Source organism: Nicotiana attenuata, unplaced genomic scaffold, assembly GCF_001879085.1.
Source record: "Nicotiana attenuata strain UT unplaced genomic scaffold, NIATTr2, whole genome shotgun sequence".
NCBI classification, from domain to species: domain Eukaryota; kingdom Viridiplantae; phylum Streptophyta; class Magnoliopsida; order Solanales; family Solanaceae; genus Nicotiana; species Nicotiana attenuata.
In genome coordinates, this window is record NW_017671645.1 from 186,404 (window position 1) to 258,492 (window position 72,089).

Below are 72,089 nucleotides of genomic sequence, written 5' to 3' on the forward strand. Positions count from 1 at the left end.
TACACAAAATTTATGATTTACTAAGGAAAACAAATAATGACAAATAGCAATTAATTATGGATTATAAGGGGGCAGTTAGGTAATTTAGTAATTAATATGTTGAATGTCACGTAGCAATTAGGTCACATAATCATGTAGCAATTAAGGCATAAATTCAAGACATAACGTTGCGCAAGGACACCTTGGTCCAATAATAACAAGTAACACGATAAAGGGAAATGTCAACGTAAAGAATCACAGAAATAATGGAATAAGACAAGTAATGCACTTGAACTGATAACAACAAGAAATCATAGCAAACTGCAACAAGTGCACGGCATCACCCTTCGTGCTTTTACTCTCATCCTCACCAAGCAATGATATCGTAAAATGTGCACGGCATCACCCTTCGTGCTTTTACTCTCTTTGCTCACATATAATCAATAGAATTGGCACGGAGTGGTACATCGTGCAGCACGGCATCACTCTTCGTGCTTTACTCTCTTTTACCTAACATAAGCAATACGTGCACGGCATCACCCTTCGTGCTTTACACTCTTTCCTTACAAGAAAACAAATAGTGCACGGCATCACCCTTCGTGCTTTACACTCTTTCCTCACAAGAAAACAAACAATGCACGGCATCACCCTTCGTGCTTTAACACTCTTCCTCACCCAATCAATAATAACAAACAAGGGCAAGGGGATAAATAAACAATAATGAAAATCCCGGCAAGGGAACACAAACAAATAATTAAAACCGCAAGGGTAAACATCATAATCTCAACGTCCCGGCAAGGGAAAATATCAATAACTCTTTCTCTTTCTTGCACTTTCGTCTCATCGTTCACATTATCACTCGAGCCAATGCTCCAAAGATTTACTTATCTCATATACCTTCACAATTTGTATTTCAACTCAAACCAACGTTCCACGAAGTTCAAAGATCACAATTTCTTTCACAAGATCTATACAACATATAGAAGTCATCAATTAAACATGGAAGATATAACAAAATCCCAACTATTCGCAAAATAAGGACTCACGGTCATGCTAGACACCAATGTATAGATACTCGTCACCATGCCTATACATCGTACCCGACAATTAGCAAGTAGCAAATAAGACTCAACTCCTATTCCCTCAAGTAGGGTTAGACCAAACACTTACCTCGATGCTTTGAACTCAAATCAAGCCTCAACTATAGCTTTACCCCGTGATTCCACCTCCAATCCGCTCGAATCTAGCCTCAAATTACTTAATTACTTTAATAAACACTAAATGAATCAATTTGAATGCATAAAAATGAATTTTCCAAAGTTTTTCCCAAAATTCCAAAATCGCCCCCGGGCCCACGTGGTCAAAACCCGAAGTTCGAATCGAAACCCGGTTACCCATTCCCCTACGAACTCAAATATGTAATTTGTTTTGAAATCAAACCTCAAATTGAGGTCCAAATCCCCAATTTTAGAAAAACCTAGGTTCTACCCAAACCCCCAATTTCACCCATGAAAATCATTGGTTCTAAGTGGAAAACATGTTAAATGATGTTAATGACTGAAAGAATTAAGTAAAAATCGATTTACAAATAATTTGGAAGAAGTTTTGTTCTTGAAAAATCGCTTATGGAGTTTGGGTTTTGAAAGAATGGTGAAAAATGATGAAAACTCGACTAAGTATAAAATTTGCTGGGCCTCAGATGTGGGAAATGCAAACAAGGGTTCGCATTTGCGAACCCTGCAGGTATGGGAATTGCGAAGGTAGTGTTCGCATTTGCGAACTCTGCCAGGGATTAAGCACTTCGCAATTGCGAGCCCAAAGTCGCATTTGCGACCCGCTCAATTCCGCAATTGCGAACCCAATGGTCGCATTTGCGACCCCAGTGCACTATACCCTTTCCTCGCATTTGCGATGCCAGGCTTGCATTTGCGAGCTCGCATTTGCGAGGCCTGCTTCGCAAATGCCTAAAATTGCAGGACTGAGTGTACCAGCTTTTCTCTAAGATCAAAATGCACTCCGACACCTATCCAAAACTCACCCGAGCCCTCGGGGCTCCAAACCAAATATGCACACAACCTCAAAAACATCCTACGGACTTATCCGTTCGATCAAATCCCCAAAATAACATCATGAACATCGAATCAAGCCTCAAAACTCATGATTTCTTCCAAATTTTCATAAAACATCAATTTTCCATTTTAAGTCAAAAACACGTCAAACGACGTCCGTTTTCAACCAAACTTTACAGAAAGCGCTTAAACCATATATAAGACTTGTACCGGGCGCCGGAACCAAAATACGGGCCCAATACCACAGTCTTTTAATCAAATTTCATTTCCAATTTCCTTAATTATTTCCATAAACGAATTTCACATAAAAATTCATTTCTCGGGCTTGGGACCTCGAAATTCGATTCCGGGCATACACCCAAGTCCCATATTTTCCTACGGACCCTCCGGGACCGTCAAATCACAAGTCCGGGTCCGTTTACCCAAAATGTTGACCGAAGTCAAATCTATTCAATTTAATATCAAAATTTAGCATTTTTCTCATAGAATTCATATTTAAGCTTTCCGGCTACGCGCCCGGACTGTGCACGCAAATTGAGGCAACCCTAATTGAGGTTTTCAAGGCCTCGGAAGCACAGAATGAGTAAGGAAATAAGTGATGACCCTTTGGGTCGTCACACAATAATAGTGGAATAAGACAATTAATGCACTTGAACCGATAACAACAAGAAATCATAACAAACGACAACAAGTGCACGACATCACCCTTCGTGCTTTTACCCTCTCTCACCAAAACAATACACAGCATCACCCTTCGTGCTTTAACACTCTCTTACCAAAACAATACACGGCATCACCCTTCGTGCTTTACGCTCTTCCTCACCCAAACAACAATCACAAGGCAAATAGGGTAAGGAAATCTATAACATCGAAATAAAATCAAGTAACAACAGAAAATCAGTAAATAAAAGTAAAGGACAACATAACTCAATTATCACCAAGAATCAGGAAAATCAAAGACAAGTGCACGGCATCACCCTTCGTGCTTTTACTCTCGTCCTCACCATATGAATCAATATAAATTGTACGGCATCACCCTTCGTGCTTTTACTCTCGTCCTCACCATATGAATCAATATAAATTGTACGGCATCACCCTTCATGCTTTTACTCTCATCCTCACCATGAAATCAATATAATAGGCACGGAATGGTACATCGTGCGGCACGGCATCACCCTTCGTGCTTTACACTCTTTCCTCACAAAACAAACAATGCACGGCATCACCCTTCGTGCTTTAACTCTCTTCCTCACCCAAACAACAATCACAAACAATAGGGCAAGGAAATAAAGTAAATTTGCAATAACAATCCCAACAAGGGAGCAATAAGTCAACAAATAAATCCCGGCAAGGGAACAACATCAATAGCATCAACATCCCGGCAAGGGAGATAACAAATACATCAACAATAGCCCGACAAGGGTGACAACATAATTATCTCTTCTCTTTCTCACTTTTACTTCACAATTCACTTCACAGCTCGAGCCAATGCTCTAGAGGTTCAATTATCACTTATACTTTCACAGTTCGTCATACAACTTGAGCCAACGCTCCTCAATATTCATAGGTCACAATTATTTCCACAAACATTATACAACAATTAGAAATCTTCACCAAGGCATGAATAATACAACGAAATCATGAAAATCACAATATAAGACTCACGGTCATACTTGACACCAACGTATAGATACTCGTCACCATGCCTATACATCGTACTCAACAATTATCACATAGCAAATAGGACTGAACTCCTAATCCCTCAAGCTAAGGTTAGACCAAACACTTACCTCAATGCCTTGAACACAACTCAAGTCTCAATTAAAGCTTTACCCCTTGATTCCACCGCCAATTGGCTCGTATCTAATCACAAATTACTTAATTACATCTATAAGTGCTAAATGAATCAACCCCAATGCATGAAAATGAATTTTCCAAAGTTTTACCCAAAAAGTCAAAAGTCGCCCCCGGGCCCACGCGGTCAAAACCCGAGGTTTGCCCAAAACCCGATTACCCATTCCTCCACGAACTCAAATATATATATATATTTTTGAAATCGGACCTCAAATCGAGGTCCAAATCCCCAATTGTTTGAAAAACCTAGTTTATACCCAAAACACCCAATTTCCCCCATGAAAATCTTTAATTTTAGGTTGAAATCATGTTAAAAGATGTTAATGATTGAAAGAAATGAGTAAAAACTAACTTATAATTGATTTGGAAGAAGACTTGTTCTTGGAAAATCGCCTAAGTGTGTTTGGGTTTGAGAAAATATGAAAAATGGGGTTCAAAATCGTTTAAGTGTAAAATTGCAGGTCTCTGATATGGGAAATGCGAACAGGGGTTCGCAATTGCGGACCCCGACCTCTGTAGATGTGGGAATTACGAAACAGGGTTCGCATTTGCGAACCCTTCAGAAATCCAAAACTTTCGCATTTGCGAAACAATAGTCGCATTTGCGACTTCGCATTTGCGAAGAAGAGATCGCATTTGCGATCGCAGAGGATTTAGGAGGGCATCGCATTTGCGATGCATGGCTCGCATTTGCGAGACTGGCTTCGCAAATGCGAAGCCTGCAGATCAGAACACACCAGCTATTTTTCAAAGTCCAAAAATGCACCCGTGGCCTATCCAAAACTCACCCGAGCCCTCAGGGCTCCAAACCAAATATACACACAACCTAAAGAACATCCTACGGACTTATTCGTGCGATCAAATCGCCAAAATAACATCATAAACATCGAATTAAACCTCAAAATCCATTAATTCTTTCAAACTTCATAAAACATCAAATTTTCCAATTTAGGTCCGAATCACGTCAAACGACGTCCGTTTTTCACCAAATTTCACAGGAATGACTTAAACCATATATAAGACCTGTACTGGGCGCCGGAACCAAAATACGGGCCCGATACCAACATGTTCTAATCAATTTTCACTTCAAATTTCTTTAAACAATTTCAGAAAACAATTTTACTAAAAAATTAATTTCTCGGGCTTAGGACCTCGAAATTCGATTCCGGGCATATGCCCAAGTCCCATATTTTCCTACGGACCCTCCGGGACCGTCAAATCACGGGTCCGGGTCCGTTTACACAAAACGTAGACCATGGTCAAATTTATTCATTTTAACATCAAAACTTAGCATTTTTCACAGAATTTCATATTTAAGCTTTCGGGCTACGCGCCCGGACTGTGCACGTAAATCGAGGTGACTCTAAATAAGGTTTTCAAGGCCTCGGAGTCATAGAATTCAATTAAAAACATGTGATGACCCTTTGGGTCGTCACATTCTCCACCTCTAAAACAACCATTCGTCCTCGAACGGACAGAAGAAGGAAGTACCTGAGTCGGGGAAAAGATGAGGTTAACGGCTCTGCATATCGGACTCAGACTCCCAGGTCGATGACTCAGGAGGCTGACCTCTCCACTGGACACGAACAGAAGGGAAACTCTTCGACCTCAACTGACAAATCTGCCGGTCTAGAATAGCTACCGGCTCCTCCTCATAAGACAAGTCTTTGTCCAACTGGACAGTGCTGAAATCTAACACGTGGGCTGGGTCGTCGTGATACCTCCGAAGCATGGACACATGAAACACTGGATGCACGACTGATAAGCTCGGCAGCAAAGCAAGTCTATAAGCCACCTCTCCCACTTGATCAAGAATCTCAAACGGACCAATGAACCTAGGGCTAAGCTTGCCCTTCTTCCCAAATCTCATCACGCCCTTCATAGGCGACATTCGGAGCAATACCCGCTCACCAACCATAAAAGCCACATCTCGAACCTTGCGGTCTGCAAAAATCTTTTGCCTGGAATGAGCTGTACGAAGCCTATCCTGAATGATCCTGACCTTGTCCAAGGCCTCCTGAACCAGATCTGTACCCAACAACCGAGCCTCTCCCCGCTCAAACCACCCAACCGGAGACCGACACCGCCTACCATATAAAGCCTCATAAGGAGCCATCTGGATACTCGACTGGTAGCTGTTGTCGTAAGCAAACTCCGCCAAAGGCAAAAACTGATCCCACGAACCTCCAAGGTCAATGACACAAGCTCGGAGCATATCCTCCAAAATCTGAGTAGCTCGCTCGGACTGTCTGTCCATCTGGGGATGAAATGTTGTGCTCAACCCAACTCGCGTGCCCAACTCTCGCTGAACTGCTCTCCAGAAGCGCGAGGTAAACTGCGTACCCCGGTCCGAAATGATAGATACGAGCACACCATAAAGACGAACAATCTCTCGAATGAGATCTCAACTAACCTCTCGAATGAATAGGAGACTGCCATAGGACTGAAATGCGCTGACTTCCTACTCAAAGCATCGGCCACCACATTGGCCCTTCTCGGATGATTTAAAATGGTGATATCATAATCTTTCAACAACTCCAACCACCTTCTCTGCCTCAAATTCAACTCCTTTTACTTGAACAAATACTGAAGACTCTTGTGATCCGTGAACACCTCACATGCCACGCCATACAGAGAATGCCTCCAAATCTTCAATGCGTGAACTATGGCTGCCAACTCCAAATCATGAACTGGATAGTTATCCTCGTGAATCTTCAACTGCCGCGAAGCATAGGTAATAGCCTTGCCATCCTGCATCAACACTGCACCAAGTCCAATACGAGATGCATCATAATAAACTGTATAAGGCCCAGAACCTGTGGGCAAAACCAATACCGGTGCCGTAGTCAAAGCTATCTTGAGCTTCTAAAAGCTCGCCTCACACTCGTCCGACCATCTGAACTAGGCACCCTTCTGGGTCAACCTGGTCATCGGGCTACAATAGATGAAAACCCTTCCACGAACCGACGATAGTAGCCTGCCAATCCCAAGAAACTCCGAATCTCTGTAGTTGATGCTGGTCTAGGCCAGTTCTTAACTGCCTCAATCTCCTTCGGATCAATCTGAATACCCTCTGCTGACACAACATGACCCAGGAATGCAACTGAACTCAACCAGAACTCACACTTCGAAAACTTGGCATACAACTGACTATCCCTCAAAGTCTGAAGAACCACTCTAAGATGTTGCTCGTGCTCCTCTCGACTGCGGGAATATATCAAAATATCACATGAAGACTATCACGAACGAATCCAAATAAGGCCTGAACACTCGGTTCAACAAATCCATAAGAGCTGCTGGGGCATTTGTCAACCCGAATGACATCACCAAGAACTTATAGTGCCCGTACCGAGTGCGGAAAGCTGTCTTAGGGACATCGGATGCCCTAATCCTCAACTGATGGTAGCCAGATCTCAAGTTAATCTTTGAAAATACCTTGGCACCCTGAAGCTGAACAAACAAATCATCAATCCTCGACAATGGATACTTATTCTTGATTGTAACCTTGTTCAATTGCCGGTAATCAATACACATTCTCATTGACCCATCCTTCTTCTTAACAAATAACACCGGCGCACCCCAAGGCGAAACAGTGGGTCTAATGAAACCCTTCTCAAGCAAGTCTTGCAACTGCTTCTTTAACTCATCAAACTCAGGCGGGGCCATACGATATGGCGGGATAGAAATGGGCTGAGTGCCCGGAACCAGATCAATGCAGAAGTCAATATCCCTGTCGGGTGGCATACCCGGCAGGTCTGAAGGGAAAACCTCAGGAAACTCACGAACAACAGGCACAGAATTTGTGGAAGGAACCTCAGCACTAGAATCACGAACATATGCCAAATAGGCCAAACACCCCTTCTCGACCATACGTTGACCCTTCACATAAGAGATAACATTACGAGTAGAATGACCAGGAGTCCCTCTCCACTCTAAACGAGGCAAACCCGGTAAAGCCAAGGTCACAGTCTTGGCGTTACAGTCCAAGATAGCGTGGTAAGGTGATAAGCCGTCCATCAGCAATATAACACCGAAATCATCCATGTTCAGAAGAAGCAAATCTACACGAGTCTCAAAACCTCCAATAACCACTATACATGAACAATGGACGCGATCCACCACAATAGAATCACCCACCGGCGTAGACACATAAACAGAGGCACTCAAAGAATCACTAGGCATGACCAGATATGGCGCAAAATAAAACCCAAGCTTCTCTACCACAAACCAGAACAATACCTGCACCTCCACCTCTAATACCTTTACCTCCACCTCTAGCATCTCTACCTCTACCTTTAATACCTCTACCTCTACCTCTAATACCTCTACCTCCACCTCTAGCTAACTGAGTGGGCTGGACGAGTCCCTCAACGAACCTCCTCACTCTCTCTCACGGTGGGAAGTATGATAAGAGCATGACGAGCCAAGTCGATAAATCTGATCTCGTACTGAGTAACAGTCATAGAACCTTGCTGGAGACGCTCAAACTGCCTCCGACAGGCCTCTCTCTGAGTGATGGGGAGAAACTTCTCCAGAAATAACTGCGTGAACTGTTCTCAAATCGAAGCTGATGACCTAACTGGTATAGCCAATCAATAATCTCTCCAACAGGTCTTGGCGGATCCAGACAAGCGAAAGGTAGCAAAATTGACCCCATTGGTCTCCACGATCCCCATGTTCCTGAGAACCTCATGACAACTGTCTAGATAATCCTGGGGATCCTCAGTAGATGCACCGCTGAATGTAGTAGTGAAGAGCTTGGTGAAACTTATCCAACCTCCACGAAGCCTTCGAAGACGTAGCTGATCTATCACTGGTCTATGTTGCTGCTCAGCTGAAGAAGCGGTACATGACCTCGCCAGTCGCGAAGGGACAAGAGTAGAGGTTTCAATTTAGCATTTGAGAAACAAAACCGCACGACAGGAAAGAATAAGTGTGAAGTTTTCCTAACTCCGTAGCCTCTGGGGAATAAATACAGACGTCTCCGTACCGATCCCTCAGACTCCACTGAGCTTGTCCGTGAATTTTGAGACCTGTGTAACCTAGAGCTCTGATACCAACTTGTCACGACCCGGATTTCCCCATCCTAGGGGGTCGTGATGGCGCATACTCGTAGAAGCTAGGCAAGCCACATATCATAAACTCCTACCCACCTTATTTTAAATCCTTTTATCAATCATAACAACAAGCGTTAAATGTTTAAATGACAGCGGAATATGAAATTAAAGCGGAAGACTTAAATTAAATAAGCTGAACAATAATGCGGAATTCAACATGTGCCTCTACCCAAGAATTGGTGTCACATCATCCACGAACTACTAAGAGTACTAAATACAATCGTTTGAAGGAAATATAACACTGTTTGTCTCGAAAACATGAGATAACAGAATGAAATATAAGATAGAGGAGACGCCGGGCCTGCGGACGCGTGCAAGGCTACCTCGGAGTCTCGGTGGACTGAAGGCTGGCTCCCGAGCTACTACTGCTGTCTGGGACCTGGATCTGTGTAAAAGAGCACAGAGTGTAGTATCAGCACAACCGACCCCATGTGCTGGTAAGTGCCAGCCTAATCTCGGCGAAGTAGTGACGAGGCTAGGACCAGACTACCAAATAAACCTGTGTAGTTGTATAATATACAGCGGATAGTAAAGTAGAAATAAACAAATAAAGGTGGGAGGGGGAAACATGCTTCAGGGAATAACAGATAAAACAGAATCTCAAGAGAATTATCAGGAAACCAAAATTCAACTTCTAACAAGGATAAGGAAAACAAAGGCAGCTTTCACTCTCGGTTCACAACTCGTTGCAGGCGTGCAACCCGATCCCACTTCTCATATCTTGTGGTAGGCGTACCACCCGCTCCCATTTTATTATATTTTGTGGTAGGCGTACCACCCGCTCCCATTTCATATATTAACAGTTCTTCCGAATGAAATTACTCCAACAAACGCAACAATTAATACGAATTCATAAGACAACAAAGTACACAATAATTATGACTCACCGAGGAAAACAAATAATGACAAGTAGCAATTAATTATGGACTTTAAGGAGCAAATAGGCAATTTAATATTTAGTATGCTAAATGTCAAGTAGCAATTAAGTCACATAAACATGTAGAAATTATAGCATAAATTCAAGGCATAATGTTACGCAAGGATAATTCGAGCCAATAATAACAAGTAACACAATAAGAAAAATGCCAACATAAAGAATTACAGTAATAGTGGAATAAGACAATTAATGCACTTGAACCGATAACAACAAGAAATCATGACAAACGGCAACAAGTGCACGGCATCACCCTTCGTGCTTTTACCCTCTCTCACCAAAACAATACACGGCATCACCCTTCGTGCTTTAACATTCTCTCACCAAAGCAATGCACGACATCACCCTTCGTGCTTTACGCTCTTCCTCACCCAAACAACAATCACAAGGCAAATAGGGTAAGGGAATCTATAACATCGAAATAAAATCAAGTAACAACAGAAAATCAGTAAATAAAAGTAAAGGACAACATAACTCAATTATCAGCAAGAATCAGGAAAATCAAAGACAAGTGCACGGCATCACCCTTCGTACTTTTACACTCGTCCTCACCATAAGAATCAATATAAATTGTACGGCATCACCCTTCGTGCTTTTAATCTCATCCTCACCATGAAATCAATATAATAGGCACGGAATGGTACATCGTGCGGCACGGCATCACCCTTCGTGCTTTACACTCTTTCCTCACAAAACAAACAATGCACGGTATCACCTTTCGTACTTTAACTCTCTTCCTCACCCAAACAACAATCACAAACAATAGGGCAAGGAAATAAAGGAAATTTACAATAAGAATCCCGGCAAGGGAGCAATAAGCCAACAATTAAATCCCGGCAAGGGAACAACATCAATAGCATCAACATTCCGGCAAGGGAGATAACAAATACATTAACAATAGCCCGACAAGGGTGACAACATAATGATCTCTTCTCTTTCTCACTTTTACTTCACAATTCACTTCACAACTCGAGCCAATGCTCTAGAGGTTCAATTATCACTTATACTTTCACAATTCGTCATACAACTTGAGCCAACACTCCTCAATGTTCATAGGTCACAATTATTTCCACAAACTTTATACAACAATTAGAAATCATCACCAAGGCATGAATAATACAATGAAATCATGAAAATCACAATATAAGACTCACAGTCATACTTGACACCAACGTATAGATACTCGTCACCATGCCTATACGTCGTACTCAACAATTATCACATAGCAAATAGGACTCAACTCCTAATCCCTCAAGCTAAGGTTAGACCAAACACTTACCTCGATGCTTTGAACACAACTCAAGTCTCAATTATAGCTTTACCCCTTGATTCCACTGCCAATTCGCTCGTATCTAATCATAAATTACTTAATTACATCAATAGTGCTAAATGAATCAACCCCAATGTATGAAAATGAGTATTTCAAAGTTTTACCCAAAAAGTCAAAAATCGCACCTGGGCCCACGTGGTCAAAACCCGAGGTTTGAACCAAAACCCGATTGCCCATTCCTCCACGAACTCAAATATATAATTTGTTTTGAAATCGGACCTCAAATTGAGGTCCAAATCCCCAATTTTTTGAAAAACCTAGGTTCTACCCAAAACACCCAAAATTCCCCATGAAAATCTTTGATTTTAGGTTGAAATCATGTTAAAAGATGTTAATGATTGAAAGAAATGAGTAAAAACTAACTTACAATTGATTTGGAAGAAGATTTGTTCTTGGAAAATCGCCTAAGTGTGTTTGGGTTTGAGAAAATATGAAAAATGGGGTTCAAAATCGTTTAAGTATAAAATTGCAGGTCTCTGATATGGAAAATGCGAACAAGGGTTCGCAATTGCGAACCCCGACCTCTGCAAATGTGGGAATTGCAAAACAGGGTTCGCATTTGCGAACCCTTCAGAATCCCAAACTTTCGCATTTGCGACTTCGCATTTGCGAAGAAAAGATCGCATTTGCGATCGTAGAGGATTTAGGCGGGCATCGCATTTGCGATGCATGGCTCGCATTTGCGAGACTGGCTTCACAAATGCGAAGCCTGCAGATCTGAACACACCTGCTATTTTTCAAAGTCCAAAAATGCACCTGTGGCCTATCCAAAACTCACCCGAGCCCTCGGGGCTCCAAACCAAATATACACACAACCTCAAGAACATCCTACGGACTTATTCGTGCGATCAAATCGCCAAAATAACATCATAAACATCGAATCAAACCTCAAAATCCATGAATTCTTTCAAACTTCATAAAACATCAAATTTTCCAATTCAGGTCCGAATCACGTCAAACGACGTCCGTTTTTCACCAAATTTCACAGGAATGACTTAAACCATATATAAGACCTGTACCGGGCACCAGAACCCTGTATCGGGCGCCGTGCCCGATACCAACACGTTCTAATCAATTTTCACTTCAAATTTCCTTGAACAATTTTAGAAAACAATTTTACTAAAAAATTCATTTCTCGGGCTTGGGACCTCGGAATTCGATTTCGGGCATACGCCCAAGTCGCATATTTTCCTACGGACCCTCCGGGACCGTCAAATCACGGGTCCCGGTCCGTTTACCCAAAACGTTGACCAAGGTCAAATTTATTCATTTTAACATCAAAACTTAGCATTTTTCACAGAATTTCATATTTAAGCTTTCCGGCTACACGCCCGGACTGCGCACGCAAATCGAGGCAACTCTAAATGAGGTTTTCAAGGCCTCAGAGTCATAGAATTCAATTAAAAACAGGTGATGACCCTTTGGGTCGTCACACAAATATTTTCTTTGATTACGTGAAACCAAGGGTTTCCATCTATTTCTTCTTCAACATGGGCACAATACGCCAGTTGGCTATGGATCCTTACTGGGATGGGATCGACGAAGTTCTTGTCGGGATGTTGTATCATGGATGACAAAGTGGCCAATGCATCGGCGAACTCGTTCTGAATCCTGGGAACATGCCAAAACTCTATCTTCGTGAACGTCTTTCTCAATTCCTGCACATGGTGCAGATATGGCAGTATCTTGGAATTCTTGGTGGCCCATTTTCCTTGTACTTGGTGCACAAGCAAATCTGAATCACCGATTACCAGCAGCTCTTGAATATTCATGTCGATGGCCATGTTGAGCCCTAATATGCAGGCTTCATACTCTACTATGTTGTTGGTGCAGGGAAATCTGAGTATAGAAAATACCGGATAATGTTGGCCAGTTTCCGATACCAAAACGGCTCCAATGATGACTCCCCTTAAATTTGTCGCTCCGTCAAAGAACATTATCCAATCGTCGTAGGAATTAGCAATATCTTCTCCTATGAATAGCACCTCTTCATCGGGAAAATACATTTTTAGGGGTTCGTATTCTCCTACCACAGGGTTCTCAGCAAGATGATCTGCTAATGCCTGTCCCTTGACTGCTTTCTGAGTCACATAAACAATGTCGAACTCGCTCAACAGGGTTTGCCACTTAGCCAGCTTGTCAGTGGGCATGGGTTTCTGAAAGATATATTTCAAGGGATCCATCCTTGATATGAGGTATGTTGTGTAGGCACAGAAGTAATGACTCAGCTTCTGAGCTATCCAAGTCAGAGCGCAGCAGGTACGTTCCAATAGAGAGTACCGCGCTTCATATAGAGTGAACTTCTTACTCAAGTAATAGATAGCTTGTTCCTTTCTCCCTGTCTCGTCGTGCTGCCCCAGAACTAAGGCTGTATTGTGGGCCGGGCCCAGCCTAGGACCGTCCCGGGTCCGCGAGACCACGGGCCAAATGGGCCGGTTCAAACGGGCCGGTCCCAAACGGTCCTTAAAGCCCACAGTGGGCCGGTCCTCCAAAAATAGCCCGCGAGCCCGGGACCAGCAGGCGGGCCTGGGCCGGTTCAACCGGGCCTAATAGGCCCAACGGCTATTTTAAAAAAAAATTTAAAAAATTGGCCAACGGTTTTATATTTAAAAACTAGTCGTTGGCCTGCCAATCAAGCTGTTTGGCTTTTTAAAAAATAGCCATTTGGCCCCCAAACTTTGTTTTAACCCCAAACTTTTTATAATTACACTTTTTTCCCTATTCTCAACTATAAATACCCCCTCATTCTTTCATTTTTACTCACAAAATCATCAATCTCTCTCATTTCTCAAACTCAAATTGAAGTATTCAAGTCTTCACTCATTTCTCAAACTCAAATTCTTAATTCAAGTTAAATCATGCCCGGTGATTCTAGATTGCACCCATTTGTTTTGGAACACTTTAATGTGGTAGAAGAAAATAAAAAAGTTTACATAATAAAGTGCAAGAACTGTGGTCGAGTCTACACTCGTCGTCCAAAGGAGGGCACAGGCTGTTTAAGGAGGCATATAAAGAGTTGTCTTGCGCGTTCTCCAGACATTCGTATTTAAGGTTTTAAGTTGATTTGAGACAATTTGTGTTATTTTAAAATTATTGGACGTATTATGCTTAATGTTTTAGTTTGTTAGATTAATTTGAAGTATCAAAGCTGCAAATTAAAATTTACATTTAATACTTCAAATTTATATATATATATATATATATACATACTATGTATACTATCTATATCTATAGCTTATATAATACATACTATATATACTATCTATATCTATAGCTTATATAATACATACTATATATACTATATATATTATCTATATCTATCGCTTATATAATACATACTATATATATATATATATATATATATATATATATATATATATATATATATATATATATATATATATATATATANAATTATATATATATATACAAGAAAATGCCTTAGATAAAAAAAATTCAAAAAAAAAAAGCCCGGACAACTTAGGCCCGTGGGCCCGGCCCATTTAGCCAAGGACCATGTGGGCTTAGGCCCACAGCGGGCCGGTTCCATCCTTTGGGACGGTTTGGCCCGGGACCGCCAGAGCCCAGGCTGCCAAAGCCCAGGCCCGTTAGGCCCATTTAGGCCCGGCCCACAATACAGCATTACCCAGAACGCAGCTGAAGGCTCCATCTAGCACTGCAAGGTAGAGTAGCTGTCACGACCCAATTTCCAACCCGGTCGTGATGGCGCCTCTCATGAAGACAAGGCCAGCCAACTAACCCAAATCGTCTCTTTATCAATTATTTAACATAAATGAATAGATAAATACAGCTTAACGACAATATTAACCAGTATTTGCAACCCAACACAACCCGACCGGGGTGTCACAAGTCACGAGCATCTAAAGAAGTCTGAACACGACTACAGGGTCAATAATATACAAAATAAAATCTGGAATCAAAAGACAAAGACCGGTGCCGCGAACGCTGGCGGTCACCTTGCTCAGCTACAATGGTAATACCTTCGTTTAGCTAATAACCCGCTACCGGGTGAACAATACCTGCAACTGCACGCGAGGTGCAGGGAGTAAAGTGAGTACTCCAACTCAGTGAGCAATAAAAGTAAATAATATTGAGCAGTAAGAAATCACATAAAAGCACTCCATCAAGCTGTATAGGACAGTGCAAATCTTTGAGAAAAACAGTGAGACCATAAAAATCCTTTAGAAAATATCTGGGCTCAGTTAAACCTCTTTTGAAAATTATCCTTTCCAACAGTTAAGCAAATGAATGCGAAATCAGATAGTGCAAGTCAGTACATAAGTCAGCCCCTCGGGCACAGCACTCCACAAACAATTAACACCAGGGTGTCTGGTACACGGTGCAAGAAGTAGCATGGATGCCAACGAAATGAGAGTGCTGAATTTCATGACACGTAATACAAACAGGAACCAATGCATGAGTGCAATGCAGTGCATATGACCGCTGCGGCGTGCAGCCCGATCCATTTGGGTACCCGCGCTCACTGTGGGGTTCAGACTCCGGAGGGGCTCCTACAGCCCAAGCGCAATATCAATATAACACCGCTGCGGCGTGCAGCCCGAGCCATCCATATATCCAGAAATCACTATAACACTGCTGCGGCGCGCAGCCCGATCCATGCTCAGTCCAGAAAAGCACATAAGCCCCTTGGGCAATAATAAAATAGCAGTTCTCAGTTCAAAACGTCAGTAAAATATCATTTAAGTTTTCAAATCATGAAAAATGGCTGAATTTGCATAACAGTATTAAAACCCTGGACCGAGATCAAATAACATGCAAAGTAATGCAAAAACAGTGATATCAATCCCTGAAGGATTCAAATAATCGACACGAAGCCTAAAACATGGCAATCAGCCCAAATCATGATGATAACAAGTAGTTTCAGTCACATACGTAGTAATTTCATCAATCGGGACGGACCAAGTCACAATCCCCAACGGTGCTCTACCCCACGCTCATATCCGGCGTGCAAGTCACCTCAATACAGCACTATGATGTGCAAATCCGGGGTTTCAAACCCTCAGGATATCATTTACAAGTATTACTCACCTCGAACCAGCGAAATCTCAAGTCCGCGATGCCTTTGCCCCTCAAATCGGCCTCCTCGCGCATCGAATCTAACCAAAATCAGGGCGAATACATCACAATATACCAATGGGACAATACCCAATCGAAAACAGTCGAAAAATAACAACAATCTCGAAACTAGCAAAACCCGAGCTCCGGGCCCACTTCTCGAAAAATTACAAAACTCACATTACCGGATTCCTCGTCTCGCCACGAGTTCATACATACCAAGAACTCCCAAATCCGAGCTCAAATGACCTGTCAAATCCCAAATTGAAATATCAAAAACTCAAGCCCTAGTCCATCAATTTTAGGCTTAATTCCCTGAATTTCTAGGTTAATTTCACATAATAGACATGTTTTTAACTCAAAAATCTTACCTTCAATAAACTCCAGTCGAAACCCTCTTCAATTGCTCCCAAAAAGCTCTCAAGATGCTCAACAATGGAGGAAAATAATACCTAGCTCGCGGAGGAAATATTTAATAATCAGCCCAGCACTTTCACTTATACGGTCCCCATCCCGCTTCTGCGGGACCGCTTCCGCGCTATTCCTTCCGCTTCTGCAGAAATCCCACTCTCGAACCAAACCGCTTCTGCGGTCACAACATCGCATAAGCGATTCCGCTTTTGCGGCTACACCAACGCTTCTGCGGAACCAGGCGCCCAGGCCTCCTCACCGCTTTTGCGGTCAACCCATCGCTTAAGCGGGTCCGCTTCTGCGGTCCAAGACTTGCAGAAGCGAGAATACCAGACATCAGCAACATTTGAAGTCTCCAAATCCAAATTTCATCCTGCTAGCCATCCGAAATCACCCCGAGGCCCCCCAGGACCTCAACCAAAAGCACCAACATGTCTTAAAACATTATCCAAACTTGTTCCAATCATCACAACACATCAAACAACACTAAAATCATCAATTCTCATCGGATTCAAGCCTAAGTTCTTTTAAAACTACCGAAACCCGCATTCGATCAAAAACACAACCAAACGACGTCCGAACGACCTGAAATTTTGCACACATATCACAAATCACATATCGAAGCTATAGCAACTCTCGGAATTCCATTCCGACCCTCGGATCAAAATCTCACCTATCAACCGGAATTCGCCAAAATACTAACTTCGCCAATTCAAGCCTAATTCTACACCGGACCTCCAAAATCAATTCCGATCGCACTCCTAAGTCACAAATCATCCTCCGAAGCTAACCGAATCACCGATAATCACATCCGAGCCCTCTAACTCAATAGTCAACATTCGGTTGACTTTTCCAACTTAAGCTTTCCTTAAAGAGACTAAGTGTCTCATTTCTTATCAAAACCAATCCAAATCAACTCTAACACACCACATACCGATAACGAAACATGAAGAATCATGAAATGGGGGAAACGGAGCAATAACACATGAGACGACGAGTCGGGTCGTCACAGTAACAATGGTCTACCTGGGTCTGGAGGGATCAAGACTAGTTGTGTTGATAAGTATTCTTTGATCTTGTTGAAAGCCTTTTGACAATCTTCAGTCCAACTAGTTCCAGCATCTTTCTTCATCATCTTGAAAATCGGCTCACATATAAATGTGGACTGGGCTATGAACCGGCTGATGTAGTTTAGCCGTCCTAGAAAACTCATTACATCTTTCTTACTCTTCGGCGGCGGTAGCTCCTGGATGGCTTTGACTTTTGACGAATCCAATTCTATCCCTCGGCGGCTGACGATGAACCCAAGTAACTTTCCGGCAGGAACCCCGAATGCAAATTTTGCGGGTTTTAGTTTCAAGTTGTATTTCCATAATCTATTGAAAAACTTCCTCAAATCGGCTATATGATTTGTGGCTTTCTTGGATTTGATGATGACGTACCTCGATCTCCTTATGTATCATGTCATGAAAAATGGTAGTCATAGCCCTCATGTAGGTGGCCCCAGCATTCTTTTGACTGAATGGCATCATCTTATAACAGTATACCCCCCATGGTGTAGTGAAAGCCGTTTTCTCAGCGTCCTCTTCATCCATCCAGATCTGATGGTAACCGGCAAAACAACCCACAAACGACTGGAGTTCATGCTTGGCACAATTGTCGATTAGGATGTGTATGTTTGGAAGCGGGAAATCATCCTTTGGGTTGGCCCTGTTGAGATCCCGATAATCAACATAGACCCTGACCTTACCATCCTTCTTTGGAACTGGCACGACGTTGGCTAGCCAAGTTGGGTATTCAACCACCCTGAGGACCTTGGCCTTGATTTGCTTAGTAACCTCCTCCTTGATTTTCAAACTCATGTCATGCTTGAACTTCCTGAGTATCTGTTTTACTGGTGGAGATGTTGGGTTTGTGGGCAACTTGTGAGCCACAATGGATGTACTTAACCCGGTCATATCATCGTATAACCATGCAAAGATGTCCTCATATCCTTTCAAGAATTGTGTGTACTCTTCTTTTTCTGATAGCAACGAGTGGATGCTAATGCGGGTTTCCTTGACAGTTTCAGAGTCTCCCAAGTTAATTATTTCTATTTCGTCCAAATTGGACTTGGGCTTGTTCTCAAAGTCTTCTACTTCTCTGACAATTTCCTCGGGTATGACATCTTCTTCTTCCGAATCACTATTCTTTTGTTGCGTCGTCTCACTACATGTCACAGTTATTGGTTAATCGAGACAGATGGTAAAGCTGTATAGACAAAGATATGAGAGAAAAAAAGGTAATAACAAATATTGATTCATTGAAGCATAAAAGCGATTTTCGATAATTTTAACGACGTTTCGGAACATTGGAAATATTATTTAAAACAAAATGCCAAAAAGGGAAGTCATTTTTCTTAGAAAATAAACAAAACAATGTTGTTCAGCCTTGCTACCCCAGGACTCGTCAGGCCCTGGATGGTCTGACAGTCCAATTCTTGAGGAATGATCCTTCCTCCACAGCCCGGATGGTAGGGCCTTCCTCCTCCTCCTCCTCAACAATTACACAACAGTCCATGTCCTCATCCTCCAAGAACAGGTTCCTTAAGGTTGCCAGTGCTTCTTCCTCCTCCGGTCCCCATATGATATCGGCCTGTTGGAAGGTCTGACTCAAGTACGGTATAGGCTGCTCCAATGGATAGTACGGACCATGCCATGGTGGCGACCAGTCATTGTATTCTTGCCAGGTGTATTGATATCCCAGCCCAAAAGTGGTACCATGGCGCTTTGGCTGTATTGGCTTGGTGATGCCCTGAAAATTTTTGCCTAGACCTTTGCCAGGCTCATACCCTCTCCAGTTCATCATTCTTGCTATCTTGCTATCCCACAATTAATCTTTGTCGATTGCGTTGACCCGCTCGATATGATGGTAGGCTTCTCCACCGAGCCTTCTTCTATTCTCAACCACCGGGATAGTCTGACGGGTGTAAATAGGGTTGCTCCCATGTCCATGGATAATCACCGTCTGATGGTTCCACTCAAACTTTATTGCCTGATTCAAAGTTGATGCCACAGCCCAGCGGCGTGTATCCATGGGCGTCCCAACAGCAGATTGTAGGATGCAGATATGTCCAGCACCTGAAACTCGACATCAAACCACGTAGGCCCCATTTGCAGACAGAGATTAATTTCCCCGATGGTAGCCCTCTGAGACCCATCAAATGCCTTTACGTTCATGGTCCCTTCTCGTATCTCGTATAAGCCTTTTCCCAACTTCTTAAGTGTTGTCAATGGGCAAATAATGTGACTGGATCCTCCATCGATCAGGACCCTGGTAATGAAGTAGTCTTCACATTGCACTATGATATGCAGCGCCCTATTGTGATTCAAACCCTCAGGCGGCAACTCATCCTCGTAGAAAGTGAATTTGTGACTTTCCAATACCTGTCCCACCATGTTAGCCATTTCTTCGCTTGTGATGTTATTGGGCACATATGTTTCGTTCAATACTTTCATCAGAGCGTTCCTGTGTGCTTTTGAATTCTGTATCAGCGACAAGATAGATATTTGAGCAGGGGTCTTATTTAGATGATCGATGACTGAATACTCCCTTGCTTGCACTTTCCTCCAGAGGTCATCTGGACCTATTTCAATAACGGGAGGTCTGTTAGAGGCTGTTTTGTTGGACTCTCCCAAATGCTCGGGTGTATAGACCCTTCCAATCCTAGTCATCTCTTGTGCGGCACCAGATTTCCCATCTTGGTTTTTCCTTTTCTTCTAGCTTCGGCCACATAATCCCATGGTGTAGCCTCGATGCTGAAAGGCGGTGTGGTTGATACTGTCATTATAAATGGTGTGGCTACTTTCACCTTAAATGGAATAGGTGCAACTGTAGGGGGTGCTACCTCGACTTCAAATGGGACTAATGATGTTACCTCAACCTCCACGGGCGGCTGCACCTGCACTATAATGGGTTTGAGGGTGACTACGGGTTTCTTGGGGTCGTCACCCTCTTTGATAAGTCCGATTGTTCCCTCTGGATCCCATTCTTCATCCATCTCTATCACATTGACACCTTCACCCCTGTGATCTGGGAGGGGGTTATTGCGGACATTAGGCATAGCCTCCTTTGCCTGGATGATCTTGTTGTCAATCAAAGCCTGTATTTTGTCCTTCAATGTGCGGCATTCGTCGATGATGTGCCCTTTTATGCCCGAATTGTATGCACAAGTTTTATTTAGGTTAACCCATTGGGATGAGTTCTCCGTGGCCACAACAAGGATGGGAGTGACGTAACCAGCAGCCTTCAACCTTTCATATAGCTGGTCGATGGGTTCAACAATGGCAGTGTATTGTTTGGGTGGTCTGCGGTCAAAATTAGGTCGTGGTCTTGGGTAGTTTGACAAGGTGAGGTGATTGAAAATGAGATGGTTGGGAATTATAGGTATGATAGGCAGTGGCTGGTTGGGAATATCTGGGGGATGAGGGTTGATATGTAGGTGGAGGTGACGGTTGATATGTGGGTGGAGGTGCTTGATATGTGGGTGGAGGTGCTTGATATGCAAGTGGGGAGGTTCGATATACGAATGGAGTTTTGGGTCCTTGGGCGACCATTACTGCTCCCACGTCCTTCTTCTTAGATATACCCCCTTACTGCAATGCTTTATTAGTGGCCTGCAATGCCTCAAAGTTTGTTACCATCTCGCTCTTGATGCCTTCTTCGATCATTTTACCAAGTTTGATGATGTCAGAGAACTTATGGTTTTCAATAACCATCAACCTTTCATAGTATTGCGGATCCTGTGCTCTGACAAAGAACTTGTTCATCTGTTCCTCGTCCAATGCTGGCCTGACTTTGGCTGCTTCTGACCTCCAACGAGTAGCATACTCGCGGAAAGTCTCGGTGGGCTTCTTTTTGAGGTTCTGAATGTAGAAGATATCTGGTGCATTCTCTGTGTTGAACCTAAATTGGTTCATGAAATCAGACGCCATACTAACCCAGTTGGACCATTTCTTGGGATCCTGGCTGATGTACCAGGACAAGGCATCTCTCTTAAGACTCCTCATAAAAAGCTTCATCCGGATCATTGCATCTTTTCCGACCCCGACAAGCTTGTCACAATAGGTTCTTAGATGAACCCTGGGATCACCTGTACCGTCAAACATCTCAAACTTGGGAGGTTTGTAACCCTCTGGCAGTTTTACATCCGGTTGTATGCATAGGTCTTCATAGTTCAGACCTTCTATCCCCTTGCCTCCTTCTACGCCTTGAACTCGGCTGGTTAACTTCTTGAGCTTCTCGGCCAGGTTCTTAATGAACATGTCATTTAGTTTTCGGTGCATAGGAGATGGGTTGAGTGGAGTGAGGTAGGGTCTCCACATATATATGGTTGTTTTGGTGACCTGGAGTTTGAGTATAGTGGTTTTTATTGGTGGAATTTCGGGGTTCAGGAATGACTGGTGGAGTATGGTAGGAGTTTGGCTGGTATTGTGGTGGGATAGTTTGATTTTGTGGTGGAGTTGTATAATGGTGGGATATGGGAGGGTTTTGTGGGCGTTTGTTGGGTGTGTTTTGAGGTGGTGCGGGGTCTGAGTGTTTGGATGACTGATGTCTGGGACGCTAAGTGAGAAGGATAGGTTTGCCACATTCCGGACATGCTCAAGCTCACCCTGGAGTTCCAGTATTTTCTGTTCGAGCCGTGAAACTGCTTTATTTGGGGTCTGAGTACCTCGACTATCAAAAGTTTCTACATGTTCAACCTGTGTGTTGTTTTCCTTTCTGGCGCCGTTCAAATCTTCTATTTTTGCTTTTCCCTTGCCTTTTGGTGGACTAGGAGGAGGAGGTGGTGGAGGGCCCCTGGATCTTGTGTGATAAGATGATGATGCCAGTATGCACGAACCAACCTTTAGGGAATGGGAATAATCAAAAGAAAGAAAAACAAAAGGTAGCCATGTCAGTAATAATTCTGAAAAGTTTGCAGTATTTAAACACATATTGCGGGAATGTAAATTTGCGTCCTAATTTGGGAGCCCCGTTGTGCCCGAGGTAGGCCTAGAGACAAATAGATTTGGAGAAATTTAGTGCCAATAATTGCCTCATTTCATTAATGTAAAAATAGACGCCCCAAAACGATACTAAATAAGATAATGGCACTTGGCCTTATTACATTTAGAAAGCAAGTAAACCTAATCTATTTGGTCCCAGAAGGACCCTCTCCAGACTGGATGCTCTTGTCGATCAATTCTCCCCAGTTCGCGCAGGTTCAGCAGTAAGAATGCCCTTACCAAATGTCCTCCTTCGTTTCCCTGAGCGTTCTGGCAATCGGCACTTGAGGGAAGATCTCTCCACCAATCTAGCAATAGTGAAGGTATGCTACCGACCATGCCGAACCTGGGGACTTCATGCCTTATTTTCTGCAAAACAGGTATAGTTAGGCCCTTCCCCCTCCAGGTTAGTCTACTTATACAACAATGATTAGCACATTGGCACTTATTTCTCCAAATTAATGCACACAATCGTGATTGCGTCCGTTGGGATTATGAAAAACCAGATGGACTTTTGGGTGAGGCTTGTCTTAAAGGGTTATTATGTGGACAACATATTAACCCAGCTAGGTTTGACCATGATGCATGCACAATTGATCAGAGTAAAGTTGCTATAGAGGTCTAGACCGGGACCCTCAAGCGGACAACTTGAGGGGAAAAGGCATGGAACCGTCGAATGCACCACTGATCGACTAGTTTTACCGCAAATACGTCTTTACGAATTTAAAAGGGTGATATATAGGAAGAGCGCAAACACTCATCAAGCGTTGCTATAGGATTGATTACGCACGAGTGGAATATGATGTTGAGCAAGATTTATGCAACAATAAATAGCATGTTGTCAAGTATTTACACGTTAAAAAAATGATAAATACGGTATTTAAATAATTGAAAGACAGTTACAAAAGGAAAACAAGGAAACAAGTCGGTTTCAGGAAATAAAAGAAATCATAAATGCTTGAAAATAAGCAATTAAATCCAAATAAGGGGGAAGGGAAAGGTTGTATCAACAAAATAAAGCATGCTTGGGATTAATTCACAAAAACAAGTTCCTTATGGTAAGAGCCTAAAATATCCCAAGCAGAGTCGCCATGTTGTCGCGCCCCCTTTTTCCTCAGGGAGTCCGAGTTTCGACATTCATTGGGAACAACTCATATCCTTTTGGGAATTGGGTATTTGAATTTGAAGAGTCGCCACCTAACGGATTAACATGCGTTAGGGCACCTAGAGCGGATAACTCATAAAACCGGTTTGCATTACCAGAGACTTGGGTAAGGGCTCGAAATAACCTTGAGGGGAAGGTGTTAGGCACCCCTCGCGGTCCACAATGGTGGGTCCCGACCGAACTCAAATTATGTGAATTAGTCATTAAAGACACAAAGCACATAAATACATAAAGTTTATTCAAACGGGGTAAAGGGTGTCCTAGGTTTGTTGGCCTATAGGATCACATCTGTACAATACCCGGTAATCCTTCCTCAAATAGAGGGGTTACACGTGGCATTAGCGCACAGGTCATCATATCCTTTACTACCCAATTACCCTCCCCTTGGTCATAGCCTAAAGCGTTCTAGCAACCTTAAGATGTATCCTATGCGTGCATTACCCCTCCCTTTACTTATATAGTCCCGAAGGTATTTAGGACTTCTAGTTAAGGTGGATCTAGACTCTCCTATAGTAATTAAAAGGAGAAAATTCTAGGTGACAAACAAAACACGTAGGACTGGACCGAATATAGAACAGTTAAAAGAATCACATTTTACCTCCACAAATAGAGCAAGCAAGTGCACATATCAAACGGCAAATTTCAGATGTTTCAGAGAGGTCCTAGAACAGGATATCTAGGTGAGCATGACGAGCAGAGAATATGCAGCATTGAGTTAAGGCAAAGCGTTAAAGACCTAATCAGTTTGCCTACTGATTTTAGAATCTGTTGAATCTGGGCAGTTCACAAATAAGCACAGCATAATTTCCAGTTTTTATAAGATTTTAATTACCTACAGGCTTGCCTAGGCGGAGATACCCTATAAACATGCTGTCTAAAATGTAATCAGGATCAATTTAAAACAAACAGTTTTGAACTTATTAAGTCCTATAGGCATGCTGGTCTAGGTTCTGAACATTACAGAGTTGGTTTACATACATTTAATCCTATAACATGATATCTAGGTGTTGGGATTGCTTTTAAACAGGATAGTTACTGGTTTATGCGATGTAGACATTGTTTTAGAGCGAATGTAATAACAGTCCTAAAGCAAGATCTCTAATGCACATGGCGAATGGACGCTTTGTTAAGCAGAATTATAGCAGTAATCTAATAACAGAATTTATAGGTGATCATGATTATGCAGAAGCAGAATTTCGTAACAAATGAGGTGATAAGCCTATAACATGTTTTCTAGTATGCCAAACAATCCTAAAAGCATGGTTTCTAAAGCAAGTAAACATAATAAACCTAAGGCATGATTTCTAATGCAAGTAAGCATAGTAAACCTAAAGGCATGATTTCTACCCGATTTCCCTCATAAAAATCATATAAGAATCCCCTTCCCTCTTACTAATTTTCCCAATATCTGTTTACAAGGGTTATTATTATAGACCATAAATGAATTACATAATGAATAAAAGTTATACTATAGGGAGCGTGAAATAGGCCCAAAGTGAACCTGGAAATACCAAGCCTTCAAACAGTCCCAGATGACATGGTCTCATGATGTCCAATAAGGGTATCCTGCTGCGTCAAAGTTCCCAAGGGCCTCAGGGACCCCGGGCAATGCTCACACCAAGATCATTTTAAATAGAAGAGTAGTTATGTGCAGTGTGGAAGGGCCAGCCCCAGTCTGCTAGAGTTTGTGGAGTGTTGTGCCCGAGGGGCTGAGAGAAAAGGGGAGGCATTAGGGAAACGAAGACGGCGGATAATGAGAAGTGAGGTAGGGTTTTGGTGGGGGGGGGGTCACTTAATTAAAAATGGAAACTAATTCCTGGATCTTGAGATCAACGGCCAGGATTAGCCAATGGCTGGGCGGGTCAGATAAAAAATTGGGCCTGGGTAGATTAAGTTTTAGGATATCTGGGCTGGTATAATTGGGTTAAAATGAAATTAAAAAGGGTTATTTTTTAAATGCTCAATTAATTAGTAAAATAATTTGTAAAAATAATTAACAAACTATAAAAAATGATTTTTATGCATAAAATGATTTGAAATAATTACTCAATATTATAAAAAATATAAAAAGCTATTTTCTGGTGAAATAATGTAATGATGCATGCATGAGCTATTATTGCAAAGTTATTGCAATTATAACCCTAAAAATGTAAATGTAATTATAAAAAATGCAATTAAAATATTTGAACACTCATATGACCAGGAATGATGAATTTAGATGATTAAATCATCATAGAATAATATGAGGGATAATTTGGAACGCCTATGTAATTCAAAATGCAGAAATAAATGGATTCAAGGCCTTGAAAATTGTAGAAAAATTGTAAAAATACTTGTGCGTATTTGCAAATGCATGTATATTTTGAAAGTGTTTATGCAAAATTTAAAACATATGAGGCAAAAATTGGGTATCAACAACCACCCCACACTTTAACTTTTACAAAGTTCATAACAATTCAAGTGCTCATGAGAGGTAAAGGGTTCAAATAGATGATTAATTCAAACAAATGGGTAAGGCTTGTAATGTAGTTGCCAAAGAAACAGGATTATAGGCTCAAAGGGGTTAACTACGATACATAAAAATTAGGTGGGTAAAAAGAAGAAAGAATATATATATATATATATATATATATAATATATATATATATATATATATATATATATATATATATATATATATATATATATATATATTATATATATATGGCCTTAACAAAGAAACGCCTATATCATTTCCAAGACTGAACAAACTTCTATTTCGCTTTGCAAACACACGGGGCAAGTTCTAGGCATCCAATGCAGTGCACAAAATACAACAATCCTCACACACACATGGCATATGACTCACTCCAGATTGGATCATCGAAACGCTCTAGTCAGAGTACTTAAGCCAAATTAAGAACATACAATTTAAGGCACTCTAATAAGAATCAACAACTGAGCCTAAGCGTCACACTAAAGTATCTACTGTATTCAAGGCATAATGACGATAAAGGATCCTTCTTCCATATCGGCCCTTAGCCCAAAAGTACCAAAAAAAACTAACTAAGCCAGTTCAAACAAAAACCCTTGGAAAAGAACCGTTGTCAAAAGAAAAACCAAGGGGTAATTGATACACTACCTACAAAAGAAAATCTTTTTTTTGAGTATATCGACGTAGACCCTCAAGAAACCCGTCGAGTGATATCTGTCGTCGGGACAAGTCGAACACGCTTAGATTACTAATCAAAAATGAAAATCAAACTAACCAACGACTACAATCAAATTAACCAAAGACTACAATCAAACTAGAATTAAGCTACATTCCTATATATACACAACATACAACCGAAGTAACCCCCACCCCACACTTAAAAAAATGTCATGTCCTCATGTCATAAAATAGAAAGTAGTGCGAGGCAAAGGAACTTCCCAGGAAGATCAGTCTTGATCAGAGACTGTGTCGGGGTCTAAGTGACACGCTCTCCCCGGCGCAGGCAACCAGCCCATGATTTTCTTCTCGGATTTAGCATTTTGGGTGGCTAAGGCATCAACTCTAGTCCCCAAGTCTGTGACTGTAGTCCGCAGCCCTGCCATTTCCTGCTCTAAGGCTGCCAGCCGTGTAACCCGACCAACCCCGGATTGCCTTTCAGCTTCCACAACATGCTCGTGGGGGGAGGGGGGCGACGCAGCCCCCACTTCATCCTGCTCATCATCCCCCTCCTCAGATGCCTCAGAATCATCACTATTAGTGGAACTGGCTGCCGCTGCCTCTTTCCCAATGGTCACCTTGGCCGCTCGGAACATGGTCTCTTTCTTCACCTTGCCGTCTACATGGGGGTTCTCTACTACCCCTACAGCCCGACACAATCAAGTGACCAGAGATGGGAAAAACAACCCATACCTCCGTAGTGATGAATGGGTGAACATCTCCGAGTGAATAACCTCGGCCACATCAAAATCGTGGCCATTCATAAAGCACCGGATCAAAGCAGCTCGCGGTCCATTGACTTCAGTGGTGTTGTGGGACGGCAGCAGTCGGCTGTTAATGATGTACAACCAACACTTGCCTTCACAGGTGAGTGAAGAGGAGTGCGACTTTGATCCCTGAGTAACCCACAGTACCTCCTTGTCTGGTTTACAGTTAGTTTGGAAAAAGAAAAAAAACTAATTAAAAAGGGGGGTGAAGGGGTGGGGGAAATATAAATAAATAAAAAACGTACCTGATGTCGCCTAATCCGTGGCCAGATCCGCGGCCGCGGACAGAAAACTTGCCAAATTCGCGGTCAATCCGTGGCCGCGGATTAGACGTCCAATTTTTTTTTTTTTTGTTTGTACCTACCTCAGGGCTACATACGTAACTCCGACGAATACAACAAATCAATGGGTTGCCTCCCATGAAGCGCCTGATTTAACGTTGCGGCACGACGCAGGCTTTGATCATCACTCCTCATTCGCGTACTGGGGCTCTTCCAAAGTTATTACCACTCTATCCCCTTTTTTTTCGGCCATTCCAAGGTAATGTTTCAGCCTTTGCCCATTCACCGTGAACTTATTTGTCCCATCTTCTGATTCAATCTCCACAGCTCCACTTAAGAACATTTGCACCACTCTGAAGGGTCCTGACCATCGGGACTTCAACTTACCCGGAAACAATCTCAATATATGTCTGTAATTTCATACATAAAGAGGAAGATTAAAAACTCATCGATCTCCTTACCGCTCCGTGGGGGTCTTCATTCACTCTTCTCTTACTTTCCCTACTTCTAGAAAAAAAAATGTTGAACAAAAACGATCTTTCTAAAGTTAAGGCAGCAGATCGGTCGGCTGCGGGACGGGGCCGGGAGCAGTTGTCGAGTTGTATAACAATACTAGATCTCTGGGTTTGAAGTTTCAATCCAAGATGTGCTTATCATGCATTAGTTTCATCCTTTCTTTGTATAGTCTAGCACTCTCAAATGCCTGGAACCTGAATTCCTCGAGCTCATGTAACCCAGTGATTCTGCTGGTGCCTGCTATCTCCATATCCAAATTCTATTGTCGCAATGCCCAAAATGCTTTATGTTCGAGCTCTACCAGAAGGTGGCATGCCTTTCCAAATACCAACTTGTACGGTGACATACCAATTGGAGTTTTGAATGCTGTGCGGTACGCCCACAATGCATCATCCAGCTTCTTCGCCCAATTGGTCCTTGTTGCATTCACTGTTTTTGTAAGGACACTTATTTGACACTTCAACTTGCCCGCTCGACTGTGGGTGATAAGGGGTGGTCACCTTATGATGAACTCCGTACTTTTCCAACAGCCGTGCGAATGCTCTATTGCAAAAATGGGTTCCACCATCATTGCTTATAGCTCTCGGGGTGCCAAAACGTCTGAAGATGTTTTTCTTTTGAAACCCTGTTACCCCTTTTGCATCATTGGTTGGGAGAGCCACCGCTTCGACCCACTTGGAGACATAGTCAACCGCTTCCAATATATATTTGTTACCATACGAGCTGCCGAACGGCCCCATAAAGTCGATCCCCCACATGTTAAAAACCACCACCTCTTGAATTGTGGTCATTGGCATCTCGTGACAGCGAGAAATGTTGCCTGTCTTTTGGCATTCATCGCAACTTTTGACCCAAGCGTGGGCATCCTTGAACAGAGTTGGCCAATACAAACCCGATTCCAACACCTTAGCTGCTGTCCGAATTCCTCCAATGTGTCCACCATATGGGAAGCATGACAAGCCTGCAAAACAGAAGGTTGATCTTTCTCGGGGATACACCTCCGGATCGTGTTATCAACACATATCTTAAAAAGTAGAGGTTCATCCCAATAATAAGATCGACAATCGCGGAAGAACTTTTTCTTTTGAATGGAGGAGAGATCATAAGGTACAATACCGCTTGCTAAGTAATTAGCAATATCATCATACCATGGCGCCTCTTCCATTGTCACAACAAGTAACTATTCATCTGGGAATGTCTTTGTGATATCTTCAACCTCCAGTCTCTTTTCTGCTCCTTCCAACCTCGAGAGGTGGTCTGCCACTTGATTGTCCGTCCCGTTTCTGTCACGGATTTCTAGATCGAATTCTTGTAGCAAAAGAACCCAGCGAATCAAGCGTGGCTTTGACTCCTTCTTTGCTATCAAGTACCTAATTGCTGCATGGTCAGTATAAACAATAACTTTTGAGCCAATTAAGTACGACCTAAATTTGTCGAAGGCAAACACTACAGCGAGCATTTCCTTTTTCGTGACAGTGTAATTAAGCTGTGCACCATTGAGCGTCCTGCTTGCATAGTAAATCGGGTGCACCATCTTGTCTTTGCGTTGCCCTAAGACTGCTCCTATAGAATAATCACTGGCGTCGCACATGAGCTCGAACGGTTTCTCCCAGTTGAGTGCAACAATGATGGGTGCAGTCACCAATCTCTTTTTCAGCTCCTCAAAGGCCAACCTGCAATCATCAGAAAATACAAAGGGCTGGTCTTTTTCAAGCAGCTTACATAAGGGGTTAGCAATCTCGGAAAAATCCTTAATGAACCGCCTATAGAACCCGGCGTGCCCAAGGAAACTTCTCACTGCCTTTACCCAAGTGGGTGGCGGCCGCTTCTCAATCATATCAACCTTGACTTGGTCAACTTCTATTCCCTTTTTGGACACTCGATGCCCCAACACTATTCCTTCTTGTACCATAAAATGGCACTTCTCCCAATTCAGCACTAGATTTGTCTCCACACATATTTTGAGCACTCTTCTTAGGTTGTGAAGACAATCTTCGAATGAATCCCCCACCACGAAGAAATCATCCATAAACACCTCCATAATATCCTCAACCATGTCAGTGAAAATGGCTAACATGCACCGCTGGAATGTAGTCGGTGCATTGCAAAGTCCAAAAGGCATTCTCCGAAAGGCAAAGATGCCATACGAACAAGTGAAGGACGTTTTCTGTCTATCTTCTGGGGCTATTGAGATCTGGTTATACCCCGAGTATCCGTCCAAGAAACAGAAGTGGATCGCCCAGCTAACCTATCCAACATCTGGTCAATGAAAGGCAGTGGGAAATGGTCCTTCTGGGTGGCTTGTGTTCAGTTTCCGATAGTCCATGCAAATCCGCTACCCTGTGACTGTACGAGTTGAGATAAGCTCGTTCTTCTCTTTCTGTATTACCGTCATTCCTCCCTTTTTTGGTACACACTGGACAGGGCTGACCCAATTGCTGTCAGAGATGGGGAAGATGATACCCGCATCTAACCATTTGATCACTTCCTTCTTCACCACCTCTTTCATATTCGGGTTCAGCCTTCGTTGATGTTAAGGTTTGTGCCCTTCTTCTAAGAGAATCTTGTGCATACAAAAAAGCTGGACCGATACCCTTTATGTCCGCCATGGTTCAACAAATGGCAGTCTTACATTCTTGTAACACCTATAGGAGTTGCTCTACCTGCACAGCTAGCAAACCAGATATATAATAACAGGTAAAGTAGAATTAGGCCCTAAGAAAGCGTACCTGAGGTGAGCTGGAAGCGTTTCAGGACCAACTGTGGTGGATCATCTATCGATGGTTTCGCAGGTAGTGTTGTTCTTTCTTCTAAGTGTAGGGGCTCGAACTGGGGTTCCCTTGTCCAGAACCCTTGACCTTCGAGAGCCATGACCCACTCTGCCAACTCCTCACCATCCACATTAGATTCATCAAGCAAGCTTCTAACGGATCCCTGACATTAATAGTCTCATCCTCCTCTTGTAGTATCACATCCACGGCCTCCACTAGCGAGCAATTTGCAAATTCGCTGGGTCTCCTCATAGATTGTTGAACATTGAATATGATTTCTTCATTGTTCAACCTCATTTTCAGTTCCCCAGTCTCACAATCAATCAATGCTCTCCCAGTGGCTAAAAACGGCCTACCCAGAACGATTGGTATCTCTTCATCCACTTGACAGTCAAGAATGACGAAGTCTGAAGGGAATACAAATTTCCCCACTTGAACAAGCACATCATCAAGAATTCCTGTCGGTCTTTTCACTGTGCGATCAGCCAGTTGCAGCAACATTGAGGTCGGTCTAGCTCTGCCAATTCCCAATTTTGTATAGATTGCCAAGGGCATCAAGTTTATACTGGCTCCCAAATCACACAATGCTTTAGCAAAAGCATAACTCCCAATGGTGCATGGGATAGTGAAACTACCTGGATCAGACAGCTTTTGATCCATAAGTCTTGTCACTACCGCGCTGCAGGTCTGCGTCAGAGTTACAGTGGACAGGTCCTGGAAGTCAAATTTTCACGACATTAGGTCCTTCATCATTTTTGCATACCCTGGCATTTCCCTCAAAGCATCCATCAGTGGAATATTCAATTGAATTTGTCTGAGTATTTCCATGTATTTCCAGTATTGATCATCTTTCTTTTGCTTTGCCAACCTCTGAGGGAATGGTGCAGGAATCAACCTCTGCCCACTACTTTGCGTCTTTTCTGTGCTGGAAGCTTTTCTACTACCTGTTCTGGGAGTTGTTCACCTTACTTCTCCTTACCCTTGTCAACCTGTGCTTGCTCGATTACAACCTCGGTGAGCTCTATCGACTCATCGATCTCTAATGTAACTGGAGCAGCTGGAGTAGTTGGCGTAGTTTCTCTCCTGGATTGAGCAACTTCTTGCTCCCTATCTAAATCTCTCCCATTCCTGAGACTCACTTCCATGAGCTGATTCGGGTTCTGCTCCTTTGGATTAACGTTTGTATCTGCAGGCAATGTTCCTTGTGGGCGATTGTTCAAGGCCATAGATAGTTGTCCTAATTGAGTTTCAATGCCTTTGATTGCTGAATCATGTGCAGCTAACTTCTCTTGCATCTTTCCATTTGTCCCAATGAGTTGTTGCAGCATACCCCTGATTTCGATCATGTTACTATCCTGCTGCTGATGAGGTGGTTGGTAGGTCAACTGTTGCTGATGTTGCTGATTATAGCCATGTTGCCTTTGATAGGGTATGACTTGGCCTTGTGGTCGTGCTCCTCCTGGATTGGGGTTGTGCTGTGGCTGGTTCGGTCTGTACTGTTGGTTTTCTGTTGGTCCCCATTACTGCCCACCTTGCCTCTGACCTCCAAAATTATTGACATAATTCATGTCTTCTGTGAATCCCTGGTTGTCATTCTCACCACTCCACGAGCATACATATGACTGGTTTATGCAAGGAGTGCACAAGCCTCCATTTGTGGTATCCACAATGTGCACTTGTTTCGTATCCATCTCATCGATTTTCCTTGTGAGCAAGCTCATCTGGATCATAAGAGTGGCTATGTTTTGTGCATGTGTGTTGTTTGGGTCAAGAGCGACAAAATGCACTATTGGAGTGAGTGTTGTGTCTCTCGTCATCCAGTCTGAATTTTGAGACATCTTGTCAAGAAGAATCTTGCACTCTATGAAAGTTTTGTTCAAGAATGCACCCCCAGCAGAAGCATCTACATTGGCCTTCAAACTGTCAGCCAAACCCATATAGAATCTCTGTCCCAGCATCTGATCAGGAATGCCATGGTGAGGGCACTTCACCAACATGCCCTTAAACCTCTCCCGGGTCTCTTTCAAAGTCTCAGTCGGTTTCTGCCTGAATTGCAATATCTCATCAATCTGCCTCGCAGTTATGTTGGGTGGATAAAACTTGTTTAAGAACTGCTTGACTAGTTCCTCCCAAGTAGCAATGGAGTTTATTAGGAGAGAATTCAGCCAAGTTTGAGCCTCCCCTGTTACTGAGAATGGGAACAATAATAATTTGATTATCTCAGGAGTCACATTCGGTTGTCTTTGAGTCACACATATTGATAGGAAGTTCTTCATATGTTGTTGTGGGTCTTTGATGTATGACCCGGAGAACAGCCCTTTATTCTGCAACAAGTGCAGCATGTTATTGGTAATCTGGAATGTCTCCGCTTGTATTGGAGTAACTGCAATTGCTGTGGCCAAGTTATCAGCCATTGGCTGCGCCCAATCATAAAGAGCAGCTTCCGGCACAAGAGGTGCTACCACTCTGACGTTTGGGTCATCTGATCATTCATGTTGTTCCCGTTGACGTTGTTTACGTCATCCATTTCAATTTCAATTAGTTCGCTTTATTTCAGCTGTTTGCTCTTCTTGTTAGCCCGACTCAAAGTCCGGAATGTTTTCTCGGGATCTAAGAGTCCTTCAAAGAGTTTACCTGTTCTCGAAGAGCTTCTAGGCATGCACTTGAGTTACAGAAGAGTTCAACCATGAGAATTTCAATGGAAATATTTTTAACACCACAGAAAATTGGTCGCTGCAAATATATAATCCGGTTCAGACCAGAGTCGAATCCCACAGGGAACTAACCTATTTACTACAACTTTTAACACTATGAAGGAATAGCTCAAACAATCCCCGGATGCAAGATATTTTTAATGGATAATGAGTAGATATTAGTTAACTAAGAAAAAATAATAATAAAACTAGCAATAATCAAGAATAGAGTTGAATTCAATGGTAAAATGGTCTAGGGTTATTGATTTCCCCAATTGTCGGATTAATTCCTGCCACGTTAGCTACAATCTCGCCGTAATACGCTACAAGAAATATGAGTTATGTGTTACCGCAATTATCTCTCGATCAATTGCGATAATTTACTAGAAGCATTCTCTCAAACTACTCTAGTTGACAATTTATGCAACTCAGAATTATCCCACCAAAGTTTGTTATCTCTAACCCTGCTTTTAAATTTAAGTAATTAATCTCTTAATTTACCCGAAAGTGGTGTTGTTCAACAACAATCTAACCCAGTGTTCTTTCTCAAGCAATACAAGGTAACTAGACACGATTAATCAAGGGACCTTTTAATTAATCACAGGGAAACACATAGTTGAACAATTATAGAGTAAGAAACGGCTTAATTATATCAAAACGTAATCAAGACTTCATCAAACAATTGGTTCTATCAATCCTAGATTAGATGTTTAGCTACGCATAGTCGTTTTCACAATCATACTGATATAACTCATTCTCAATGATAAAAACAAGAAGAAGAAAGGTAAAAGCTCTATGCCAAATCTTCCGCCTTGCTTCTTGCCTGTTCTTGCCTTCAAAAACACTTCAAATACCTCGATATCCTCTATTTGGGCGAGCTGGGCTTATTATAGGTCAAGGAGAGTCGTCCTGGAAATTACACAATTGACCTTGCAATGTTTGGCTCCAAACACCCCGTCCGCGGCCGCAGATGGACCGCGGATTCAACATATGTTCTGTCCGCGGCCGCGGATTGACCGCGGACCTGGGCGCGGACTTCATATTTGCTCTTTCTTCTCTTTTTCGATCATGTTGTCCTTCGGTTGGCCTTCCATGCTCCATATTGACTCCAAAATACTCTTTTAGCTTTCTCCTAGCTCGGAGTGACTCCTGCAAAGCAATAAACTCGTAATTAGAGCATTTTGTTATCTTTTACAATCAAACATAGGTAAAGTGCGGCCAAATTAGAGTGCAAATATTAGCTAACTCGCATGATTATCATCTATTATCAGGCACCTAAAAAACAAGCTCGTTTATGTTATTCAAACCCAAGTGTCTACCCTAATTAAGCCTTGACTCACATCTATAAGGGGGCATGTATTCCCTCTGAGAGGCATCTCGAAAATTCTATAAATTCTTGTGATATTCACAAAAAGATCAAAAGATCTCGAAAAATCCATAAACACTTAGGATATTTACTAAGAGATCAAAGACGAAGTGATCAAGATAGATATGCCACCGGACACTTCCTAAAGATCAATTTGAAATGTGACTGGATGCTTCTTTTGATAATTAGATAATTCAAGAAGATCCATAACATTCTTCGTTCGAGAGATATGCCACTTTGGCCCTCGATTGAAGAAAAAAGAAGATAGATCAAGAAAGTTATTTCTCGTGATCGATTCAAAATATTGCTCGATTGATTTTCATAGGGATCAAATACATCTCAAGAAAGTCCGCATTATCCTACGTTTGAAAAACACGCTGCTTCAGCCCTAAAATCATAGAGAACAATTTGGAAAAAAATTAAGGGATAAACAGAATTGTAAGTTTGTAACTACAACGGTTCATTAATAAAATAGTCACTTTTAAGATTGCTAATTAACGTTTAGTTGCTATTTCAAATTATTCAAACTTTAGTCGATTTATACTATCAAAATATGAAATTTAGACAAAATTCCCCTAGCTAACACATGAAAAAGCTCCAGAAAAATTTACATTCAAACTCTACAAAAGTATTTTCTAGAATTTGAGGCAGTAATCTATCTATATCTATCTATATCTATATTTATATTATTTTAAAAGCACGAATAATTTATGCTAAATGTTGAACGACTAAAATATCCCTAAAATATTGATTGACTTTTATACCTTTTAGTCTTATTTTACTATATTTCTATTGGTTTTTGGTAATTTAAAAAATATCGTAATTACTTTCTAGACGAACGAGGATTCGTAATATAAAGTCAAGTTTTTTTTTTGGTTCGAGACATAAACTCAAGTTAATTCCAAAAAAGAATTCATATCCTTAGTAGTATTAGAGTTAATTTACGGTTAGACCAAGTACGAATTTGACTATGAATGGACATTACACAAAAAAAAAAAGACATCATGCTTTACATGGAACAACATAAAATACTTAAACCATTCGATTAGATTTTTATATTGCTCAAATCTTTCATCACAAATACGAATAGTCTACGTAATTTTATCCTTGCTATCTAACCATTATTTATTCACGATAATTTGTTTATACTTTATAGGATAGTGTTTTATGAAATTTCTAAGTTCTAGGTATGTGCTTTTGACCCACTTTCAAAGTTCTATTTCATATTTTAGATCTTTATGGAAAGAGTAATACGACAGTCTACATATAAATCCATTTTGATTCACCTTAAAGTATCAGTTTTCACGCTAAAAATAAAAGTAATACAAAGGGATGAAAATGAAGAGCTAAATCGCTGAAGACCTTCGCTGAATTATTGATATTTCATATATGGATTGATCTGTTCAACTCAAATAGATACTATTTCCAGATACCTGAACTAAAGTATACCATTGCATCACCAAAATATTAATATTGTTGTATTTTCCAAGTGTCTTTACGAATTTAATCACATAAGTTTAATTGTGTCAAAACTTTATTAATGAATTGGTTTGGTTTATACGTATATTTTCTTTTATGCTACGAAATTGGTTATGTATCTCATATATGTTTGAGTAAACATTTGGAATATCTATGCAATTGAAGGCTTATTACTTTCGATATGCATTTTGTATTTGACACATATCTACATGCAATTGTATAATAATAATAATAATAATAATAATAATAATAATAATAATAATAATAATAATAATAATAATTATTATTATTATTATTATTATTATTATATTATTATTATTATTATTATTATTATTATTATTGTTGTTGTTGTTGTTGTTGTTGTTGTTGTTGTTTTTGTTGTTGTTGTTGTTGTTGTTGTTGTTCTTATTATTATTATTATTATTATTATTATTATTATTATTATTATTATTATTATAAAAACACAAAAATTCAAGGCGGAATTGTTGATTATTGACTAAATATCTACGTGCAATTATTAATGTGCAACGTACGTTCATAGAGACTAGTTATTATAAAAGCATGAATAATTTATGCTAAATGTTGAACAACTAAAATATCCTTAAAATATTGATCGACTTTTATGCCCTTAAATATTTATATAATTTAAGAATATAATTGTAAATCACCTACGGCTAGAATTCTATTCCGATTTAAGTTATACATACAATCGAGCAAAAAAGGAAAATGTGCGAAGGTGAAATACTCCTATCCAAATTAATTTTGGATTCATCCTCCAGCACCAATTCGCTGCTACCCCATCTCCAATATTATACAACAATAAACTGGTTAAAATAATTAAGAATACGAAAAAATAGATGAGTGCCAACAGGCAATATCCAATTTACATAATTTTTACTTAGTAATGTTGGTTAATTGTTTTATCGTTCTCTTTTTAGTTATATAGCCCCACGTGCGAGGCACGTGAAATAGAGACTAGTACTATATTAAAAGCACGAAGCCTTTTAGCGAAATGTCGTTTGCCCTTTATACCCTTTAAAAATTGGTTTCACATATTTAATTATTTTCCTAACGTTTAGGACTTTGAAACCAAATAAAATTTTACTTGTTATATTTTTCCTTATTTGAAATATATAAAGGTCCTTAAATTTAGACTTCAACCGACATGAAATACGTTAATTAAATTAAAACTACACTAATGTTACCATCTAAACAAAGCTAAACCTCCCTTATCCTTCGAAAATTTTTATAAAAAAAAAAACTGAATTGAATATTGCTAAATGCAAAATCCTACAAAATTTAAATGAACTAATATTTAGGATTCTAAATTCATGATTAGAACTTTAATTAAATTTTTTGAAACTTCTTATCCTTTTAGTTAATTAAAAAATAATTTTATTTTCAGCTAAAAATTATGAATGGTTCATAAAAACAAGTAACAACATTGAATTTGCATTGGAACAGAAGATCTCAAACTTTCAGTCATAGCCAAATTTGAATGTGTAAAGCCTTCATTGAAAAATAAATATTGATCTGTACAATTAGGATATATTCTATTTTTATTATTTATTTTTTATTAACCAAGGGTCTAAGAAAAAACTTTATCAATTAAAATTATTGAATATTTATAATAATGAAATAATAATAATAATAATAATAATAATAATAATAATAATAATAATAATAATAAGCATTAATTTTCTATCTTAACTTTTTTATGACTATTATTTTATTTCTTTCTAGAATTAAATTTAGTTGGATTCAAATATTACCATCCATTTAAATTCTTTGTATGGTAACTAAACTTAATATATAAACTCTCTTTTTCAATTTTAGTTCCAATAGGAATACGATGAAGTTCATGTTAGGTAGTTGAGCAAATATAATTCATGTATCTAAGACAATGAAGAAACATAGTATTGTTGCATAATATTAATGTACAAGTATTCAATTCTAAGCTACTAACGCAAATGCATAACGCATACATTAAAGTTATGATAAAGCGTTAGGAAGCTTTTGCATGACATAGTTTTTTTCCTCTATTAAATCGGCCAAATATGATTAATATTAATTATTTTCAAGAGTTTGTAATTTTAAAAAATATATTCTATAACTTAATTACATAGTTTAATAGTATTTGCGATATTTTTAAATTTTATGCTCATTGATATAGAGTACAGACGCAACACGCATATCCTAAGATTAGTATTATATTAAAAGCACAAATGTCCGTAGCGTAATGTCATTTGTCATTTTACCTTTGAAAAACAAATTTTACATTGGATAAATTATAATTGAATTATTTTTCTAATATTTAAGACTTTGAAATGAACTACAATTTTGTTAAAGTCCTTCTTTATTTAGAATATGTAAGAAATCTTAATATTTAACACTTTAAAATCCATTAAAAATTAATTCTTATAAACAATTCATTTTTTAAACTAGGTTTGTTGTTTTGTGTGACGACCCAACCCGTCGTCTCATGTATTACAGCCCCGTTTCCCCCATTTATTGCTCTTTCATGTCTTATTATCAGCATCGAGTGAGTTAGAGTTTAATTGAATTGGTTTGGATAGGAAATGAGACACTTAGTCTCTTTAAGGAAGGTTTGGTTTGGAAAAGTCAACCGAATGTTGACTTATTAGTTAGAAAGCTCGGATGTGAATTCCGGTGTTTCGGTTAGCTTCAGGAGGTGATTTGTGACTTAGGAGTGCGATCGGAAGTGATTTTGGAGGTTCGGTGTAGAATTTGGCTTGAATTGGCAAAGTTGGCATTTTGGCGAATTCCGGTGGATAGGTGAGATTTTGATCCGAGGGTCGGAATGGAATTTCAGTAGCTCCGTTAGGTGATTTTGGATATGTGTGCAAAATTTCAAGTCATTCGGAGGTGTTTTGGTCGGGTTTTTGATCGAATGCGTAATTCGGAAGTTTTTAAGAAACTTAGGCTTGAATTTGATGTGATTTGATGGTTTTAGCGGTGTTTAATGTGTTTTAAAGATTGGAACAAGTTTGAATAAGGTATTAGGATGTGTTGGTGTTTTTGGTTGAGGTCCCGGGGGCCTCGGGGTGAATTCGGGTGGTTAAACGAGCGTTTTGAGGTGTGTTGCAGGCTCAGTTTTTTTCTGTCATCTGGTATTTCCGCTTCTGCGGAAAAGGACCGCAGAAGCGGTTCCGCAGAAGCGGGTAAGGGAGCGCAGAAGCGGTTCGTATCCTGGTGGGGTGTTTCCGCAAAAGCGGAACATTCTTCGCAAATGCGAGTCCGCAGAAGCGGTCTTGAGTGGTTCGCAGAAGCGGAATTTGAGCCGCAAAAGCGGAAGTTGGTTTTTTTTAATGAGGACAGCAAAAGCGGGATTTTTGGCCGCAGAAGCGGTCCCGCATAAGCGGTAGCGGGACCGCAGAAGCGAAAGTCGCTGGGCAGAAGGGTTTTTATATTATTATTTCATCCGCGAGTCTATTCGTTTTTCCTCCATTGTTAACCACCTTAAGAGCTTGTTGGTAGAAACTGAAGAGGATTTTGATGGCAATTGATTGGAGGTAAGTCTCGTGACCTAGAAACGCCATTTTATCGAAGAATCAGCCTTTAATTCTTGGAAATTTGGGTATAAATTTGAAGAACTAGGGCTTGGGTTTTGAAATGAAAATTTGGGATTTGAAGGGGCATTTGAACTCCGATTTTGGTAAATTTTATATGTACGGACTTGTGGCGAGACGAGGAATCCGGTAATGTAAATTTCGTAATTTTCGAGAAGTGGGCCCGGGGCTCGGGTTTTGTCAACTTCGTGAATTTTGGTATTTTTCGAGTCTTTTCGATTGGGTTATGTTTCTTTAGCCTATTGTAATGTATTCGTTGTGGTTTTAATCAGATTCGGCGTGCGGAGAAGTTGATTCGAAAGGCAAAGGCATAGCGAGCTAGACTTGTGGCCGGCTTGAGGTGAGTAATAGATGTAGATGATGACCTGAGGGTTTGAAACCCCGGTATATCACATTGTGACGCTATATGGAGGCAAGACACGTACTCTATGACGAGTGCGGGGTCGATTGTGACTGGGAATTGTGACCTAGTCCGTTCCGATTGATGTTCGTACTGTGTTCTTGACTAGAAATTGTTTGGTAATCATCCTACTTGGATTTTATGAATTTGTTTGGGCTTTGTGCCAATCATGTGCATCCATCAGGGATCCTTATCATTGCTTCCATGATGCTTAGCATATTTCATGATATCAGTCCTGAGTTAGACACTGCCTCGAAATGTTTAATAAATAAATAAAGGTTTAAACACTTAGCTCTATAATTCCTAATAATTGAAACTAAAAAAATGAACAATTTAACTGTGCCCGAGTGGCTTGCATGCATATATATATATGTGGACTGAGTGTGGATCGGGCTGCACGCTGCAGCGAATGCTACGATGATATTGCGCTTGGGCTGTAGGAGCCCCTCCCGAGTCTGAACCCCCACAGTGAGCGCGGGTACCCAAATGGATCGGGCTGCGCGCCGCAGCGTCATGTGCATTGCATTGCATTCATGCATTTATACCTATTTGTCTTACTTGTCCTGGTATTGTTGTTGTTCCACCGTTTTATGTGCTGAATCGCTGATCATAGCTTTATATTGTAATATTTCAGAATTTCTTACTTTCAGCCATTATATATGTTTATTACTCACTGAGTTGGAAGTACTCACTTTACTCCCTGCACCATGTGTGCAGATTCAGGTGCTCCGGAGACTTAGTGGAGCTGTTTGCTGTCTTCTTGGATTTTATCTTCAGGAGTTGTCGAGGTAGCTGCCTGACGTCCGCAGGACCCGACTCCTCCCCTTTATTTCATTTATTTCTTTCATATTGTAGACTTCTTTAACAGTAGGGATATATATTACTCTATTACATCTAGAGGCTCCAGACTCGTGACTCCAGATCTATTGGGGAATGTTTGGAATATTCGTTATTATTTTTCGTACTATTTTATTTAGATTCGGATTGGAACCTTGACATTTGCTATCTTAATCGTATTATTTGTTAACAGATTACGTATTTGGGTTGAGAGTATTTAATTGGTCGGGCTTGCCTAGCATCAGTGTTGGGCGCCATCATGACCGGGATTGGGGTCGTGACAACCATAGTTAAGAAATCTACATTTTACCTTAATTTTTTTAAACTTAATTATGATAAGTTAATACGATTTGATATAAACACTAAAAAATACAGCTAACTTTTAACCGTAAAATCGAAATGCAAGGACTGCATGGTAAAAAAAATATTTGTAATACACCCTTGCAACTGAAACTTGTAGTGCTAAAAGCATATTGTGCTAAAGTTTGTAAATGAACGATGCTAACTTCTCAGGTAAAGTGATGAACACATTACAGCTTACCTTTCTGATATATTAACATCACAAACTGATAAAGAAACAAATATCCAATTCTCTAATATATTTATTCCTAAAATGCGTGGTTGCGATTTTGAAGAAAATTTAATCTGAGGGCTATTGGTAAAGCCTTGAATATAACGCAATCATAACTCATAAACATGCAAGGACATAGGACTTTTGCCCGACATCTGATGATAAGGTCCTAACTCGTGGACACAAATTGGGCACGTCTACTCCAACTTGAGGTTCACATAAAAGGCATAAATCTGTCACTTGAACTTCCTGAAAAAGAAAAAAAAAACTCTCCATTCTCTCTCCCCCTAAAAGCAAAACACTAACAAAATGGGGTCTAAAATTTACTCACCAACTCCTCAATTCTCCTGCCAACTTCCCAAAACCAAATCAAGACATATATCTTCATTTTCCTCACTTCAGTTAAAACCCAGAATCAGCATCATAAGTTCACAGCAACAGCCACAATCTGCTGCTGGTGCTGTTACTGAAACAACAATTCCAAGAACTGGTACATACAATGTGGACTTCAAGACTTTTGAAGCTTCCAAACTTGGTATTTCCAGATACCCAGATTTTGTGTATAATGCCAAAGGAGGTTCAGGTACTGGAACTGGCAAAAGAATTGAGTCAAGTGACGAAATTGCCGTTGATTTTGACTTGGAAAAGCTGTACATTCCTCCATTAACATCTGCAACTGCTAAGTTCTTGGGATTACCATTGCCCCCTTTTCTGAAAATTGATGTTGTCCCCGAGCTCCTTAGAGGATATGTCAACCAAGAAACTGGCAAGGTACATTGCTTACCCCTTACTTAATTGTCCTTAAGCTGAAATATATGAATTCATCAAGAAGAAAGAGAAATTAATTTTCAAGCTTATAACTTTAATAGGTCAATCTGGAGTTCAAGGCCAAGTTCTGGTTTTCAGTTGGAACCATCTACAGAGCGCCACCATTGCTTGTGGAGACGCTTTTAACGTCAGAAGAAACGAAGGGAAGAATTAGAGAAGGAAGAGGGGAGAGGCTAAATGAAGAAGGAAGGTGCAAACTTGTTGGGGTGGCAACGGTTGAACCTATTGACGACTTGTTTATGAATACATTCCTTAGCCTTCCAACAGAATGTCTTGCAAAAATGAATGCTAGAATCTCATTTTCCAGTACCTAGAGACTTTGCTAAGCAACAGTTATGTGAGATAGTGTATAGCTCTCAAAGAAAAAATAAAATAGGAAGACCAAGAAACTTCATATTAAAGTTGCAATCTCATTTGAAGTTATAAAACATTTAATATTGAATTTTGTAATTCAGAAAAAGTAGAATTCATGGGAGCATCAGACGTGTGAATATCCAATGATACAGGATTTACAGTAACCAGTACAGTCATACTATATTTTACATCAGTTGTTTATAGCATGTAAACTTTGTATAACTTAGTTATGTTCAAAAGAAAAAAGAGACTTGTTTCTCTGTTTTTCTTCCTGCTATATTCATCCTCCTTCCATTCAACATTCGATCCCTAATGTTTGCCCCTGCAGTGCACAATATCATGCTGCATCTGGAAAGAAGTCAGGATCAGAATGTTTAGGTGTGGTCGAACACAGTTGAGAAAGCTTTTAAAGCAAGGCAACCAATTTAAATTAGCATAACTCACATATTCTGCCTCTGAAATTGTTCTGATAAACTAGCAAAAAACGAGGTGCTATACATTATTCAAATGCGAGCCTCTGAGTGTCAACCAGAGAAGCGTATTGGTCTTTCCTCTCCAACAACTCAAAGTGTGTTCCCAACTCCGCAATCTTCCCATCAGAACAAAGAGCAATTTGATCTGCATTCTGAACTGTGCTCAATCTATGAGCAATAACCAAAGTTGTTCGTCCCTTCATCAGATGGTCCAGTGCTTCTTGGACTAGACGCTCACTTACTGTGTCTAAAGCACTAGTGGCCTGCAGAAAACACAGAAAGCAAGGCCATATTTCATTGAACATATATAGTATCACAATATCATCTAATACCTAAGGATTTGCCATTCATACTTTTACTGGTCCGAGTTCAGCTGGATGGGTATATTTCTATGACGTGAATAATGACCAAGGTCTTCCTAGAGCAGATAGGGTTTAGGCTAAACCAGATTTGCAAAGAGAAAGAAGATACTACGGCCACCCACAGAACTGTAGGGACTATGCTTGTAATGCCACAACAATGCTTGTAAAGCCACAACAATAAAATGTTTAAATCTGCCTATATAATTCAGGCTAAACCAGATTTACAATGAGAAAGAAGATACTAAGGCCACCCACAGAACTGTATTGTAGAGCATACGTTGTGATAGTCAATGGACAGAGAGGGGGCAAAGACTACCTCATCGAGAATCAAAATAGGGGCATTCTTCAGTAGAGCCCTTGCAATAGCAATTCTCTGAAAATGGAAAGATGGCACAGTCAAAAGAACTCTGTAAACTCATGTAGCGAGAAGAGAACAAAATGAAAAGCTCTGATAAGTGCACTGCATTAACAGCAAAGCAATTTACTACCTGCCTCTGTCCACCACTCAATAAACCACCACGTTCCCCAACCAATGTGTCATAACCCTGTCAGTTTTTTCGAGAAATAATTAGCAGAATAGGAGCAAATATGAAATAGACAGACACGGGGACCAACCAGGCAGAAATGAAAAACCTGTGGCATTGAAATTATGAACTCATGAGCATTGGCGGCCTTGGCTGCCTTTATCACATCGTCCTTGGATACATACTCATCAGGGAGACCATAAGCGATATTTTCTCCAACCGATACAGAGAAAAGAACAGGTTCCTACAAGCGAGTTTTTATGCATGTCAGCAACAAATAGAAAGTGATTACAAGGCTCAAAATAACCACTGAGACCATCCAGAATTTGATTTCAAGTTAAATCTTCGATCAAGAAAACTTCATGATGACCCTGAGAGTAGTGTCTCACTGCTTAAACAGTGAGTTTTGGAGAGAAAAGAGTAACACATACTTGATTCACTATAGAGACAACCCGTGCCCATTCACTCTTATCAAATGTTCGCAAATCTTCTCCTGCAACAGTTATGCGGCCTCGAGTTGGCTGCAAGGTCAGGTTATTGACTGATATATTTACCTTTAGACCTTCCTAGAAGGACCACAAAAACTTGTATTAAGGAATATTCAAATAGATATAGAAAGTAGACCTCATAGAAACGTGCTAATAGTTGTACTACTGTACTTTTCCCCGCACCACTTGGTCCCACCAGAGCTGTAACAGTTCCACATTTTAGCGTTAAATTAAGACCACAAAGGATTTCCACATCAGGCCTCACTGGATACGAGAAATACACATCTGCAAACGAAATATGAAAAGCATTTTATTAATTGACAAATGGTGCATTTTCCATTACTTTTTCCCCCCATTTCTTTTTCAGACTATGGAAAGAATTTTGAAGGCCAGATTTCTGAAATCATGGATGAATAGATAAGAATAAGATCTGTTTCTCTAAACAAAAGCAGTCCTCATAAGCAACACATCTTACTGGAAAGAGACCAGAAAATCTCCTTGACTAGAAGCTACAGAAAGATCTACCTTATAGATTTACCCATCTAAAAAGGAACTAAATCCATTATCAAAACTTGTTTTCTGTACCCAGTTTATCGGCTTATCAAAATAAATACTATGCCCACTTTTTACAGTATTGTACAAGCAACACAAAATAAACAGATATGGCAAAAGTGCATACCTTCAAGACAGATATCACCTGTCTCTGCCAGGCTTCGCACACTGCTACCCAATTTTAAGGAAGACATGTATCTTGTTTTGGTAGATTGTTTCTTCTCATTAGAACCATTCACCAAGTATAATTCTAAAGTCTCATCACGGACCTTCTTTTGCTTCATGTCTTTCTCTAAAGAATATGCAAGCGCTTCATCAATTTCAGCTCCGGACAAAACAGAATTAATTCTCTCAGTTGCTGCAAAAGCTGTACGAAGATCTCCAAAGGTATTTACGAGGCCTTGAACCTATAATGCATAATTTGTCAAGCAGATGAAGGAAGATAAAAGTGGGAATTTAAGAGAGTCACGGCACCAAGAATTACTCACTGCGAAAGTTAATGTAAAAGTGTATCCGATAAATGAAGCCACAATTCCCACTGACATTTCACCCTACATATGATATAATTTGATTTATCAGTTAATATGCAAATAAAATCAAATCCATAAGAAGAAGATTATTCCAGAATTACTATTGGAAGGAGAAAACCGTGCAGCCAGATGTACATACTCAAAACTTGAAAAAAAAATTACAGCTTAAGATGGATAAACTCTTGACGATATAAATATCCATAACTTTGCTTAAAGTACTTACTGCCTTTACTTTGCTTCCACCAAGACAATATAAAGCCATCAAGGAGATATAAACTGCCACCCTAGTCACTGACTCATTGAAGGATTTAAAGGTTCCAAGCTTTATGCCACTACTCTCATACTCGAGTACCTGTCAAACTCCACAAATACGCTCTAGCATCTCTAGAAGAGCAACTATGATAAACTAGTCCTTACTCTGAATCTAAGAAAATCATATAGCCTCTAAGTTACCTGGCGAGCAAACACTGACATCTGACGCTTCTCCCCACTAAATGACCTCACCTGCAGAAGAGGTCAGTGTCGTATTCGTTACCACCAAAGAAGTGCAAGGGCATCACATGAAAATCTGAAATTTAGTAGTTATAGTTACAGAAGTTGAGGTAAAATCTGAATGGGCTATAGATCATGAACTTACAGTGCGAATGGCAGAAAATGATTCGGCCACAGAGTCAGCTATTGATGCTTGGACCAGTCCATGAGCTTTGAAGACATTTACAGTTGTCCTCTTGTACACAGCTAATAAGTTCACAACCATTAGGAAGGTGAACAGACAACTCAAACAGAATACCAGTAATTACCAAAACCCATCAATTATCTTCTTCTGCATTTCCATTTCGACCAATTACTTGCGCCTTTGTTACCAAGAAACCATATTTGATTTCTGATGTGGCATTTCTTTTCTTTCGCATATATCAAGATAGATATGATCTTAAGTAATATAATTAATCAGCACATATAGTCAATACAATCAAGCTGAAGTGACACTACTAGAATTTATAAAATATATTAATTAAGTTATATCATTCAAGCTGAAGAATGTATTACTGTTTTATTATGATTACAACTATTAAGGGCACACTGAGAAACTGTGAATTAAACAAAGGTAATAGCCATACCTATAGCATGTCAGAGTGCACAGAAAAGACAGTAATATCAGAAATAAAATATTTACCGACTAAAATAGACACGGTGAGCATGAGTACGCCCAAAATTGGAGCAAGCTGGGGAGATAGAGCAAACAATAAGGACAATGTTCCAACCACCTGCATGAAAAAGAGAATCCAGCTAGGTGAAAGATCATCATGCAAGGTATGCACAGAGAAAAAGCAGGTGGATGGGAGGAAAGAGAGAAAGTTAATGGACAATGCAATTTGAGCGTCTTCAAGGGAAAGCACTCGCAGAAAATGAGCTGAAAATTTGGAGTCAAGAAACATGCAATTGATGTCTCACCACAAACACATTTTTAAGATAAATCAGCAAAGCGTAGTTTGTCTAAATAAGGGACTTTTTTACCTAATAAAAAAGGGGGGATTTAAGAACAAAAAATTTTGGAAAAGGAACTTCGGGAAATTTTACCCAAGGAAAAGAACATTGAAATTGTTCCGACAGTCCAACGTTAGACTCACTTCGCAATCAAAGAGAAAGAGAACTGATTCAAAAAATAAAATAAAATATAAAGCTCACTTTTATTTAGTGAAAGTAGCTTGCCTCTGATAATGCCCTAAAACCACGATCCCGTGAAGTATTCTCACTGACAATATTTTTGAGTGAACCAAGATCAGTTGTTAATAGAGCTGTTAACTCACCAACCTACAAGAAGAAAGCTAAATGAATTAGTAGGTAGACATAGAAAGATCAGTAAACAGAGATACCAAGCATATGAGTCTTATGTAGACAGCCAAACTTGGAAGGCCTAAGGAAGAGCGAGACCAAATATACACCGAGTAGTCCACCCTCCTCAACAGCATCCACGCAGGTCATAGTATCATCTACTCAGGGTTATATGATCTCTCTTATAGCTGAAAAACCTAATTCAAAGTTGCAAACCGACAGTGCTCACAGGCTGCCTCAGAAATTATTACACATACTTGCATCGAGTATGTTCTACGAGACATTTAGAAGCTTTAAGAGACCAAAATGGCAACATGAAACCTTCTAGATGCAGTATACTAATAACATAAGAACTTCTAGTTCTTTGCAAAAATATTGTACAAAATAACGAAGTCTTTGTTTTTTCCCCTTGTTTTCCTGTATTGTTCGAAGAATGTTCTTTTTTTTTTCTTTGATAAGTTTGTTCAAAGAAGGTTCTTAAGAAACTGAATATTTGTATATACATGAAATGAAAAATACAGAAAGAAGTACATAGAGACGCTCAAACGGAGACCAATCAAAAACCATTACAGCCACAGGTGTAAGAATTTTTCCAGAACAAAAAGGCACTTTGCTTCCTTAATAGTAGAGGAGTCTTCCTTGAATAAGCTGGGAAATTGTACAGCAGCATATATGAAAGGTAGTGCTCTCAAAAGCTACAAGTATGTAGACCAAGATGGCCAAAATAAAGGGACCTAAAAAGCAAGCAGTTTTAACCAGCACATCCTTAGACCTTCGTACAATTAAAAGTAAAATCTATTTGGAATTCACACAAGCACGCAAGGGCATGTACGAGCTAGTTATGACGGAAAATATAGCATAACAAATGAAGTAGCATACCTTGTAACGATCAAAAAATTCAACCTGCAAAGAGAAAGAAAGGTAAAGCATTAAAAAGGACGTGCTGAATGAGTTCGCACAGAAAATCTTGGCAAACATTTCCAAAGCAGATGAAGCCAAAAAGCAATATATATGTTCTTGTACATCAATAACTATTCAAAAATCAGTTGACTGATCTTTTTTGACAGGAAAATCAGTTGATTGATTTTTCCCATGCTACAATAAATCTTGGCAAACATTTCGAACTCAGTTGAAGTCAAAAGCAACATATGTCTTTCTGTGGGTCAATAACTATTCTGTAAATCAGCTGATTGATCTTCGCCATTTCAAAAGGTTTAAGCTGTGATTCTTAACAAGGTTAGCAGAATGCTACAGATACAAAGGAACCATGAGAAATAAAATAATTAAAGGATGTGATACCTTAAATCCATGAAAGCTAGTATGATACATTAGTATTGTCCTAGTCACAAAAGCTACAAAAGCACTATTAGGTTTGAATGCTGATAATTCATAAACATAGCATTCAATGTTTAAGATGTCATTTATAGTTACATCATCTTATAACAAACCATTATACATCAAGTTAAAATTTGGATAGCCACCTAATCTGATTTTGGCGTTCACCTTTTGAATCAGTACTCTCTGAAAAATTTGAGCCCTTAAGCTGGACATAACCTTCTCCCAAATGGAATTCATGTTCACCACGTAGATAATTGTAAAAATTGGCTCCAGTGCATACAGAAGTCCCACTTTACTGAGCAGTTCCAACAGAGGCTCTGGTCTTGTTCCAATAAGTACTTCAAAAAATCTTCCTGCAATGATAAGCTCAGGCAATTGTCAGGCCTATGCAGCATTAATTTTATATTTTTAAACATGAATGGTATATTTACTCGATATCAGCATTTTAACTAGTATTTCAAGAAATTTGGTCTAGTGCCACCACTCTACCAGAGTGTCTTTTCACTTGTGCTGAAATTTCACCTATAATCTTGCCTAATATGGGTGGTTGACTGGTAGCATCTTGAACTACCAAGCTAATTGACATAAATCACTTTTTCTCCTCTGCTTGGAAAGCGGATGACAGATTCTCATCTGCTTGATTTTCTTCAAAATATATTTTTTGATAACTGAGATACCCCGAGGACCAGTGGCGCAATGACCAAAACTCGGGACCTGCTCCTCTACTCCACTTAAAATACCAGGCTTTTGGTCTGCAGCAGGGTTTGAATCTGTGACGTGCGCCAAACCCACACATTACAATCTACACTCTTACCACTAGACCAAAGCTACGTTCTTCAAAATATAAGTACAAAGATATAACATTTCAACCAAAATAAGCAGACAGAAAATGGCAATTGGCAATGTTAAAAATTGGCTCTGGGTGGTCAAATAACTTTAACATGCGACATATAACACTTATACTTTTCTGCAAATAAAATAATATACGCCTATAATATTAACTTAAATATTTGGCTGGACTAGTTATATGATTCAAATATGCAACTGCACTGTAGTTTTGACCACCGTGTTGCCTTACGAAACAATGAAATGCGAACTCTGTCATTCTTAACTGTCAAGTGAATTAAACATACTTATCACTTCTCCATACACCCCTATTATCTCTAGCATTAGCATGTTTAAGAGAGAAACATCCATCATCTTGAAATGATGTAGCTAGAGGTGCTTAACAAAATCCTAAGCAAGTCCACACGTTGATAACTGGTCTTGTATGAACTTAATTCAATAGCAAAAGATTTTGAAGGAGTATTCCATATCCTCACTCTGACATGCTTAACAATAATCTTTCACAGAGATTTATAATTCTCCAACGCTAATTGCTTTAGACAAGCAACAAAAAGCAAACAATTTCGCCGATCTTACAGTTTGTGGAAAATACATTTTTTTAAAATTGAATACTGAAATTTGACACGAGAAATAAGATTTAGGTTGCCCTCTGACTGGCTTAAACCCTGAAATATCCATTATGAAATACAACTCTTTTCAAAAAATGCAATTGCTGGCACTTTATTTCCTCCTAATTACTGAAAATCAATACTCTTTTCTAAAACAGTATAGTAAAAACCTAATAGGAGCAGTACTCCTTTTTCAACTTATATGACATTCTTTCCAATTTGAGACGTTACATAGGATTTGATACTATTCTATTCTTAATTCAACATTTCACTCATCGAACTAATCAAACAGATGGAGTAAATTTTATCTATTTTTCAGAGAATGCATACCGGAAAGTAAAGGCATGGTGAGAGTACAAGCTGTACAGCCGATAAGAGTGAGAACAGAAGCAATGAGCCTCAACTTGTGGCGAGAAACAAGTTTCCACATAAAACCCCAACTGATAACTTCAATTGGCTCAACTGCCACGAAACTATCATCCGATTCTTCGAATTTAGGATCGTTTTCTGAAACAATAGCATCGAAAGCAGGGCCTGTAATGTAAGCTGAAGATATCGCGGACCGTTTCAGTTTCCGGCAACTAATGAATTGCGGACGAAACGGACGTTGTGTTGAAGAGATAGGGAAGTGAGATGGTCGCCGGATTAAGACTTGTTGATTGCGCCGCCGTTGTGTAATGGCGGGGTTGAGAGAAAGACAGAAGGAGTTAGTTATAGTACTAGCCATGTTTTGTGTAAGAGCTTCCTTTGGAAAAATAAAATTGAGCTCTTCAGATTTTCATTTATATATGTAAAAATGGCAAGGAGAAGAGGAAAGACACTTGTCTTCCCTTTATCTGTAGTGTCCAAATTCTCAACTTGTCGCTTTTATTTCTTTTCAGTTAATCATGTTTGGTAACGTTAGGCATGTAGAAGGCTTTTAAAAGTGTAAAAGGCATGTAAAAGGCTTAGTGCCAGTTCGGACATAAAATTTGATGGAAGATTTTTTTAGAAAAATTTTACTTTTTTTCGAAATCAGCGTTTGTTCATAAAATTTTCAATTTTCACTTGAAGATGTATTTTGGAAAATTTTGAAAATATAAAAAACTGCAAAAAACTGTTTTTCAAAATTTTCACTCGAATCACTCACAAAACTTCAAAAACAACCCAAACTTAAATTTATGTCCAAACGCAACTCTAAATTTCAAATACCATTTTTACTTGAATTTTTTTTTCACCATTTTTTCGAATTTTACAATAACGTCTACTTAATATATACACAGCTTCAGAACTTGGCAGCAATTTTTATTCAAACAATTCAAATAAGGTGTAATTTATTGAACACTTGATCTACGTGCAAACTATACTTTGTTATATGTATAATTTTGTATGCCATTCTCTCCTTTCATCCCAACCAAAGCAATCATGATTTTTGTTATTGGGATTTGACAGGAAATGGAATTTTCTCAACAAAGACTTGCTACAAACTGATTAATCCAAATGCGAACAACTTGGTAAATTTCGATTGGATTTGGAAGTCAAAATGATCCAACAAGATAAAATTTCTTCTATGAAAATGTTTCCATAATAGACTTCCCACGCGCCATTATTTACATCACATGGGTTTGAACATCGATCCAATATGTCCAGTATCCAAATCAGAAGAGGAAACTCTTGAACATATTTTCACAACTTGTTCTGCTATCAATATGTATTGGACAACTTTAGGGCAGACCTTTTCTCATGCCAAAAGGAACACTCAGTGGATTCATAGTATTAGAAACCTAAGTTCTAATACCCCCTCCCCCTACCTATCTTGGGATAATCTCTTCCCCTTTGTCATGTGGAGCATTTGGGCAAATAGAAACTATAATAACCACAACAATACGGCCTTAAATTTAATCAATCACATGCAATCTCCCTTGCTTTAGAGTACAATCTACTCACTTCAAAAGAACCCTTAGTGGCCCAATCCCATACTATCAAGATTGCATGGTGCAAACCCTCTCCACATTTTTTCAAACTGAGCATAGACGAACTTTCCAACATAACTTAAATTTGGGAGGCATGGGTGGTGTTTTCAGAGACCATAGAGGAGACTGGGTAATGGGTTTCCAACACTCCAAACCCTCGACTTCCTCTCTTCAATCTGAACTAGAAGCTCTAAGGATAGGTCTTTCAATCGCTCTCAGTCATGGTTATTCTCCACTGGTGGTGGAAACAGATGCAACGAAGGTCATCAAAGTATTACATTCAAATTGTATGCCTTACAACTCTACTATTACTGATTGTAGGCGGTTAATGCACCAGCTGAAGCAACCGAAGATCATCCATAATTTTCGGGAGGGAAACAGGGTAGCTCACAAGATGGCTAAGGAAGGACTCAAGCATGCACGAAAACACCAATTTTTTGTCAATCCATTGCCTTTAGTATTAAATAAGCTAGCAATGGACAAAAATGGCTATGTGTATTTGCTTAAAAATTTCAGTACTCATGTGTGTTTTAGTTTGGCCGAAATTGGGAATTTAAATGTCCTCGAGGCTTGTACTTTTGTTAAGGATGTAATTGCCAGTACTTCGTAATGTTTTTAAATAAATTATCTTTTTCAGTCAAATATATATATATATATAAAATTTTGTACTACACATCTATCTTAATACTAGTTTCTGAATACAAATTTGTACAAAATTTTAAAAGATCACATAAATATTAGATAAAAATTGTACTTAAAGTCATTAGTTGAACAAAAAGTATACACCAACATATTTAACTAGTCTTGGGGTACGTGCTTTGTGCGTGAATTTATATTGATGAGTATATAATTTCAAATAATAATATTAATATTATTAAGTAATATATTTGAGTTATGTAATATATTTTTTTTGGCTAAGAGAAGAGATTATTATTAATGCAGAAATTTAAGAAGTGTCATTACAGGCCGGGACAGATCTAAACGATACAGTACCTAATAAGTCTTTGCAGAAAGTAGAGAAAGCAAATGAAGGTGGTTCACTCCAGGAGTGGTCTTCACACTCAGCGTAAGTAGTGAGTTGTAGTTGCTCCCATACTGCGCCAGTGTGTGCGCCACTTGGTTTCCTTCACGGTAAACATGCCTAACATCCGGATGGCCCAGTCCGTCGAGTAGGAACCTGCAGTTACGTAGAAAATTAACATTAGCTTTATTGTTCACTTGTCATGTAATAGGGAGAGTATTACCTGGCACCTGCAATAAAAATTATTAGAAAAAGTGTAAGTTATAAGAACTTCTGCAAGAATATCTTATAAAAATTATTTTTATTTCTATGGCCTTATACTAAACATAAACAACAAATAACACGAAAATATTTTTATCATGATTCTGTAAAGATTTATCAAATAAAATAAAGTTAATTTTTTTTGTTGGTCTTTTAGAGGTTTTTGTTTGTTTGTTGATAAAGGTCTTTTAGAGATTTGATGCAACGACACAATCAGTCGTTTTGCTTTCTAGAACCCCGTTCCCCTAAATAAGACTTCCCGTACATACTTTTACAGTTTCATGACTTACGAGGATGGTTAGTTTGGGATTTGGAGGGGTTCGGGTTGAAATCGGAACACTTGGTTCCTTAAGGTTGGCTTAAAAGGCCAAGTTTGACTTCGGTCAACATTTTGAGTAAACAACTCGGAATCGGGATTTGACGGTTCCAATAGGTTCGTATGATGATTTCGGACGTGGGCGTATATTCAAAGCGGATTTTGGATGACCCGGGAGCATTTTTGCGCCTAATAGTGAAAGTTGGCATTTTAAGCATATTCCATAAGTTTAGGTTGAAATGGATTTTACATTCTAGACGTCTGTTTGGGATTCCAAGCCCCGAAATAGCTTCGTATGGTGATTCTGGACTTAGGAGCACGTCCGAAAGTGGATTCGGAGGTCCGTAGGTCGTTTCGGAGTCATTTGGTGAAAGTTAGAAACTTGAAGTTTTTGGAAAGTTTGACCGAGGGTGGACTTTTTGATATCGGGTTCGGATTCCAGTTCCGGAAGTTGGAGTAGGTCCATAATGTCATTTAAGACTTGCACACAAAGTTTGGCATCACTCCGAGTTGATTTGATAGGAATCGGACACACATAAGTGGTTTAGATGTTTTTGGAGTTCATGAGTAAATTCATGCGTTTTGGCGTCCAATTCGTGACTTTTGATGTTATTTCAGTGTTCCGATCACGCGAGCAAGTTTGTATGATGTTTCTAAACTTGTGTGGGTAATTGTTGTGGAGCCACGAGGGTTCGGGTGAGTTTTGGACATTCCAAAGGGATGAAAAACACACCAGATTTCTGGTGTTTCTTAGCATCAGTTGCAGGTCTCGCAAATGCGAGAAATAGTTTGCAAATGCGAACCTCGCATTTGCGAGAAGAGCTTCGCAATTGCGAAGAAGCTCGACTGGGTCATTGTTCGCATTTGCGTCACCTGAGTCGCATTTGCGACCTCAGCAGTCATCGCATTTGCGACCCCTGCGTCACATTTGCGACCTGAGTAGCTGAAGCCAGGCTTCGCATTTGCGAGTGTTTTGTCGCATTTGCGAACCTGGTGACGCAAATGCGACATTAGAGGCTTGTGCCCAGCTCTTTTAATGCGGGACTTAGGCCATTTATTTCATTTCACTTCATCTGTTGGGCGAATTTTGGAGCTTTTGGAAGAGGGTTTTCACCTAGCACTTTGAGGTAAGTAATTTCTACACAACATGAGTTAAATACATAGATTATGGGTAGATTAACATGTAAAAATTAGTGAAAATCGTTTAGATGGAAACCTAAGTTCTTGATAAAAATGAGATTTGATCATGAAATTGGTTATGGAACTTAGTAAAAATTATATATTTATGTTCCTAAGGCTATGGGTAACAACTTTCTTCAAAAAATTCCAAAATCCGCGAACGTGGGCCCGGGGGAGAAATCTTGCAATTTGGGTTGGGTAATCACTTTAATAGTGGAGATATGAACTTTTGAGCATAAGTTGATTAGTTTATGTAATGTTTGACTAGTTTCGAGTCGTTTGGCATCGAATTAGGAGGTTTGAGCGCATTCTTGAATTGGGAAGTAGGCTTGAGACGAGGTAAGTCTCCTTTCTAACCTTGTAAGAGGGAATTAACCCCATAGGTGAATTAAATAAATGTGTGTACCTATTTGTGGGGGGCTACGTATGTACGAGGTGACGACAGTCCGTACGTAGCTACTAATATACTATTGTTCGGGTAGTTTAGGACCCATATCATGCTTCATTTGAAATGTTTGCGCCCTTACTTGCTAATTTAATTACTTGAGTCAAGTCGAAATTTCATAAAAGAAGTGTAAAAGGTTAAATTCACTTACTCGAAGATTTAATGGAATACTTGACTGTAAATGTGTAATTTGTGTTTTCTTGAAAATAATTGCTCTATGTGGATCGGGCCGAGCACCTCAGCAGTAAATAGATGCATCTATGGTTTGCACCCTTCGACCCTTCGGCAGTGCACAATTTATATATTATGTTGGAATGGACCGTACAACCTCGACATAATTTGCGCATGATAATTATTTGGAACTCTCCATGATTGATATTGCTTAAAGGTCTTGAAGTGTAAGCTATTAAATGGTATAACTGAAATTTAAAGTATATTTGCGAAAGAAGAACTTATCATTTTCTGTTATTGAGCTTTCAGTATTATTCATGAAATCCATACTTAGTATAACACTTTAATTATATCATTGTTAGCCCATAGTAAATGTCAAAGTTGACCCCTCGTCACTACTATTTCAAGGTTAGACTGGATACTTACTGGGTACATGTACTACACGTCTGTACTTAATTGTACAGGTTCTGAGGCAGGTGCATCTAGTTACCCGTCCGGCGCGCGTAGTTGATCCCCACCTCGAGACTTTACGGTGAGCTGCTTTCCGAGCCGTTCTACAGCAGCCTGAGTCTCCCTTATGTTTTACTTTTCTGTCTATTTCCTTACAGACAGTAGGCTAGGATTCTTTTGTATATTATACCAGATTGCCCACACACTTGTGACACCAGGTCTTGGCACACACACACTAGTAGACTTATGACTTTGGGTTTGCTTACATAATATCGATTTGTACTTATTGCTTCCGTTTATTTATGTTACACTTGCAAATTTCTAAATCTTCTTAACAACTAAGGAAATGTTACTACTTAATAATTTATTTAAACGGAAAACCACTAGTTGATCAGTGTTGGCTTGCCTAACGGTGGTGTTGGGCGCCATCACGGCCTATAATGGAATTGGGTCGTGACAACATGGTATCAGAGCACTAGGTTCACGTAGGTCTCACAAGTTATGGGCAAACCTAATAGAGTCTTGCGGATCGGTGCGGAGACGTCTGTACTTATCTTCGAGAGGCTATAGGGTGTTAGGAAACTACTCTTTATTCATCTCCTATCGTGCAGTTGATGGTATACTAAATTCCTTTCTCTTATTCTCTCACAGATGGTGAGAACGCGCATAGTAGACGTTCCGAAACTGAGAGGAGCTGCTTCCCCCATTGCTAGAGGCCAAGGCAGAGGCCGGAGGAGGGCACCGGCCCGAGGTAGGGACGAGGACGTCCCAAAGTTGCCCCAGTTGCACCACCAGTGGATCCAACAAAGGATCCCATTATTGTGGAGCAGGGCGAGGTGCCCGCAGCAGAGCCTGCCCGGGTAGATTTCATGACAACACCAGGCTTTCAGGAGGTCATGGGTCGTATGCTGTGGTTTATGGATTATATGACCTATGCTGGTTTATTTCCAGCAGACCCAGCCATATCCCAGGTGGGAGGGGGAGCACAGACCCCTACTGCTCAGGCTCTTGGGCATGCAGCTGCAGTGTATTAGACTCCGGATACACTACATGCGGACGGGGCCCAGCAAGTTGCAGCGATTGTACCTGAGCCTAGGCCAGCTGCGGACAGCGAGCCGCAGAAGCTATTGGACAGGTGGACTAGGCTACACCCTCCTGTCTTTGGAGGTGAGCGACATGAGGATCCTAGGACTTCATTGATCGGTACAGGGACAGACTACGCAACATGAGGATATTGGAGTCTCATGGAGTGGATATCACTACCTTCCAGCTGGAGGGCAGGGCCCGTAGATGGTGGCAATCTTATCTTCTTGGCAGACCAGCGGGTTCTCCTCCCATGACTTGGGGCCAGTTCACACAACTTTTCTTGGATAGGTATATTCCACCCTCCGAGAGGGAAGAGTTGCGGTATCAATTTAAGCAGCTCGAGCAAGGTCAGATGTCAGTGACCGATTATGAGGCGAGGTTTTCTGAGTTGTCTCTCCATGCACTTATGATACTTCCTGCTGACGTAGAGAGAGTGCGGAGGTTTGTTGCGGGGTTGCACTCTGGTATTAGGGCTAATATGGCCCGGGAGGTTGAGATGAGAACTTTTTATCAGCTGGTAGTGGAGATTGCTCGAAGGATTGAGGGCTACCATCAGAGAGGTATAGAGCACATGCAGCAGGACAAGAGGAACCGTTTCTCTGGAGAATTTAAAGGTGCCCCGGCTGGGGGCAGAGCTCAGTTTGGGAGGGGTCAACCTAGCAGGCCCACATATTCAGCACCACCACCTTCTCGGGGTGCTCCGGCGCGACCCTATTTTAGCGCCATACCAGAGAGTTCTTACCGCCCACCAGCCATCCAGGGTTCTTCCAATGGGTAGTCAGGCCACCAGGGTTCTTCCAGCTCCTATTTCAGTGCCATGCCGGAGAGTTCATATCGCCCACCAGCTATTCAGGCTTCTTCCAGTGGGTCTTCAGGCCATCAGGGTCAGACATCAGGGTAGAAGATCACCGCACCAAGGGGTTGTTTCGAATGCGGAGATCTTAGTCACATGAGGAGGTTCTGCCCCAAGCTTCGGGGCAACGCAGTGCAGCAGTGCTAGCAGCTCATGATTACAGTACCGGTTGTCCGGCCTCCAAAAGGCGGAGGGCAGGCTGGTAGGGGTCGTCCTAGAGGTGGAGGCCAGGCAGGGGGAGGTCAGCCAGCTATTTCTCAGTCAGGTAGAGGCCAGCCAGCCGGCGTTCCAGCGAGATTCTATGCTTTTTCGGCCAGACCAGATGCATTGGCCTCAGATGCCGTGATCACAGGTATCATTTCTGTCTGCGGTAGGGATGCTTTAGTATTATTTGATCCAGGGTCTACCTATTCATATGTATTATCTCTGTTTGCTCATTTCCTGGATATTCCTCGTGGGTCCTTGGGTACTCCTGTTTATGTGTCCACTCCTGTGGGTGATTCTATGGTTGTGGATCGGATCTATCGGTCCTGTGTGGTCACATTCTTAGTTACAAGACTAGAGCGGACCTTCTGTTGCTTGATATGATCGACTTTAAGGTCATCTTGGGCATGGACTGGTTATCCCCATATCACGCCATCCTCGATTGCCATGCCAAGGCTGTTACATTAGCGATGCTAGAGTTGCTGAGATTGGAGTGGAAGGGTTCCTACGTTAGTACAGTGAGTCGGGTCATCTCTTTCTGAAGGCTCGACATATGGTCGAGAAGTGTTGTTTGGCTTATCTAGCTTATGTTCGGGACAATACCTCAGAGTCTCTGACGATTGATTCAGTGCCAGTAGTCCGGGAATTTGCTGACATGTTTCCTTCTAACCTTCCAAGCATGCCACCAGATCGTGATATTGATTTCAGTATTGAATTGGCTCCAGGTACCCAGCCTATATCTATCCCGCCGTACCGTATGGCTCTGAAAGAGTTGAAGGAGCAACTTGAGGAGTTGCTAGCAAAAGGGTTTGTCATACCAAGTGTATCGCCTTGGGGTGCACTAGTGTTATTTGTGAAGAAGAAAGATGGGACTATGCGAATGTGCATTGATTACCTCCAGTTGATCAAAGTTACCATCAAGAATAAGTACCCGTTGCCGCGTATTGATGATTTGTTTGACCAGTTGCAGGGTTCTAGGGTGTTCTCTAAGATAGACTTGAGATCAGGGTATTATCAGTTGAAGATTTGGGACTCAGATGTCCCGAAGACTGCTTTTCATACTAGATATGGCCATTATGAGTTTCTGGTGATGTCCTTGTTTATGGATTTGATGAACAGGGTGTTTAGGACTTATATTGATTCGTTCGTCATTGTCTTCATTGATGACATTTTGATTTACTCACGTAGCCTGGGGGAGCACGAGCAATATTTGAGAGTGGTGCTTCAGACCTTGAGGGAACAGAAACTATATGCTAAGTTCTCCTAGTGTGAGTTTTGGCTAGAGTCTGTGGCATTCTTGGGGCATGTTGTATCAGGCGAGGGTATTAAGGTGGATCCCAAGAAGATTGAGGCAGTTCAGAGATGGACTCGTCCCACTTTGGTGACTGAGATCAGGAGTTTCTTGGGGTTAGCAGGTTATTATCGTCGGTTTGTGCAAGCTTTTTCATCCATTGCAGCACATCTGAATAGATTGACCCAAAAGGGTGCTCCATTCCATTGGTTTGATGATTGTGAGGTGGGCTTTCAGAAGCTCAAGACAACTTTGAGTACAACACCGGTTCTAGTGTTGCCTTCCGGTTCGGGGATGTATACGGTGTATTGCGATGCTTCACGTGTAGGCTTGGGTTGTGTATTGATGTAGGATGGGCGAGTTATTGCATATGCTTCGCGTCAGCTGAAGATTCATGAGAATAATTACCCTGTGCACGACCTAAAGTTAACCGCGATTGTTCATGATCTTAAGATCGGGAGGCATTATCTGTATGAGGTGTCATGTGAGGTTTACACTGATCATCGCAGCTTACAACATTTGTTCAAGCAAAGGGATCTCAATTTGAGGCAGCGTAGATGGCTTGAGTTACTGAAGGATTATGACATTCAACATTCTTTATCATCCGGGAAAGGCAAATGTGGTCGCGGATGCCTTAAGCAGGAAGGCAGAGATTATGGGTAGCTTAGCATTCATTTTAGCAGAGGAGAGGCCACTAGCTTTGGACATTCAGTCCTTGGCTAACAGACTTGTGAGGTTGGACATTTCAGAGCCCGACCGATTCTTGCATGTGTTGTTTCCCAGTCTTTGCTATTGGAGCAGATCAAGGCTCGATAGTTTGATGATCCGCACTTGGCAGTTCTTGGAGAGACAGTACTACAGCGTGGTGCCAAGGAGGTTTCTATTGGCGAGGATGGTGTTCTACGACTCCAGAGTCGTCTATGTGTTCCTAATGTCGATGGCTTGAGAAGGAATATTCTCGAGGAGGCACACAGTTCTCTGTATTCCATTCATCTAGGTGCTACGAAGACGTATAGTGACCTAAGACAACATTATTGGTGGTAACGGATGAAGAAAGACATAGTTAAGTATGTACCTAGGTGCCCAAATTGCCAGTAGGTTAAGTATGAGCACCAGAGGCCAGGTGGCTTACTCCAGAGATGACTATACCAAAGTGGAAATGGGAGCGCATTACTATGCACTTCGTAGTTGGGTTGCCGCGGACTTTGCGGAAGTTTGATGCTGTTTGGGTCATTGTCGGCAGGTTGACAAAGTCGGCTCACTTCATTCCGGTTGTGACTACTTATACTTCAGAGAGGTTGGCCCAGATTTATATTCGGGAGATACTTCGGTTGCACGGGGTGCCTGTGTAACCACCTGACCGGTCGTTTTGAGAATTATAGCCCCGTTACCCCATTTCCTGCCTTTTTTGTGTTCTTCAGCTGTATTTTGGAGTTGGTTCGGGTCCGGAGTGGTTTTGGAGTGAATTGAGACACTTAGTCTCTTCTGAGAAGGTTTAAGTTGGAAGAGTTGACCGGATGTTGACTTATGTGTAAACGACCTCGGATTTGAATTTTGATGGTTCCGTTAGCTCCGTTAGGCGATTTTGGACTTAAGATCATGTCTGGAATGTGATTTGGAGGTCTATAGTAGAATTAGGCTTGACTTGGCGAAGGTTGGAATTTTGGCAATTTTGATCGGCAGTGGAAATTTTAATATCGGGGTCGGATGGAATTTTTGAAAGTTGGAGTAGGTCCGTTGTGACATTTCTGACTTGTGTGCAAAATTTGAGGTCATTTGGACATGTTTTGGTTGGTTTCGGCATCGTTTGTGGAATTTCGAAGTTTAGAGGTTCTTAAGCTTGAATCCGAGGGTATTTTGGCATTTCGATGTTGTTTTTGAGTGATCCGAAAGTTTGACTAAGTTCGTATGATGTTGTTGGATCTGTTGGCATGTTTGGTTGTGGTCCCGAGGGCCTCAGGGTGATTTTGCGTAGTGATCGGAGTGTTTGGAGTTGGAAAAATGCAGTTGAAGCTACTGTTGCTGGTGTTTCCGCACCTGCGAATAGGGAACCACAGGTGCGAGCTCGCAGAAGCGGATTTTGAGACGCAGGTGCGCAGTTGGATAGCAGGTGCGACTTGGTCCTCGCATCTGCGATGATCGCAGAAGCGGAGTCAGTTCTTTTAATGAAATTCCGCCGAAGTAGAGCCCTCTTCGCAGATGCGGTTCCACAGGTGCGGAAATAGGACCGCAGGTGCGGTTTTGCTGGGCAAAAAAACCCCAGCTCGAGGTTTTGTTCTCCATTTTCAATTTTGGACTTGAGGAACTCGGGAGAGAGGCGATTTTTCGAAGGATATCAAGGAGCAACGTTGGGGTAAGTGATTCTAACTCATAATTGGTCTAAATTTCATGAATCCATGGCTTTATTCATCATCTAATTAGGTATTTGAGCTAGAAATTTGGGGATTTAGGGCTTGAAAATTGGAGAGTGGATTTTGAGGGTTTGAGTGACCAAATGAGGTTGGATTTTGGTAAATTTGGTATGGTTATACTCGTAAGTGAATGGGCTTTTGGGTTTTGTAACTTTTGTTGAATTTCAAGACGTGGGCTCGGGGGCCAGTTTGAGCTGATTTCGGATTTTTGGCTATGAATTGTTGTTTTTCTTGTGGAATTGATTCCTTTAGCCTATATTGATCGTAATGTATTGCTTGTCGCTAGATTCTGGGCGTTTAGAGGTCGAGTCGAGAGGCCAGGGCATTGTGGAGTAGGATTTTGCTCGGTTTGAGGTAAGTGACGCTTTTAAACTTGGTTCTGAGGGTTCAAAACCCCGAACTATGTGTTATGTGGTTGGTATTGAGGTGATGCACATGCCAAGTGACGGGCGTGCGGGCGTGCACCGTGAGTATTGTGACCTGGTTCATTCCGTGGCATCGTTTAATGACTCTTTCTTGTTGATATCCGTGTTTCCATTTTGTGATAAAGTAATTGAGCTGCAAAACATGATAGATATCATGTTAGGGCTTCACGGCGATACTGTTGGGACCCTTAATGGTCGTTTCTTGCTGTCACCTCACTTATTTCACTGTTATTTTGTACTCAGTCATATTCATGCATTTAATATCATATCTCAATCTTAGTTGTTATTATTGGCATAACATATCATTGTTTCCAGGATAGTGTCCATGACATTGTGAGCCCGTGGGTGAGACTGGAGAGTGATGACTGAGTGAGGCCGAGAGCCTGATTATGAGTGATAGTTATGGGATCGGGCTGCACGCCGCTAATATTATTGATTGTGATTGCGCTTGGTCGTAGGAGCCCCTCGGAGTCTACATACCCCCAGTGAGCACAGATGATATTATTGAGGGATGGATTTCCCTGGACATGGGTTTGTCCAAAGTATTGATATTTGGAGATGGATTTCTCCACAGGGTTGGATTACCTTTTTTCCTCGGTACCGGGTGACTTATAGTCAGTGATCAGTATGTTCCGGGATGGATTTCCCTGGGCCGGATGGCCATATACGGTTCCGAGTGGTTGTGTATTTATATATACCCAGAGATGGATTTCTCCACAGGGTTGGATTGCCCTTTTTCCTCGGTACTGAGTGACTTACAGTCAGTGTTGTATATTTTCCATGATGGATTTCCCTGGGTCGAATGGCCATATTCAGTACTGAGTGGTTGAGCACTTGAGAGTGGGAGTACATTGTGCATTTCATACTGTCGGTGCATTGGCATGTAGAAGTAGCTGAGTCATATATATCCCAAAATGTTCAGATCTATATTTACCTTACCCCTTTGAGTTGTCTATTTAACTGAAAGCATGCCTACATTTATGTACGTTGATTCTATTATATCTGTTGAGGTTGAGTTCGTCACTACCTTTCAGTCCATAGTTTGGACTCGTTACTTACTGAGTTGGTGTACTCACATTACCCCCTGCACCTTGTGTGCAGATCCATGCACTTTTGGTCCCAGTGGCAGTCGCTGATCGAGGCTGCAAGCTGAGGAGACTATTGAGGTATCTGCAAGGCGTCCACATGCCTTGACTCTCGTTCTTTATCTCTAAAGGTATTTCAGTTTATTTTCTTTAAATAATTGACTATGTTCTCCTCTAGACGCTTTTTAACTCAGTGACACCCCGTTTTTGGGCAGTTGTATCGAAATTTGGATTTTATTTTGTTTAAAAAAATGTTCCTTAATGAATTGTCGCTTCCATGTTTATTGTTTAAAACGAATACTATTGTGGTGTTGGATTATTGAGTTGAGGCTGGCCTAGTTCCACGATAGGCGCCATCATAATGGGTCAGGTTTTGGATCGTGACAAGTTGGTATCAGAGCCTAGGTTACATAGGTCTCACGAGTCATGAGCGGGTTTAGTAGAGTCTTGCGGATTGGTATGGAGACGTCTGTACTTATCTTCGAGAGGCTGCAGAACCCTTAGGAAACTTCATATTCTTGAATTCTTGTCGTGCGAATCTGTTGATTCTGGTAACTAAACTTCTATTATTCTATTTTCTAACAGATAGTGAGGTCACGTGCTACCAGTCAGGATGGATAGCCACCAGTACCACCAATTGGGGCCGCGAGAGGACGTGGTCGCGGTAGAGGCCGTAGCAGGGGCAAGGGCGCAGCCCGCTCAGTAGCTAGGGCGGCACCTGTAGACCCACCAGTTGCCCCAGTCCAGGATCAGGTTCCGGTTGTAGATGCACCAGCGGGACCAGCTCCGGCACCAGCCGTGCCTATTGTTATCCCAAGACTTCAGGAGGCCCTAGCTCAGATTTTAACCGTGTGCACCAGCCTTGCTTAGGCGGTCTCTATTCCGGCCGCAACAACTACTTCTCAGGCTGGGAGAGGTGCTCAAACTCCCGCCGCCTGCACACTTGAGCAGGTGGTACAGGGACATCAGACACTGGGGGCACCACCAGCCCAGCCGGTTGCAGCTGCTCAGGACTATGTGGTTCCTGTCATTCCTGATGATGAGCAGTGTAGATTGGAGAGGTTTGGCATACTTCACCCTCCGACTTTCAGCGGTGCAGAGGGCGAGGATGCCCAGGTTTCTTGGATAAGTGTCAGAGGATCCTTCGTACAACAGGTATTTTGGAGACCAGTGGAGTCTCATTCACTACTTTTTCAGTTCTCTGGAGTTTCCTTCACTTGGTGGGAAGCTTATGAGAGGTGTAGGCCGGTTGGTGCAGCGCCTCTTACATGGCAGTAGTTCTCAGTTCTCTTCCTGGAGAAGTATGTGTTGCAGTCTCACAGAGAGGAGCTGCGCAGGCAGTTTGAGCAGTTACGTCAGGATGATATATGACTGTGATGCAGTATGTGATGAGATTCTCTAAGTTGTCCCGTCATGCTATCTGGTTGGTTCCCACAGATAGGGAGAGGATCAGGAGGTTCGTTGATGGCCTCACATATCAGCTGCAGATTCTTCTGACTAGAGAGAAGGTGTCTGGTGCTTCTTTTGAGGAGTTTGTTGACATTGCTCGGGATATAGAGTCGGTTCACCACCAGGAGCGAGTAGAGAGAGAGAGAGAGGCCAAGAGGCCTCATGGATCCGGTAGTTTTGGTGGTGTTCCTTCGGGAGGTCAGTTTCACCACGGCAGGGGTCGTCCCTTCAGGCATGCTCAAACGGCTCGTCCAGCTCACCGTGGCGCATCATCTTGTCATGGTTCTCACAGTTCTCAACAAGGCCACTCATTTCTCAGGGCCCTTCTAGCTCAGAGTTTGTCTCATGCACCATCAGCTTAGGGTTTATCTATGCCTGATCTTTCTAGCGGGTATCCCGGTGCTCGGGGCTACCTTCAGTCCCTATTGCCTGTGGCCGATAGAGGTTGGAGGTTCATCCAGCCGAGGAGTCAGCCTTCGGCTTTAGCACCAGTTACTTCACCACCCGCCACCCAGCTCGGGGTGGAGGTCAGTCAGTTAGGGGTCGCCCTAGAGGGGGAGGCCGATCAGGTGGCGGTCAGGCCCATTTCTATGCACTCCCTGCCAGACCAGTTGCTATTGCTTCAGATGCTGTGATCATAGGTATTATCTCAGTTTTCCACAGGTATGCCTCTGTATTATTTGATCCTGGTTCCACTTTTTCATATGTGTCATCGTATTTTGCTCATTATTTGGATACGCCCCGCGAGTCTCTTATTTTATCTGTTCATTTATCTACACCGGTGGGAGATACTATTATTGTGGACTGTGTATATCGGTCATGTGTAGTGACTATTGGGGGACTAAAGACTAGAGTGGATCTGTTGCTGCTTAGTATGGTTGACTTTGATGTGATATTGGGCATGGATTGGTTGTCTCTGTGTCATGCTACTCTGGACTGTCACGCTAAGATGGTGATGTTGGCTATGCCGGGAGTGCCACGGATTGAGTGGCGAGATTCATCAGATTATGTCCCCAGTAGAGTGATTTCATTCTTGAAGGTCCAGCGGATGGTTGGGAAGGGTTGTCTTTCTTATTTGGCCTTTGTGAGGGACGTCAGTGTAGAGACTCCTACTATTAATTCAGTTTTTGTGGTGAGGGATTTTCTGGATGTGATTCCTGCACACCTGCCGGGCATGCCGCCGAACAGGGATATTAACTTCACTATTGATTTGGTGCCGGGCACTCAACCCATTTCTATTCCACCGTATCGTATGGCACCGGCGGAGTTAAAGGAATTGAAGGAACATGTGTACGGCGAAATCGGAGAGTTCGATTCCTCATCATTAAAGCGCTAAGGAAAGTCATCTCGAAGGCTCGAGGTCATGGTCGAGCATCTTCCCTCGAGGGTTATCGACACTCGACCCCATGGTAGCAATGATCACGGTAGTAGTAGAAATGGGAAGTTCCCAAAGCACACGCCTAGGGCTGACAGAGTCTGCTGATCTACTTCGAATTCGAGTCAGGGTGTCATTCAGCTGTTACATCTCCGTATCTTTGTACATAATGCATTTTGCATTATGTTGGGATTCCCCTCCTATATAAAGGGGATCCTTGTCATGTTTGTACTCTGTGTTGCTTCAGTTACTCCACATCAATATACGAAGAACATTCTCTCTGCTTTCCAACATACTTTCTTGTTATTATTGCTTTCATTTATTATCTTCATACTTGTTCATCATTTATTACTTATCATTGGCCATAAAGAGCCTTTATTAATTTCGACATAACTGTTAGTCATACCGCGATCGATAGCTCATTATCGAGCCACTGAATCGACCCCGAGGTCCCCATATCGACAAGCTCGAGGCCTCGATTGTCAGCCTCTCGATTTGATTATCACCTCATCTTTAGCTCTTATTTCGTCTCTAAACTTCATAAACATAGCATCGTCTGCTTAACAACTAGCATGAAAATAGATCACATATTTTTAGAGTCCCATCAACAAATTTAATGGTTATTACCATTTTCACGGTAAACAGTTTGGCGCCCACCGTGGGGCTAAAAATAATAGTGATTATTTTCTTGCTGGTTTCATTACACAACGCAAGTTATCTTTCACGCTTTTTCTTGTCCAAAGATCTTTGATTTCAGGTCGTAATGTCTGATTCAGTGAACAACAATATTGAGAACCACGGGGAGAATGGTGTGGCTGTTCCAGGTGTTGTTGAACCACCACAAAATCTTGAGAACGCACCACGATCGATTCCGGTGGACGAAGTCTCATGCGACACTCGACACGTTGAAATAAGCTCCCACACTAACAGGAGCATACACCAAGACGACCAACAGGAAACCCAAAAAACCCCAGCTTGGGAAGAACGGGAAGTTACCCTTCATGTTATTTTTGAAATGTTGCAGGCACAATAGCTGGCTATTGCTCAACTGCAAAGTCACCAGAAAACTCCTAGTATAGTAGCACCGGGGACAGCTCCCCCGGCCGAACAGGTACCGGAAAGGTCAAGCAATAATGGGTCGATAGCCGATCCCGCCATCGTAAAGATGCTCGAGGACCTCACCAGAAGGATCGAATTGGGTGAGAAAATGATAGAAGCCAACGATAAGAAGGTCGAGACTTACAACTCCAGGGTGACCAAATTCTAGGAGCGCCCCCGATCTTGAAGGGTGTGGACTCGAAGAAGTTCGTGCAGAAACCGTTCCCATAGGAAGCGGCCCCGAAACCCATTCCGAAGAAGTTCAGAATACCGGAGCTTCCGAAATACAACGGTACCTCGGACCCCAACGAACACGTTACCGCTTACACCTGTGCAGTAAAGGGCAACGACATGAAGGACGATGAGATCGAGTCCGTCCTGCTGAAAAAATTTGGAGAAACACTTTCTAAAGGGGAGATGATGTGGTATCATAACTTGGCCCCAAACTCTATAGACTCATTTGCCATGTTGGCAGATTCCTTCATAAAGGCGCATGCCGGGGCCATCAAGGTGTCCACCAGGAAATCCGACGTCTTCAAAATCAAGCAAAGGGAGATCGAGATGCTGCGAAAATTTGTATCTTGCTTTCAAATGGAAAGAATGGGACTACCACCAGTCTTTGACGACTGGGCGGTACAGGCCTTCACTCAAGGTCTGAACGAGCGAAGCTCGGTAGCTTCGAAGCAGCTGAAAGAGAATCTGGTCGAGTACCCCGCCGTGACTTGGTCAGATGTTCATAACCGATACTAGTCGAAAATCAGGGTCGAGGACGATTAGTTGGGAACCCCCTCGGGGTCGGTATACCCAAGCAGGCTCCTGGCGAAAGAGCCAAAGCCAAACAAAGAAAGATATCAGCCATACATCGAAGACCGAAGGAACGCCCTGAGGCGTAACCCACCTCGAAACGATCGAATGATAGATCGAGGACAGAATCCTTAGGGACTCATCAACAGAGCCGGATTCGACAGGAACGCAGGACCAGCAGAGGCGCCTCGCCTGTCAGAATACAACTTCAACGTCGATATATCGAATATTGTCTTCGCCATCAGCAGAATAAAAGGCGCCAAGTGGCCCAGGCCTGTGCAATTGGATCCTTCGCAAAGGAATCATAACTTAATGTGTGAATTTCACAACACACATGGCCACAGGACCGAGGATTGCCACTAGCTACGAGAGGAAGTAGCTAGACTACTCAACAAGGGTCATCTCCGGGAATTCCTAAGTGATCGGGCAAAAAACCAGTTTCGAGAAAGAGAGGCGACCAAGAAGAACGAAACGAACGAGCCACAACATGTCATCCACACGATCTTGGGAGGCGTTGATGCCCCACAAGAACCCGTGATGAGAAGGACAAAAATATCCATCACTAGAGAAAAGCGAACCCGGGGTACATACCCGAGGACGCCCTCACGTTCAGCGAAGAGGACACTGAGACCTTGTCTCAACCTCACAACGACACTGGTAATCTCTTTCCTCGTAAATACATTTCATGTAAAACGTGTACTCGTGGATCCAGGTAGCTCGGCCAACATTATCAGGTCAAGGGTAATAGAGCGGCTCAGACTGCTTGAACAAATCGTGCCCGCCACTCGAGTCCTCAACGGATTCGACATGGCAAGCGAAATGACAAAAAGGAGAACCGGTCAACGTGGCCGGCACGACCCAGAATGTAAAATTCCATGTCATCGAAGGAGACATGAGGTACAACGCCTTGTTCGGGAGACCATGGATACACTGCATGAGAGCAGTACCATCCACCCTCCACCAAATGATGAAATTCCCGACAAGGGATGGGATTAAAACTGTCTATGGGGAATAGCATGCAGCTAGGGAAATGTCCGCTGTGCACGATATAGCACCAACACCGATACCCCCACTCGCGAAAGAACCAAAGAATGATCAAACTACATCTTCGGTCAAGCCCGATTAAACAAAACAGAGGACCGTACCACGTCCTCATCGCAAGCGACTGAGATATATCGGACCTCGTAACATCGCCGACACATCCCACGCTAAGGTATCGCCATCTCCCTTTTTCATTTTATATTTCGCACTAACTCTTATGCAGGCGCCCGATCGAAGCGGTCGAGACACTGATCCAGCTCGAAGACCTTAAGGTTTTAAAGCATCCGTTGCACTCTTTTCCTTCGGCCGAGTTTTTATCCTGAAAAGGGTTTTTACCGGCAAGGTTTTTAACGAGGCAACATCCACATGCTACCTAAGGAAGACTCAACAAGTATTCAAGGCTTCTTTTGCAATCAACCTCGAACACTGCGGGGCATCCCCCCAGAAGGCCATTCATAGGAAAAATCAAGAAACTCCAAACGGGGTCCAATAGGAAAATGATGTACCGGGCCAAACGGTTGCATGCACCGTGTCCGTGTAGCCAGGCCCCCAACGGTGAAAACATGTATACTTGTACCAAGTAATCGAAGAATACCTTTTGTTGAAACATTTCACACTCCAAAAGAAACTCACTCCTCCGTCAAAGCGTCCCGAACACTCGGGGACTGGCGTCGACAAATCAATCTCCTAACGACCTCCAGGTCGGGACCCCAAGCTCATAAGCCCTCAATGAGGCAACATGAAAATCACGAAATGACTCCAAGGCCGAAAGTGTCCCGAACACTCGGGGACTGGCGTCAAAATCTCAAAAATCGTATGACCTCAAGGTCGGAATCGCCAAAGTCATAAGCCCTCAATGAGGCAACACCAAGCTTACAAGTAAATGGCTCCCGAGCCAGGATGCCCTCCTTAACTCGGGGACTATCGCCAAGCACCATTCATTATAAAAACCCGAGGCCATAAGACCCCGAGGGGCAGACTCGGTCTCGTAAGACCTACTTAAGGCAGCACAACATCTCTAAGACCTCGAGCAAGGCATGAATCAAACTTGTACCAAGTGACAACATCTGTAAGACCTCGAGCAAGGCATGAACCGCACTTGTACCAAGTGGCAACATCTGTAAGACCTCAAGCAAGGAATGAACCATACTTGTACCAAGTATCTAAAAACTATAAGACCTCAACGACATGAAAATTTTGTAAGACCTTGCTAAAGGCATAAACCCGATATCAAAGTTTAGGCTATATATCGAACTTGTAAGACCCCTAAAAAGGCATACCCTCGATATAGATGCCCAAACTACTTCACTTGGGATCAAAAACGGCTCCGGCCAAGCACAAATGACTATGGTCATAAGGCTGTACCAGCCAAACTAACGCGACTCGGGGACGCCCGACCATCGCTACAAAATTATAGGCCTTCAATTACTTCGAATCTACTTCGAAAAGAACCGGTTAAACAGGCTACCCTTGACATAGGCAAAAGAGCTCGACCATGTCAGCTCCAAATCACAGGCTTCGAGATACTCAGCCTCCGAGCTAAACCTCCCGAGGTGCTCGATCATCGCCACAAAATGNAGATACTCAGCCTCCGAGCTAAACTCCCGAGGTGACTCGATCCGAATCGACCACAAAATGGACTCAAAATCGAGGTTCTTACTCGAACCGTCGAAGAGTCAGGCAAAAATTATCGCAAAAAGTCCTTAACGAGGGAAAATAAAGCCCACATGAAAGGTCGCTTCGACCCAAGGCGTAAGAGCCATTGTCGCCAGCCCACACAAATCTGAAAACTTGAGGGTCGAATGAGCTCGAATCGCAACCCGATTCGGAGATTGAACCCAAAATAGTTACCTGAAAATGCCCCAGGGAAAAAAGCATAAGAGCTCAAACGCCATCTTACACATAAAAGATCACATCGACCCAAGGCGTAAGAGCCATTGTCGCCAGCCCATGCAAATTTAAAAACTTGAGGGTCGAATGAGCTCGAATCGCA

General features: G+C 41.5%; 3 protein-coding genes across 4 annotated transcripts; 1 reads left to right on the forward strand and 2 right to left on the reverse strand.

The window, feature by feature from the left end:
- Positions 1-31,546: 31,546 nt before the first annotated feature.
- LOC109209462 lies at positions 31,547-32,853 on the reverse strand. The gene is made up of 3 exons (XM_019372736.1): positions 32,497-32,853; positions 32,143-32,221; positions 31,547-32,094 (listed from the first exon to the last, which is right to left on the reverse strand). Exons 1-3 carry the CDS (start codon positions 32,851-32,853, stop codon positions 31,547-31,549), a joined length of 984 nt encoding a protein of 327 aa, XP_019228281.1.
- Positions 32,854-42,676: 9,823 nt separating this feature from the next.
- LOC109209460 lies at positions 42,677-43,721 on the forward strand. The gene is made up of 2 exons (XM_019372732.1): positions 42,677-43,214; positions 43,313-43,721. Exons 1-2 carry the CDS (start codon positions 42,753-42,755, stop codon positions 43,583-43,585), a joined length of 735 nt encoding a protein of 244 aa, XP_019228277.1. The 5' UTR covers positions 42,677-42,752; the 3' UTR covers positions 43,586-43,721.
- LOC109209459 (ABC transporter B family member 28) lies at positions 43,685-52,047 on the reverse strand. 2 transcript variants are annotated; one of them, XM_019372731.1, is made up of 18 exons: positions 51,510-51,597; positions 50,248-50,495; positions 49,891-50,078; positions 49,267-49,290; positions 48,265-48,366; positions 47,729-47,819; positions 47,192-47,292; positions 47,008-47,058; positions 46,778-46,906; positions 46,513-46,575; positions 46,152-46,431; positions 45,609-45,757; positions 45,416-45,505; positions 45,094-45,228; positions 44,949-45,005; positions 44,777-44,833; positions 44,070-44,361; positions 43,685-43,973 (listed from the first exon to the last, which is right to left on the reverse strand). In XM_019372731.1, exons 2-17 carry the CDS (start codon positions 50,309-50,311, stop codon positions 44,125-44,127), a joined length of 1,818 nt encoding a protein of 605 aa, XP_019228276.1. In that variant the 5' UTR covers positions 50,312-50,495; positions 51,510-51,597; the 3' UTR covers positions 43,685-43,973; positions 44,070-44,124. The 2 variants fall into 2 exon arrangements, with proteins under 2 accessions (XP_019228276.1, XP_019228275.1); XM_019372730.1 differs by lacking the exon at positions 50,248-50,495 and having other exon boundaries at positions 51,510-52,047.
- Positions 52,048-72,089: the final 20,042 nt, after the last annotated feature.

Excerpts from the sequence above, each read along its gene's own strand:
- LOC109209462 (XM_019372736.1), bottom strand. The coding sequence starts at position 32,853 with ATGATCGAAATCAGGGGTATGCTGCAACAACTCATTGGGACAAATGGA. Across the intron at positions 32,222-32,496 it reads TTGTAATCGAGCAAGCACAG|GACCTGTCCACTGTAACTCT; the intron begins GTTGACAAGGGT and ends TTTGACTTCCAG. Across the intron at positions 32,095-32,142 it reads TCAAAAGCTGTCTGATCCAG|CATTGTGTGATTTGGGAGCC; the intron begins GTAGTTTCACTA and ends CTTTTGCTAAAG.
- LOC109209460 (XM_019372732.1), top strand. The coding sequence starts at position 42,753 with ATGGGGTCTAAAATTTACTCACCAACTCCTCAATTCTCCTGCCAACTT. Across the intron at positions 43,215-43,312 it reads TCAACCAAGAAACTGGCAAG|GTCAATCTGGAGTTCAAGGC; the intron begins GTACATTGCTTA and ends TAACTTTAATAG.
- LOC109209459 (XM_019372730.1), bottom strand. The coding sequence starts at position 51,906 with ATGGCTAGTACTATAACTAACTCCTTCTGTCTTTCTCTCAACCCCGCC. Across the intron at positions 47,820-48,264 it reads GTTTTAGGGCATTATCAGAG|GTGGTTGGAACATTGTCCTT; the intron begins GCAAGCTACTTT and ends TTTTTCATGCAG. Across the intron at positions 45,758-46,151 it reads AGGTGATATCTGTCTTGAAG|ATGTGTATTTCTCGTATCCA; the intron begins GTATGCACTTTT and ends TTTCGTTTGCAG.